The sequence below is a fragment of the Rana temporaria genome, chromosome 4, assembly GCF_905171775.1.
Source record: "Rana temporaria chromosome 4, aRanTem1.1, whole genome shotgun sequence".
Classification (NCBI taxonomy): Eukaryota; Metazoa; Chordata; class Amphibia; order Anura; family Ranidae; genus Rana; species Rana temporaria.
Genome location: NC_053492.1, coordinates 179,596,341 through 179,665,016, shown reverse-complemented (window position 1 = coordinate 179,665,016; position 68,676 = coordinate 179,596,341). Strand labels below are relative to the sequence as shown.

The following is a 68,676-nucleotide window of genomic DNA, read 5'->3' as shown; positions in this document are numbered from 1 at the left end:
CGATAATAAATTATAATCACTTGCAGAATTGTGCGATAGCAATTTGTGGGGAAATTCGTCATAAAAAAATAAAAATAATGACAGCAACAATTCTGCAACTGAGCAAATTTCAGTGATTTTGATTTGATTACATTATATTATTATTTGTTATAATTATTTATAATTATTTATTATATTATAATTTATAATTTTGTTTTAAAAAAAATGTCATACCCGGGATGCCTATTAGAAGCTTGTTTGGTCAGATTTAAGTGAGTTATTTCTAAAAATGACAGACCTACAATATAAAACGCCAAATTTCCTTGCAAATAATGGTACCGCTTTCAGCATGTTTTTTCTGAAAGAATCATACCGCCAGGGAGGTTAAATGAAAAAGGCAAACCTTAAATGCAAATGATGTAGATACCTATCTGCTAAAACTATTGTCGGTTCTCATAGGATGCATGTAATGAATGAACAGTAATTTCCTATTAAGATTTGTGCATTGGGAGCGTCATGCGGCCGTGACGCACGTGAGGGTGTTCAGTTTTTGCCTCTACAGATCATGTTTTCTCTCACAATATGGTTGACTATAAAAGAGGGACATAAATGAGCAGATGATGTTAAGGAAAATTTTGGATCTCTGTGCATACTGATTCCCACTGATTCCTTGCTTCTTTTTTTTTTTGGATTAGTGATGAAATGGGACTGTAATTTACAAGTGCTTATAGGGGCAGGTCGAACAGACTACAGGAGGTGAACTTGTACTTATCTTGGGGCCCCCCTTGCCGAAAGGAAAGTACAGTAATTGTATCCCCCCCCCCAGGGTTGCGAGCCCCCTCAGCACAAAAGGGACTTCTGTGTAAGGGTAAGGGAAAGGAAAAAAAAAAAAAAAGAATTACATCCAGTTTCTGGACTACTAAAGGGGATATTACCTGTCAGAGCTGTATTGGAAGCGAAATTGAAAAGGAACTGGATACATATCTGGACTAATGTAGCAATCCGCTTAATGCGATTTATTTTTTATTTTCTGTGTTTTCTCTATACTGCGGACTGCCATGATATATTAAGAGTCTGGCCCTCTGTTTCTATTGAATAGAACTATAAGAAGTAGCCCGGAGTGAAGCATACCTGTCTTGGGAGATAAATAGGGAGACAACTTGGGAGTGGATCTAAATTTTGATTTCCCGCTGGTGTCTTCTCTATAGTTGAATTATCATTATACCAACAGGCCAGGGCAATGTAGCATCAGCACCCGGAGGAAAAACCCCTATCGGTGAATGGGTTATTACAGGTACACTAAAGATATAAAACCCACAAGTGACTGAGAGAAGTGAGTAAAATCATAGGGCTGATGAAAGAGGGACTGTGAAAAGAAATATTAAGAACCTCCCTGACATAGGCGACTAACCTGCCCCAGGAACATATAGGAAAAACGGGCTGAAGTAACACAGGAAGATAACTCTGGTAAATACTGAAGGTAGTATTACTATAAAAGGGCAAACTGGTAAATTGAGGAAAACGCAGCCCAAAAGTAGTAAGGGATCCTGTAATTCTAAGGTGAATAGACAAGGTCGCCTGGAAAAACGGATCTGACTGGTCGCGGGGGGTTATCTCTCTCTCTCGTCACTCCGCCCTTTATCCCCTCCTAGTAGCTTCACTTCCAAACTGGGGAAGAGAATTAGACCCGCCAACAAAATGAATAGATCAACGAGAGGGGGTACTACAAAACCAACTAAGAATAAACTGGGGAATAGCTCCATACAGCAATACATGACGCCAGAAGGGACCCTCAAAAGCCCAGGCTCTGCAAAAAAAACTGAAAAAAAGACTGTTACAAAAAAGGGGGTAGGAACAGGTAGCGCCGAGAGCTCTAGAGGTGAAATGACACTTGAAAGTGAAGAAGAGCAATATAATGTACAGGAGATAGCCCAAGATACGCTCCCCCCGACAAAGGCAGAGATGAATGCAATGCTATTGAGGATGGAAAATTCCATGGAAAACATCATCAAGACAGAAATCAATAAGATAAGAGTAGACTTGGGGGGGCTCAACGACAGAGTGGTAGAGACGGAAAGGAGAATTGAGGAGCAGGAACAGGAAATAAGCCTCTTGAAAAAACAAGTAAAGACCCTGACTGAAAACCAGAGACTGGCGGTATATAGGATTGAGGATCAGGAAAATCGCAATAGGCGACAGAACCTTAGAATCAGAGGGATTGTAGAAGAAAAGGATGAGGACCTCAGAGACACCATGAACACAATCTTTAATCCTCTATTAGAGAGAGCAGCTGAATCTAAGTCCCTCAAGATCGAGAGAGTACACCGAGTGGGGAATCCCCAACAGATAGAAAGATACGGCCCAAGGGATGTGGTGGTCCGTTTTAGGAACTATGTCGACAAAGCAGAAATCTGGGGAAGGCTCAGAGGAAAACCTCCCCTGAGACATAGAGATATTGAGCTACAAATATTTTCAGATCTGTCTAAAGAAACGTTGACTAGAAGAAGACACTTGAAACCCCTTTTAGACCGCATGCGGGCACATAATATAAAGTATCAATGGGGCTTTCCGGCGTGCCTCATAGGCATAAAAGGGGGTAAAACAGCACGATTAAGGTTCCCGGAGGATTTGACCGAATTCTGCTCTAGAATGGACATAATACCTGAACTCCCAGATTGGGTGGATTAGTCGGGCATAGCTTAGACGGGGATCTGGGGGGGGGGGGGGGGACGGGGGTCAGGGGAGTATCTTGAGCACCACCACGATTGAGGAGCCAAGGATGAAGGCGAAGAGTCTTCTACCAGCGGCTCCCAGGCCAAGAGCGGGCCAAGGTGGGGGAGGGAGGGGGGGTGGGTAGGCAGGGGGAGGGGTGGGAGGAAAATGGGGGGGGGGGGAGGGTGGCTGGGGAGTAGGAGGGGGGAGGGAGGGGGACCATCTGAACGACTCCACAAGAAAATTCTTTAAAGCGCAAAAAAAAAAAAAAAAAAAAACAAGTTATATGAGTTTAAGTTCCTCTCTTACAATGTAAAAGGTTTAAACTCTCATAGTAAGAGACATAAAATTCTCAGTGAATTAACACAATATAAAACGGATATTGCTTATTTACAAGAGACCCATATTACATTGGAGTCCAACATAAAGTTGTATTCACCAGAATACCCAGTGTGGTATTATGGAGACACAATTTCATCCCGATCCCGCGGGGTTGCGATAGGGTTTGCTAGTAGAGTTCGATTCACATTGGTGGACGGACAGACAGACAGATCCCGAGGGGAGATTCCCGTTTTTAAAAATAAAACTAGGTGGGGAGGTATATACCTTGGAAAATGTCTATGCTCCTAACGTGAATGCGGTTAAATATATAAGTAAAATTCTGAGAAAATTAAAAGAATTTGAAGAGGGCCACGTAGTATTAATGGGTGATTTCAATTTCTGCATGTGCCCAAACCTTGATAGTACGTCCGGTGTGCAGGGGACTAATCGTGAGCAGCTAAAGATATTGACAAGACAAATGACACAAAACCAAATGGTGGATGTCTGGCGAATCTTTAATCCCAAGGCTAGGGATTACACGTATTTTTCACCTGTTCACGGGACGTACTCGAGGATCGATTACGTCCTCGTTGACCATAGACTTCTGGAGAGTGTGATTGAAGTAAGGTGCGAGATCATGACGATTTCCGACCACGCTCCTATACCATGAAAATAGTTACCTCTATACCAAGAGCTTCTCCACCAGAATGGAGACTGGATGAGAGTCTGTTGGGAGACGAGGATGTGGTCGAGAGGATACAGAAAGAGCTGGAACTTTACTTCCAGGAGAATGATAAGGAGGGTATCTCAAGAGCTTCCCTGTGGGACGCTCATAAAGCCTATATTAGAGGGATTTTTATTGCAGAAGGGATAAGGAAAAACAAAATAAGAACGAATAAATTAAAAACGTTAAGGGAGGAGATTCTCAGACTAGAACAGGAACATAAATCTCAGGGGCAAAAGAGGGAAATACTCCATAAGCTAATTATAACAAGAGATTAATATAGAGCCTTGGCGGAACAAGAATCTAGGAAATATATAGACAGGACAGAGAGAGAAAGATATGTCTGGGGAAACAAACCTAGTCAAAATTTGGCTAGAATGGTAAGAAAAACTAGGAATTTTATTGAAAAAATCAGGAATGGGAATGGGGATTTAGTCTACGCTACAAATAAAATCGCGGAAGCCTTCCGAAGCTACTATGGAGAATTATATGGTGTCCAACAAAAGATCAGGGACCCAAGTGAAAAAAGGGATAAGACCAGGGAAGTATTACAGCAAGCCAATCTCCCGAAGCTAGAAGAGCATGAGATAGTAGGAATGGAGGAATCTATAACGGAGCAGGAAATAAGTGAGGTACTAAAAACTATTCCCAAGGGGAAAAGTCCTGGGCCTGATGGCTTTTCGTCTGCGTATCTACAGAGATTTAGCACTATTTTAGTGCCTAGACTCTGTCAATACTTTAATGGACTGGGATCAGACTACGAGATGAGTAGAGAGGCATTAACAGCAACGATTACAGTGATAAAAAAGGAGGGGAAGGATAATACGACCTGTTCAGGCTTCCGACCTATCTCGCTCCTGAACGCGGATACTAAGTTGTACGCGAAAATTCTGGCTGTTCGAATGAAGGGAGTGAGGACAGACATGGTCCATCCAGACCAGGTTGGATTTATCCCGGGAAGGGAGGGTAAAGATAACGGCGTCAGGGCTCTCCTCCTTCTCCAACAGCTGAGGGAAAGCGGGACCCCCGGTCTGCTCCTGTCAGTAGACGCTGAGAAAGCGTTCGACAGGGTAGACTGGGGGTTCCTGATACAAACACTAGAAACTATAGGACTAGGCCCAAGGATGATAGGGTGGATCAAAACTCTTTACCAGCACCCATGTGCTAGGATAAAAATAAACGGATCCCTATCAGCCCCTTTTGAGATGAGAAATGGGACTAGGCAGGGATGCCCTTTGTCCCCCCTCCTTTTTGTGTTAACATTAGAACCCTTATTGGCAATGGTCAGACAAAACCCAGAAATATATGGAGTAGAAGTAGGAGAAGAGGAGCATAAACTGGCTGCTTTTGCCGATGACGTTTTGTTTTTTTATATGTAGCCCAAGAGTCACCCTTCCAAATTTAATAGCTACCTGAAGACAATATGGGGAGGTCTCCAACTTCAAAATGAACACAGCGAAAACGGAAATTTTGAATGTCAATATCCACAAAGAGGAAGAACAATACCTGCGGAAAAAATATAGCTTCTCATGGCAGAAAGAGATAAATTATCTGGGCATTAAATTGGCAAATACCCTAAAAAAAAAATTTATAGAATAAATTATATCCCTCTGCTCGACGAAATAAAAAAGGAAATTAAAAATATTTATAATAGATCTATTTCGTGGTTCGGAAGGATTAATGTTGCGAAAATGATTTTAATTCCTAAAATCATATACAAATTTCAAATGCTACCAATTTATCTACCTCCACCATATGTTAAAATACTTAATTCCCTTATTATGAATTATATTTGGAACAACAAAAAACATAGGATCTCGGCCCAAACCTTAAAACGGGCCAAAGATAAGGGGGGCCTAGCGGTTCCAGACATTAGAATGTATTATAACGCTTCGGTTCTCTCAAGGGTTATAGAATGGGCTAAAGAGTCACAGGATAAAAGATGGATAAGTATTGAATGTTCACTAGCTAGAGCACAGTTAGGGAGATTGATTTGGAACCCACCAAAATTTAGATATATACACACACGTCAGCACATGCAATCACACACAACGCTTTGAGGATCTGGGAGAGAGTACACAAACAATTAAAAACAAAATACAACTCGCCTTTTATAGATCTAAAAGAAAATAAATATTTTGCACCAGGGACAAGGGAAGTAGGTGGTAATTGGATAGGAAACAGAGTTCAGTTAAAAGATATAACACTACAAGGTAAAATAATGACATTTCACGAAATTAAACACATGATAGATTTTATGATGCTTGACGAGTGAAGGTACCTGCAGTTATCATTCGTCAAACATCTTCCACATCCTATACGGTCACGGGAGGAGTACACCATATTGGAACAAATGTGTAGCACCAAAAGTTCAAAAGGGAATATTTCTAAAATATATAAATATTTGCAAAAAATGGACGAGACGGATACGTTAAAATACATTCAAAAGTGGGAAAGAGACCTGAATGTTCCAAGGGGAAAGATAACTATAGGAAGAATCTTGAATTTAACTCACACCTCGGCGGTTGATGTAAGAACCGCGGAAATGAACTTTAAATGCCTGACGGGATGGTACGCCACCCCAGACAAAATGGGTAAATTCAGAAGGAGTGTCAGAGGAATGCTGGAGAGGATGTGGGCACAGGGGAACAATGGCACATTTGTGGTGGAATTGCCCAAAGATAAAAATTTATTGGGAAAAAATCCTGTCCCTGATAAAAACCATAACAAAAAAAGAAGTAGAAGATAACCCATGGGTAGTTCTTTTTCATGGGGGGGAGGTGTCAGTTAAAGAATATAAAGCCTCACTGATCCCCCACCTGTTGAACGCAGCGAAACGCTTGATCCCGCTAAAATGGAGGGAGTCGGATACCCCACAAATGTGGGAGTGGATCGACTCGGTCGAGGATACATATAGGAGGGAGAAATTAAAATTTGGTACAGATAAAAACAAGCAGGAGTGCAAGGGCAGCTGGGTTTCTTGGTTAGAATTCAAAAAATCTTGGAGTTTTGCAGAAAACCTGAAAGAGGATTAGAGAAACAGTCAGAATAAAGGGAATAGTTTCTTCAGGTGGAGTCGTGAGATGGTCGGGGGGGGGGGGGGTGGGTTGGGGAGAGGGGATGATTATATATATGTTTTTTTTTTTTTGCCCACTGAGGATAAATACATGTAGTAACTCGGTCTTTGTGTTAAACGCCTTAGTCCCAAGTAGAGGGACAATGAAATGGTAGGCATAATTAATAAAAAAAAAAAAAAAAAAAAAAGGGAAATAAGATATAAAAAGCAGAACAACATGCATAAAAACATGCATATAAACCACAAATGATGCAAAACCGGAAGTAGAGACAGAATTATGAATAAAATCATGAGCAAGTCTCTTGCTGGGGTTAGTCTGAAGTGGAAAAAAAGAAAAAAAAAAAGTAAACAGGTAAATGCTATAATGTTACCTCCAAGACTAAATAGTAAAAGTTAGGAAAAATACTAAGTGTAGATTCCAGTCCCCATAACCTGTGCCTTGTAAATCACTTGAGTGCATGGCACTGTGGTGTGTCTTGTAGGATAAGAATGTAGTGTATAGTACAGATGCATCGAGACCTATATTAAGGTTCAGAGAAACCCTGTCCTACCTTGTCCATGTTGCTAGTCCAGATCAGGGTCCAAAACGTCCTGTCAGTCATAGTGGGCATACCCCAAAAGGGGTTTTCAGGATCTGGGTGCCAAGAGAATAGACTACAATCCTGGACCTAGAAGAGCTACACTCACTATGTGCCAAGGTAAACACTGAAATCAGGATCCAGTGTCTGAAGTTTTACAGGCCTGACCTGCTACTCCTAGATACAGGTACAGTATTCCCAAGGTATACTCAAGGGTAACTGACCTGGAAACTATGAGTCATGAAGGCAATAAGCGCCAATAGAAGAAAAAAAAAGTTTTACTGCCACTTTAGGAAAAAAAAATTACCTTGCATCAAGATTAATATAAATTTAGCTCACTACACTTTTAGGTGGAACTCCGCTGTAACCACTTCCGCCCAAAGACCAGAGCACTTTTTGCGATTCGGCACTGCGTCACTTTAACTGACAATTGCGCGGTCATGCTACGTAGCTCTTAAACAAAATGGACGTCCCCCCCCACAAATAGAGCTCTTTTGTTATTTAATCACCTCTGTTGTTTTTAGTTTTTGCGCTATAAACAAAAAAAAGTGCAAATTTTGAAAAAAAAAATTTTTTTTTTTTTACTTTTTACCATTATAAATATCCGCAAAAAAATATATATAAAAATGTTTTTGTTCCTCAGTTTAGGCCATACTAAATATTCTTCTACATATTTTTGGTAAAAGAAAATTTGGAATAAGCGTTTGATTGGTTTGTGCAAAAGTTATAGCGTGTATAAAATAGGGGATGGTTTTATGGCATTTTTATAATTAAATTTTTTACTAGTAATGGCGGTGATCAGCGTTTTTTTCTATCTAGACCGCGACATTATGGCGGACACATCGGACACTTTTGGCGCTATTTTGGGACCACATTTACACAGCGATCAGTGCTATAAATATGCACTTATTACTGTGTAAAATGTGACTGGCAATGAAGGGGGTTAACCAGGAGGGGGCACTGAAGGGGTTCAGTGTGTCCTAGGGATGTGTTCTAACTGTAGGGAGGGGGGGGGTGGGCTATGTGTGACACGACACTGATCGCCGCTCCCAATTTCAGGGAGCAGTGATCAGTGTACCATCACTAGAAAGAATGGGGAAATGCTTGTTTATAGATTTCCCCGTTCTTCCTGTCCGTGAGATGATCGCGGGTATCCCCGCAGACAGAGTCCGTGGGACCTGCGATCACACTCACGGAGCTTGCCGCGGGCACGTGCCCAGAATGCCATATCTTAAGGCGACGTACAGGTACGTTAATCTGCCCGAACGTGCCATTCTGCTGACGTAGATCGGCATGAGGCGGTCAGTAAGCGGTTAAAGAGGAAGCTCTGCTTGTCTGCTTTCTCCCTTCCCCCCCCCCTAGTGCCACATTTGGTACCTTTCAGGGGGAGGGGGAATGAGTACCTGTTTTTGACAGATATTCTGCCCCAATTCTGCGACATCCCACCATGGTGAGGTCCTTCGGACGTTCAGTCCCCCTCCCTCCTTTCTCTGCCGCACCAGTTAGAAAGCAAAACGCACTTCACACATGCGCAGTAGGGACCTGGCCAAAAGGCTTCACTGCCGGTTTCCCTTACCATGAATGGCAGTGGCAGCACCCGAGAGCCGATTCAAAAAATCGGATGGGGTTCGGACATCGCAGGATCCCTGGACAGGCAAGTGTCCCAATATTAAAAGTCAGCAGCTACAGTATTTGTAGCTGCTGACTTAAAGAAAAAAAATTAGGGGGGGTGGGGACCCTGCTTTAAGTTTGCAGCCCCCTCCACTTCTAAGGATACAGTAGCATACTAGAAAAATAAATATTGAGTACATGCCCAAAATAAGCTACACGTGTCAGGTTTTACAAAATACATTAAACAGACAAAAAGTTACAAAAATTGAGAAGTATGGGAAAGTTTCAAATATGAAGATTAATAAAACCAAATCAGAAGCGATGAATGTAGAGAGTCGGGGAGTAATAGGAGATACAATAAAACAGAACTTTAGGTTTAAATGGGTGACAGTACTAAAATACTTAGGCACATATATAACATCAAATATCAAGAACATCTTTGCCCTGAATTTCTCTCCACTATATAATGCAATGAAATTACTGCTAGATAAATGGGGACAAGGAATGCACTCATGGTTTGGGAGAGGAAGCATAGTAAAAATGTGCATTCTACCAAAAATGCTGTATATGATCCAGGCCCTGCCAATTTCTATACCGATAACTTTTTTAAGACAGGTAAATACCCTGTTTATGAGATTTATATGGGCAGGGAAAAAACCTAGAATCAAAAGGGAACTATTGAGAATGCCCAAAAATGTGGGAGGGATGGCAATCCCAAACATAATAAATTATTACAGAGCATCTCATCTGACCAGATTGGTAGACTGGTGTAGACATGGAGAGTTCAAAAGGTGGGTAAATATAGAGCAACATGCAAGCCCGATCCCGCTATCTAGAGCAGCATGGTGCTATCCGTCCCTAGATATCTTAAGAGACACCCTATAATAGGTCCAACATTGCAAATCTCAGCTAAAATATGCGGAGATAAGAAATACACACCAGGCAAATCACCATTGATACCTGTAGTAGGAAACCCTAATTTTACTCCAGGGTTGGAGCAGGCTATAGTTGAAAAGTTCAGAAGAAAGGGCCTTAGCCAGGTGTTAGACTTTATAAAGTCAAGTGAGTGGCCCTCAATTAGAGATTTAACAGAAATAGGAGGTGCATATGAACTTGCACTGTGGCAGGCACTGCAGGTAAGCCATTTTCTAAGATCTTTGGGATGGATAGGGGAATTTCAAAGACAATTGACATCATTGGAGAGATGTTGTTAGGAAGTGGAACCATTATCTGGAGTGTTGTCGAAAATGTATGGGTTTTTGAACGCACCTCCAGAAGATTTTGTGATGCCAAGTATTCGGAAATGGGAGAGGGATCTGGGGAGAATTTTCACCCCAACCCAACATAAACAGATAATATTTATGGCAGTCAATGCTTCGGTGTGTTCAAAGACGCAAGAAGAGAACTATAAGCTCTTAACACAATGGTACTATACTCCAGAAAGGTTACACCAATTTGATAAACAGGTAGATGGAAGTTGCTGGAGATGTGGTAGAGAACAGGGTACACTTTTACATATTTTTTGGTCCTGTAATAAAATGAGGTATTATTGGGAGGAGGTACGAAGAATCAGTCAAAAATGTATTGAAGATTTGATACCGGATGATCCCGCTTTCTTTTTACTGCATAGTTCACAAATACCTTGGAAAAAATATAGAAAATCAGTGGTGTGCCACATGATAAATGCAGCAAGGGCAGAAGTCACGCTGAGGTGGAGGGACACAAGGACACCCTGTATTTCAGGGTGGCTCAATAGGATCCAAGAGGTAGGAGCAATGGAAGATCTGGTGCTTTCAGCGCAGAATAGGAGGACACAGTATAATGATACTTGGTCAGGATGGAATACGTTCACGAGATCTGAAGAAGGAAAGAGGCTTATGGAGGGGAATAGAGAGGACAGGAGGGAAGGAGGGAAGGGTTTTTTTTTTTTTTTTGGGTGGGAAAAAGGGAGTAATAGGAATGAATACTGTATAGATAAGGCTCTGGAGTAGGACAGTTTACGTGAATTATGTATTTGTAAATGTAATATTATTGGTAGAAGTAATTTAAGTCAATTGTATGGTATTCGTTGGAGAAAATAAAAATAAAAGATAAGTAAAAAAAAAAAAAAAAGTTACAAAAAAGTCCAAGTACTTTGGAGAGAAGTTGACTTGCTTATTTGTTCAACAAAATAGATTTTTACATTTTAAAATAAAAGTCATTCTAAAAAAGCAAGAAATTTTATTTACATTTTTGTTTAACAACTTTTTCCTTCTCAAATTCAGCAATCTGATGGAGAATGTTCACCAAATTTCCAGGCAAAGCCTTGCTGGCAGCTGAAAGAGTGTTCTGTGCCTTGTCATTCCCTTCTGTTCCGTCTTGCTGAGATCTTCCGCTGACGTGGGCAGTTTGTTGAGAAGGCCGACTGCTACTCAAACTATGCCTTCTTTCTGTGAGGCCATGTTCTGATCGATACTTACTCTGAAAAGACTCAGACTTGCTTCTGCAAGGTTTTTGTGTTTCTTCACGTCGATTAGAGTAACACATTTTCTCTTTGCCTTCAGCTCTTTTTTGGCTCAAATCCGTAGAATCTCTCCTTTCAGACTTATACTTACTAACTGAAGTTGTACTGTAGGACAAGGCACTGCTGGCCTGAGTCTTTACACTGCTGTAAGAATCTCTCGAGTCTTCAGACCTACCTCCCCCAGGATCCATACATTCCAAGGATGAGGAGGACAAGGAACGATACCTAGTTTTGCCATCTATAGATCTACGTTGACTATGTCTATCCCTTTCTTTATAACCTCTACGACTGTCTACTTTGAGAAATGAGGCAGAGGTGTCTGCAGGAGGAGTACATATTTCCTCTTGGTTTTGGGGTGGCACATTAGAAGGCTTCTTTGAGAGGCTGGATGATTTTGAATGCCTTCTACGTCTCTTCCTCTTTTTTTGCTTTTTATGGCTGTCAGAAGAAGTATCTGAGGAAGAAGAGTCTGAAGAACTACTTGAAGACAAAGATGAAGATCTTCTTTTGCGTTTCTTCTTTCTATCACCATCAAAGCAATTAAATTAAAATGCTTAGTAACCAACATATTTAGCATTTAAAAAACCCAATTGCCTGTAGGGTTGTTTTTTTTAAAACATGCTCATCAACTTAAAAGATTTCAAGAATACCACATAAGAGTTTGGACATACAAACGGCCATTGGATCCCTGAATATATAAACTACAGATATTAACTCTGCATTATTACAACTAGGTTTAAAGAAAAAACATTTAATGTTAAAATAATTTTTTTTTTTTTAAACACACATCATACTTGCCTTCTCTGCAGTGTTTTGCCCAGCGCAGCCCTGATCCTTCTCTTCTCAGCTCCCCTGCTGTCGCTCCTAGCCTCTCCCTCTTGCCAAGTGTCCCCACAGTAAAGAGCTTGCTCCAGGGGCACCTCACATGCTGCGATTGATAGCAGCAGGAGCCAATGGCTCCCACTGCTGTCTCAGCCAAAGAGAGGGAGGGTGCCCGGAGAGCCAAGCCTCTCTTTCACATCGCTGGATTGCGACAGAGCTCAGGTAAGTATTGGGTAAAATATTAAGTCTTTAGAACCACTTTAACATTAACCTTTAGGAGGGAATCATTTCTAAAAATAGCAATTTCTGTAAATATCAGACAATTGCTTCTGTTTCTGGCTTTGCACACTCCTTCCTAATGAGCTAGTAGGATAGCCCATCATGGAAACAGGCAAACATTTAAGCATGGCAGGAGGCGAAGGGTGTGACAACACCAGTAGTAAAAACTTTAGTCTGGAAACTGAAAGTGACCGTCACGGGAAAAAATTTGATAATTACTTGCATACACCTTTAAAACCGAGATGTCCCTACTGCCAGTAGCAGTAAAATGGAAGAGCATTTGAGTATTGGGAAGAGTTCAAGGAAAGTTGGTATAAAATAACCCCAAACAGTATCAGTATGCTGCATCAAAAAAAATCTAATTTTATTGAACTCCAAAAGTATTAAAGCCAAAATAAAGAAATGTTGCAACCCAACACCAAAATAACGTTATTAGTTAAAATTATGCACACACATGGCCCATGGGCACAACATAAGTTGAACAAGTAAATTTGTCCTCTATTCAGGAGGGGATATCAGACAAGAAAATTGCTCAACTGAGCAGTATCAATCTTGTTATTGTATCCCTAGGGAGCAGTGGCGGCTGGTGCTCAAAATTTTTGGGGGGGGGGCAAACAAAAAAAAAATTGCAGCCTCACTGTGCCCATCAATTGTCACTACTGTGCTAAACCATCAAACCGCACCACTGTGCCGTGCGCCATCAAACCGCACCACTGTGCCGTGCGCCATCAAACCGCACCACTGTGCCGTGCCAAACACAGTCACTGTGCCATGCCATCAAACGCTGGCTCTAATAGGCACTTCCGCACAGTCAACCAGCTGCCGCTATTCAGGTATCCGGCGCCCTATGTCCGGCTATCTGAATAGACCAGTGGCAGCTGGCCACAATAACATACATTTGTGCAATGCATGAATTTATGTTATTTGCGAGAGCCAGAGGGGGCGGCGCTGCAGACAGACTTTCTAAATGTCTTAAAGGGCCTGTTTTTTTTTTTTTTTATGACTACAGGAGGGGGGGGGGGCGCCCCATAGGGAGTAATGACAAACTTGTTCAATTAGAACTAATTGCTGCATTTTTTTTTTATTTTTTTTTTATGAGTATTATAACACTTTAGCCAAATGTAAATAAGTTATGTAAAGTTCCTCATTTGGTGGTGTCAGGTGAGGGCACGCTGGTCTAACAATTGGATGAAGCATATGGCAGACTCTTCAGGAATAAATGTTGGGACTATGCATCCGATAAGAAAGCAGTCAGTCTGCAGCTGCATTTGCTCTGGAGGAGCTAGAGTCATGCATGAAAGTGTTCCGAGTTGGCCGGCTTAGACAATAACTGTGCAAAGTGAAGCTGGGCTGCGGGTTTGTATTAGCCACAAACATGTCTGTAGGAGGCATTGTATGAGTGATGGATGACACTACAATTAATTGAGCATACACAGGTTGTGGAGGAGCCACGGCTGCTCTCAGTCAAATCTTACCAACTGCATGCACTGTCTGTCAGCACCGTGTTCCTAGGCTACTGGGTTCCCCCAAATCCATAGTGTCCTCAACTTCAGGTTCCACTCCTGTAACAGTCTTGTTGTTTCCTAAAGCTTCTAATCTAGGAACACGGTGCAGACAGGCAGAGCATGCAGCTAGAAAGACTTTACCAAGAGTGGCCGCAGTACCTCCACAACCGGTGTATGCTCAACTAAGTCGGCTAACACTCCCTCTAACAGACATTTGTGTGCCTACTACGGCTCCGCAGCTGAGCTTCACTCCGCAGAGACACTGTGAATCGGCCAACTCAGAACACATTCATGCATGACTCTTCCACAGCAAGTACAACTGCAGACTGAACTTTTTGGCTCCAGTGACCAACTGCTATCTTATCAGATGCAAAGCCCCTACATTAATCCCCCAAGCTATTTGTTAGACTAGCACGCCCTCACCCGACACCACCAAAGAGGGAACTGTACTGAACTTATTTAACACAATTCAAATAACACCTGCCGCAATTAGTTCCAATTGAACGAGTTTGTCACTACTCTCCAGGGATACAAGATTTCTACTGCTCAGTTGAGCAAATCTCTTGTAGGATATCGGTTCTGGAATTGAGGACAAGTTTACTTGTCCCAACTTATGTTCTGCCCGTGGGCCATGTGTGTGCATAATTTTAATAACATTGTTATTTTGGTGTTAGGTGAAGGGTTGCAACATCTTTGTTTTGATGAATACTTCATTAGATTTTTTTGATACAGCATACTGTCTGGGGTCACTTTATACCAACGTTCCCTGGGGACTCTTCCCATTACTCAAATGCATGCAATTTCTCTGGTATGTATACCTACCCCCATTGTTAAGGCAATGATATGTTTAAAGAAGTCCCACTTTTATTCCCCTGAACTACGGGCAAGTCTTCATTTCTTTGCCAATTATATGTAAAATGGAGGAGATTAGATTTTACATGAGATGTAGAGGTTAATCTGAGGTTTTGTTCTTGCCAAATCAGTGTCATATGCCCATTTTTATAGCAGGACTGACATACATACTGTTTTTGTTGCGTCGGAAATGTAAATATAGCAACATTGGGAGTTTCGCACATAGATGCACAATTGGGTGGACACACTGGCACTAGCAGATTCATTTTATGTGGCCAATAGCCTCATTTACAAGGGTGCAAATGCTCCTACAGAGCTAAAGTGGTAGTAAAGTCTCTTTTTTTGTTTTTAATAAAGCAAAAGGTCCCCCGTGCAGGCTTAGGTCATATGTACCAGTATGCACTGCATACTAGTACATTATGACAGACTTGCCTGCAGACGGACCCTCCAGCGCTGTGCTGATACAGCTCTCCTTGTTCTCCAGCAGTTTCCATCTTTGCCCAGTCTTCCTTTTGGGTTCCAAATCTTCAGTCACTTGAATGGCCGGGTCGCAGGTGATGTCACTCCTGCGCATGTGTACGTGAGTCACATTGCCACGGATCGCAAAGCGGGCTGTAAATGTGGCCTGAGCTACACGTGTGTCTCAGATCACATTACCCGCCGACAGGCAGGGGGGCATTTATGACAGGAGAGACCCCCAAGGTCTCTTCTGTTATAAACAGCCTGCCTATCAGCAGATTATCAAATCCAAGAGTTGACTACCACTTTACTGAGGCATTTGTTTTAGCATTCGTCACTGTCTGGAGCTGCCTGTAGGCAGCCTATGTATGCACAGCTCGGTGCACAGAAAGTGTGCACTCAGGGCTGAACATCTGCCTCTACATGCCTGTCAAACATTACTGTGCATGCGTGTCGATACAGCAGCTGCATCGTATACACTTGCATAAGCTGCCAGCATGCAGCTCTGGGCGGCAACAGGCACATAAACAAACGCCTCATTTATGCCGTACAGGCCTCTGTGCCCATGTGAATGAGGCCCACAGATAAACTGATACCCTAGGTCCAACTACTGTATATTGGACATCTTCTACATTTTTAGTTAATTTCATTAAGCTTCAATAAAGTGAAAAAAAAAACTAATAACCTGCATTTCATGCAGAAAACCGATAGGTCAGTTAGGGGGAAATATACAGGAAATGGATACCAAGCGCAACAGCCACTTGGCTGCTACATTAAAATGAATGTCTAAAAGGAAGATAGACCATCAACAGCTGCTACAGACAAACCTTTGCTTGGACCCTCTGTACCAAGTTTAAATATCTGTACCTTTTCTCTTCTTTTAGAAGTTTACGCAGTTTTTCTGCACTCGTTTCTATTTTCTTTTCTTTGGCTTTCTCTTCCTTCTCATCAGATTTCTCTCTTTTATCCAAAGATATCTTTTTTTAAATCCAATCATCAAAAACATATTATTGACATTAAAATATAACAGCCAATATTTACCAATTCCCACAATTCACAAAATAAAAAAAAAGGCAGTGTGCCATTGTTTAAACATGCAAAACACACGCAAAGAAAAATATAGGATAGATAAGACAAAATAGCGCATAATTTCATAAAGTGCAAGAGAGACCGATACATAAATTCCCAGTTAATATTTAAGAAAACACCCATTGGAACGCAGGCATGAAAGTACACAAGAACCAGTGAGAGCAGACAAGGTAGCATCAGCAAACCCATAAGATTAACAGGTACAAAAAGTTATTGGTTGCCAACAGAAAATTTAAAGTAGAGAGAATATATTTCATACAAACCAGTTTACATGATCCAGGTCCAATACAGTTGATAGTTTTGGAAATCGCAGTCCAATTTCAATAGGGTAGAGCAATAATGAATATTCACAGCCACAGCACCAACAGTTCAGAGCAGAGGGAGACACATGCATAAAAACATATAATCAGTATTACAGGATAAAAAATTCTTACACGATTAAGAGAAATCACATTTATAATTGAAAGGATGAAAATAATGGATTAAAAATTACATTAAAGCATCAACCTGTCTATTGCCTGTTTGGTTTTGACCCCACTTACTGTATGTGGCAGTGTAGTATACTTGTGTGCCATTTACCCTAGGTTCCAATACTTAGCTGAATCCCATACCCTGTGAATGGGGGGTGTATTATTCAGCTTTATTTACGCATGTTAGTAATTGAAGCGCCCAATGGATGCGTACTATATGGGTGTAGTCTGCATGCCTGATGCCACTGAGGAAAAGCTGTCCCTATATACAGATAAAGAATGCAGCTAAGCACAATGCCATTGCACTGCATCGTGTCTCCTTAAATGGGTAAAATTAGGGTTAATTCTTTAAGCTTCTGGACAATAAACATGTAACAGTAGTGCAAATGTTGCTCCCATTTGTCATTTACTTGGAGAAAGAACAGAAAATAAAGGATCACCTGTATACACTGTCGCACTTTGTTCAATGCCTCCTCGGCGTCTGTAAAGGTATGGTCTATAGCCAAAGCTTTACTATAGTAACCCTCTGCATTCATAGGTTTATCTTCTTCTTCAAGCCTACAGTTAAGATGTATCAAACGTTAATGTTTACATTGACTAAATGAAAAACAGATACACTTAATTTAAATGATTTTGGGATAAGAAAAAAAAAAAAAGGAAGAAGAGGAAGAATTTACTTTGTGAACCACACTTTAATTCACTATTGTCCCAAGAGCCCAACAAGAGAATCCAAGACAAAAAAGAAACCCACGGCAATACAAAACCTTTATACAAAGCTTAACCACTTAAGACACGGACCTTTAGGCAGCTAAAGGACCTGGCCAGTTTTTGCGATTCGGCACTGCGTCGCTTTAGCTGACAATTGCGTGGTCGTGCGACGTGGCTCCCAAACAAAATTGGCATCCTTTTTCCCACAAATAGAGCTTTCTTTTGGTGGTATTTGATCACCTCTGCAGTTTTTACTTTTTGCTATATCCCCCAAAAATATATAAAAAAAAAAGTTTCCTCAGTTTAGGCAGATACGTATTCTACCTATTTTTGGTAAAAAAAATAAAATAAAAAAAAAAGAAAACACACAATAAGCGTTTATCGGTTGGTTTGCGCAAAATTTATAGCGTTTACAAAATAGGGGATAGTTTTATTGCATTTTTATAAAAAAAAAAAATTACTACCAATGGCGGCGATCAGCGATGTTTTTCGTGACTGCGACATTATGGCGGACACTTCGGACAATTTTGACACATTTTTGGGACAATTGTCATTTTCACAGCAAAAAATGCATTAAAAATGCATTGTTTACTGTGAAAATGACAATTGCAGCTTGGGAGTTAACCACAAGGGGGCGCTGAAGGGGTTAAGTGTGACCTCAACTGTGTTTCTAACTGTAGGGGGGTGTGGCTGTAGGTGCGGCTGTAGGTGCGACGTCATTGATTGCGTTGCCCTATAAAAGGGAACAGACGATCAATAACGGCGCCACAGTGAAGAACGGGGAAGCTGTGTTTACACACGGCTCTCCCCGTTCTTCAGCTCCGAGGACCGATCGCGGGACTCCAGCGGCGATCTGGTCCGCGAGTCCCACGGCGCTTCAGACCGGGTTGCGTGCCATTCTGCCGACGTATATCGGCGTGAAGGGGTCCTTAAGTGGTTAATATACACTATATTGTCAAAAGTATTGGAACATCTGCCTTTATACGCACATAAACGTTATTGGCATCCCAGTCTTAGTCCGTAGGTTTCAATATTGAGTTGGCCCACCCTGACCTGGCTCACAGTCTATGCCAGGGGTGGGCAATTATTTTTTCGATGGGGCCACATGAGAAACTAAAAATATTTTGGAGGGCCGGGCCAAAAGACTAAACTCAATACTGCATAAAATCAATTGTATTTCTTTATAAAAAGCAGTAAATATCATTGTTGGACAACTGGTACGAGTACTTGTTATAGACATGGCACAGGAGGGGGACAGAGGCTGGGGACATGACACAGGAGGGGGACAGAGGCTGGGGACATGACACAGGAGGGGGACAGAGGCTGGGGACATGACACAGGAGGGGGACAGAGGCTGGGGACATGACACAGGAGGGGGACAGAGGCTGGGGACATGACACAGGAGGGGGACAGAGGCTGGGGACATGACACAGGAGGGGGACAGAGGCTGGGGACATGGCACAGGAGGGGGACAGATGCTGGGGACATGACACAGGAGGGGGACAGACGCTGGGGACAGGCAGCCACTGTTTAATCAATAACAATTGATTAAACAGTGGCTGCGTGTGATTGGCACAGTGGCTGCGTTTGGGAACAGTGGCGACAATTGATTGCACAGTGGCTGCGTGTGATTGTCACAGTGGCTGCGTGTGATTGGCACAGTGGCTGCGTGTGATTGGCACAGTGGCTGCGTGTGATTGGCACATTGGCTGCGTTTGGGAACAGTGGCAACAATTGATTGCACAGTGGCTGCGTGTGATTGGCACAGTGGCTGCGTTTTGGAACAGTGGCAACAATTGATTGCACAGTGGCTGCGTGTGATTGGCACAGTGGCTGCGTTTGATGGGAACAGTGGCTGCGTGTGATTGGCACAGTGGCTGCGTGTGATGGGCACAGTGGCGACAATTTATGGTGGCACAGTGGCTGCGTGTGTTGGCACAAGTGGCTGCCCTGCCTACCATGGGCGTCTGCAGAACTTTTTTCAGAGGGGGGCAACATTTTAAGGTCTGGTCGTGTGATCTTACCTTTGTCAGTCAACAGCGGCTACATGGGAGAAAGTGCTTGGCGATGGCTGATAAAGCCTGATGAGCAGATGTCACCCATCGATTCCCATGTCACAGTTGTTATTGGTGCTCGCTCCTCTCCCCTGCATACGCTGCTGGATCACACAGGTGAGATAACATGACCAGATTGGAACAGTCTGAAAATAGGTTAGTCCGCATAGGTGTTAGGGGTAAGGGGGCGGGGGAAGTTTTTAAGGCTAGCGTAAGCTGGAATTCTACTTTCAATCTACCCTCCTTATTGGTGGCTTGTGGCAGTTTTAAAGCAGAGCTCGACCCAAAAGGGGAAGCTCCACTTGTTTGCACCCTCCTCCCTTCCTCTGCCACATTTGGCACTTTTTGGGGAGAGAGTGTACCTGGATTTGCTGTAGCGATCTGAGCCACATGCAGAACCATGAAAAATATGCTGCGAGCGACCACAGCAAGTAAAGGTATAAATAAAAATGCAATTAAGCAATCAATCCATTACAAAAAAAACTACACCTGCATGGTGCAGCATTGGCTCAAGCCAGTGGAGATTTTAAAATCTATATGGACACAAAAGCATCTTTATGCTGTTATGCCCATATAGCTGCTTTAGTGCCCATATAGATTCTGGTGTGCCTCTATATGGGTGCAACATCATCTATATTAGGCACAATAGCAGTTATATGGGCACAATGGCATAAAGATGATATTCTGTCCATATAACTCTTTGTGGCCATACAAATGCTACTGTCTCCTATTGTGCCCAGTGACACTGACCTTGCAATGCTGCCAGTGTCGGGACAAGGTTATCTGGTGACCAGGGTGAAGATGCCAAACTGTGCTAAATTTTGAGTGTCTTCAGTTAGCCTAAAATACAGATTTCTTGTAAAAAATTAACAGCTACATACAGAATGCCCAAAATGATTTATACTGAGCAAGAGAGATTTTTAGACATTTGTAACTAACCTTAAATAATTTGTAACTGATCACATGCTTGGTCAGACATGAATTTTTGCAGATGCTCACCTCCTTTGCAATCAAAACATCTAGCCTTAAAAATGTCCATTACAGATTTGTAATGAGCCTGGGAAGTAGTAGAATTGTCCTGGTCTGGGGTCTTATCAGAGTTGCTGGATACTGATAATTAAACAGTAATCTGCAAACACTGATTACAGACAGACCATGGCACAGAAACAAGCTGACACTAACCTAACTTGTTCTACAAATATAAGTTGGCATTTCACCTGGCAGCTTCCAAGGCTTGATTCAGGAACTTCTTAGCTGGCCTGGGGTGAGTTCTGGTGACTGCTGGGCTGGACAGGGGCTGCTGAGAGAACGTTATCTTCCTGCTCCGCCCACCCTCACTGCTGCTCTGACTGATCACTCTTACTTGGACAGCAGCCAAACCTGGGGGGATCGTCCTTCTCCTGTCTAGTACGGCTGCAGCTACAGAGAATGAGGCACTCAGTTCAGTGTGCGGGCTGTATAAGAGTTCAGAACACGGGGTAGTGTGACAGCTGGGCAAGATAAGATGCTGAAGAGCTTCTCCTGAGTGTTCTGAGCATAGTGCAGCTCGCATCTGGTGCCCCCCTCTCCTCCCCGCCGTGCCTGCAAGGACTGCTCAGGAATCTCACTGTCTGTGTGCAGACACCTTGCCGATTCCAGGCATGCTGCCTACTGTTATCACCACGGCAGGGAACATTACAGACAGCGTTCGTTTGAACAGCTGTTTTCCCCGCTGCGCATAGACACTCCCCCTTGGACGGATCTGTCCAATCGCGAGCAAGGGGGAGTGTCTATGTGACTCCCCCTTGCTCGCGATTGGACAGATCCGTCCAAGGGGGAGTGTCTATGCGCGGCGGGGAAAACAGCTGTTCAAACGAACGCTGTCTGTAATGTTCCCCGCCGCAGTGATTAACGTGGCAGCGGCGGCGATTTCGGCGGTGGGGGCCGGATTAAAAGGTCCGCCGGGCCGTATACGGCCCGCGGGCCGTAGTTTGCCCAGGTCTGGTCTATGCTCTAATTCATTCCAAAGGTGTTCCATCAGGTTGAGGTCAAGACTCTGTGCAGGCCAGTCAAGCTCCGCCACCCCAAACTCACTCATCCATGTCTTTATGGACCTTGATTTGGTGCGCAGTCATGTTGGACCAGATAGGGGCCATCCCCAATTTCCCACACATGAAATTGTCAAAAATGTCTTAGTATGCCGATACCTTAAGCGTTCCCTTCACTGGAACCAAGAGGCCAAGCCCATCCCTTGAAATATAACCCCACAGCATAATCCCCCCTCCACCAAATGATTTGAACCAGTGCACAAAAGCAAAGTCTATAAAAGACATGGATGAGCGAGTTTGGGGTGGAGGAACTCGACTGGCCTGCAAAGAGTCCCAACCTCAACCCGATAAAACACTTTTGGGATGAATTAGAGATTAGTGCGGAGACTGCAAGCCAGACCTTCTCGTCCAACATCAGTGCCTGACCTCACAAATGCTATTAAAGTTCATGTGCGTGTAAAGGCAAGCATCCCAATACTTTTAATAATCGTATCCTAGCACATTATGTGAAACTTTCCTGTAAACAAAGTCCTCGTCGTCCCCACTGGAGGCCACATCCATATTTATCTGTCTTTCTTCAGGGTCCATGGTTTCCGGCTGTGTGACTGGCCAGAGCCGCGTGATGTCACTCCCACACAAGTGCGTAGGAACTGCCGGTAACGGCACGCAGGTCTGAAGAAACGCCATGGGCTGTCGTTTTGGTGCGCATGCACCGATGACATCATCAGCACAGTATACAGCAAGTATCTCCTAAACCATGCACGTTTAGGAGATATTCACAGTACCTTTAGGCAAGCCTCATAGGCTTACCTATAGGTACAAACATTATAGGGAACTTTACTTCCTCTTTAAAGTGTTATTAAACCCAAAACATGTATACATTGGAGCTTAAAAGTCATTAGATGCATTCATTTTCTTTTAAGCTTTTTTCACCTGGTGATCAAGCCAATAACAAACTTCCAGCATTAGTGAGACACTACAAAGGTTGAAGGAGCACAGAAGGTATATTTGGTCAGCAGCATTGTCAGTCTGGGGGAGGGGATGGATAGCTGTGCAAGCAGATTTAGACACACTAAACAAATTGAAGCTGAACTCCAGCTAAGGCCCAGTTCACACTGGGGCAAGCACATGCTACATGCCCAATCCACACTGTGGGAACACATGTTGCATTACATGCATAAATCAATGGTTCCCTGAGAGCCATCTTAACTGGTCTGACAAGTCGGTCTGACTTTGAAAAAGATTTCTGCACTACTTTGGTCCAACTTTAGTCCTACTTCAGCCCATTCAATATCATTGAAGTCGGATCATCTTAAAGCGGTGTTTCACCCTGCAGAACAACTTTTTAGCATAAAATTCGGTATAGTAGCGCGAGCTACAGTATGCCTGTCTTAATTTTTTTATCCCCGTACTCACTGTTATATCGTACATAGAAGATTCCGACTGCCCGCGGGGAATTGGCGTTCCTTTCAAGAGGGAGGGTGATTGACGGCCGGCTCTGGCACGTCACGCTCCCCGAAGACAGCCGGAGTAGGTCTCGGCTCTTCACGGCGCCTGCGCACAGACTATGCGCAGGCGCCGTGAAGAGCCAAGCCTGTTTCGGCTATTTCCGGAGAAGCGTGACGCGCCAGAGCCGGCCGTCAATCACCTTCCGTCTGGATTGGAACGCCCATTCCCCGTGGGAAGTCGGAATCTTTGATGTACGATATAACAGTGAGTACGGGGATAAAACAAAATTAAGACAGGCATACTGTAGCTCGCGCTACTATGCTGAATTTTATGCTAGAAGAAATATTTTTTTTTATATAGGGTGAACCCCCGCTTTAACCATTTCGACTTTGGTTTTGCAACTTGTGCTCTATGGATCTTGAAGGGAAAACACCCGTCCAGGAGGAGGGCGCTCATTCACCACCCCCCCCCCCCTTCCTGACCTGCATGCTCAGATAAAAGGTCTAGTATTTTTTTCTTCTTTTTTTTTGAACCAAGCATTTTAAAGGATTTTATGGCAATAACCAAAATCATCTTTTTAAAACCTCTGCTTCAGCATTTCTTAAATCCTCTGAAAAAGGCGACCTCAATACTTCAGATTATCCTGATCTGGCCGAAAACCTGTCTGTCTAAGGTGACAGCGGTAATAACGGGCAGGCAACTTGTAGTCTTTGAAAGCACATGTTCTTAAACAGGCATTCCTGTACAGCTCCCTTGAATCTTATGAGCAGGCTGTACATAAAGCCTTTTCTCTTGCCCAAGTGTATATTGAGCCCTATTTCTTGCCATTGTTGGGGATGTCATGCCAATGTCCAATGCCATAATGTAGGTAAGAAGTAGAGGATCTAGCATTTGAGAGTTGAATGCCAGAGGTTGGTTTAATTTAGGACTTGGACAGAAGTTAAGGCCCCATTTAAAGTATTTGCTTAAGATTTAAGGGGCTTAATTTACCTTGATTTGAAAAACTAACATGCGTTTCCATGTACCACAATATGTATGCAATTCAGCACTGTCACCATCAGGTCAAGATCTTACAGAGAGGCAACAGTTGGCATATGGATCAGAATTAATGGTCTGCCTTTATTCCTTTAGCTATACCAATAATGGGCAATAACCTTTATTTTTTCTTCCTCCGGCTCTAGTGTGTAAGCCCCGTGGCTATTTATGAAGCAATTTAAAGATAAAAGAAAGGGATGGTTAAAAAAAAAAAAAAGGGTGCTTACTCTCTTCCTCTTTCCACAAGGGTTTGACAAAGGTATTTTTTTGCATTCCTATGCGTAGGGCAGTTTTCAAGAGCAACTTCAAAATCATCAATTGCTTTATTTAGACTTCCTTTTGTAGCATATCTTTGAAAAGAAAAAAACATAAGAATTTTAGAAACATTTCAGCACCAGATGCCATTATGTACTAAAGAAAGAATAGGCCAACGTATTTATGCATTAAAAAATTGCATTAAAGCCAGCTTGCAATTTGGATATCCTGTAAGGACATTATTCCACTGCATAACTTTGTGATATCTGCAAACACTGAAATGTTACTTTTAATCCCAAACTCCTTGTGTCCTTGGCACAGCACTACCCCATGTTCCCACATTCCATCCTCCATTAATGTCTGAGCCCTGTCTGCCCCATTAGGCCTCATGCACACTGGATGTTATAATAACATTAGAAAAACCATCAGTAGCTTTGCAGTGAGTTTTTTACAACTTTTCGCAATAGCGTTTTTTTCACTTAAACTGAATTCGGAAGCCACCCCCCGATTATCCTCAGTATGAATTCATTTGGGGTAATCTTTTCCCACTGTGGGAGGAACTACCCCCAATCTCCCTCCCACAGGGATCATTGGGATTTTGTGGTTTTCTTGAGGAAAACAGGATACCTTCCTTTGTCCCTCTCCCCCGCTATTCTTAGTGGCCAAACCTTTAGGAGTCTGCCCCTGCGACCCCCCCCACCCCTACCTTTCCATCTTTGGAGGTGGAAAAAAATATGTTTTCATCCGCAATTTGGTCTAAGACTTTCTCTTGATCTGGCTCGAACAAAAAGAGCCACCTCAAAAACGGGATGCCACAAAGCCTTACTTTGGAGGTCGGGTCCCCCCCAACCATGATTTAAACCATAGGGCCTGGCTAGAAGAATTTACCAAGGCTGCAGCTTTAGCCTAGAGCTTGACAGATTCCACAGAAGCGTCTGCCACCTACTGCAGCATTGGTAGGGAATCCAGGATTTCTTTCTGGATTATAAATGGGCCTGAAGTTGGTGCAGCTAGACTTCTAATATAACGAGCGACCACTGTTGTCTCCATTTCTAGCTTAAAATTAGTCATGACTGCATCCCATGTTCAACAGCACCGCCATTCTTTTGTCAATGGGTTCCCTAAGAACCCCCATGTTCTCAAATGCGAGGTCTGTTGATTTAGCACACTGCAAAAAAGCTACGTCTAATTTAGGTGCCTTGTTCCACACACACGAGGGATCTTCACTCAAGGAAAAACTCCTTTTCAAGCTTTTGGGAAATAATTGCTTTTTCTCCAGCTCCATGCATTCTCTCTCAATAGAGTCTGAGCGCGTTGTGTTCCAGAAATACCCTGCCTTGATCTTCTTTCAGGGTCTGACACATCTGATCATAGGGATCTGTTCTTCGTCTCCAGCATCTCATAAATCACACCCAGCAAGGCATCCACCTCCTTGAGCGAGAGCCTGTATCTAGGTGACTTTGTCCCTTGACTCAGTGTCTTTGGACTATGCCGCTTCATTCAGCTCCTCCAAAAGAATTACTCTCTCCCGTTTCGTCACCACCCACTGGGGATGAACCCAGGGGTACTTTGGCTGGCTATTTAGGGGTCTCAAGGTTTGACAGCATAGATTAAATCACCTTCATGCCAGAAATCAAAATCCTTACATGCCCGTTGCCTCCTTATATACCAATGTATCTATAAAAGGATTGCAGAGCGGTTTGTTCCGCCCTTTAAATTTGTGCAAGACGGCACCCCCCCCCCCCCATTCTCTGGTTCTTTGGGGTGAGCCTAAAACAAAAAGGAGGGAAAAAAGGGGGGGGGGCAAAACAAAGGCCAGATTTACGCAAAGCTCTTTAGCCTGGATCCGGTATCACAGGGGAATAAAGGAAAGGTGACCTGCACCGGGTCTACTCCACCACCACACCCCCCACTCCGGTGGGCCAAACCACCCCTGTCTCTGCCTACCCGAGCTAGGCCACCACCACTGCCACTCTCCCGGGTACATATCATCCTGTAGCATTGCATCGTTGTGCCTGCCAGTGGATCCAGGTGACTGACTGGCTTTTAAAAAAAAAAATGCTTCTTGTGAGACCCGGAAGTGACAAGTTGGAAGTCCCCGTCCCCATCCTGCGTTCCAATGTTTAGCACCATTTCGTTTACGGCTAAGCGCAACATGTAAACGTGGCTAAACAGACATTTTTAGACATCGGTTTCTAGCAGTCAAGTTAAATCGGAGAGGTTAAACATCCTGTGTGCATGAAGCCTAACACAACAGATAAAAGCACTGCAACATTTATAATGTTCTGCTTAAAGTGGGGGTTCGCTCAAAAATATTTTTTTAACATTACATTCAGCCGAGTTGTGATAATGACAGGCTGTTTTTTTTTTTTTATTCTTGCCGTACATACCGTTTTTAATTTATATATATATATATATATATATATATATATATATATATATATATATATATATATATATATATATATATATATATATATATATATATATATATACACCCGCGGCTTCCGGGTATAATCTGTGGGACTGGGCGTTCCCAATTGATTGACATGCTTCCGACCGGCGCATACAGCGCGTCACAAGTTGCCGAAAGAAGCCGGACTGCGAGTCGGCTCTATACGGCGCCTGCGCACCGACGTTCGGCTTCTTTTGGTAATTCGTGACGCGCTGTATGCGCCGGTCGGAAGCATGTCAATGCTTTTAGCAAGAATTAAAAAAAAAAAAAAAAAAAAAAACAGCCTAATGTCATTATCACAACTCGCCTGAATGTAATGTTAAAACATTTTTTTTGGGGTGAACCCCCGCTTTAAGGAGATATTCCACGAGTGTGCTTCATTTGCTTATCCTATTAGGGCACCAAGTAAAGGCTCTCCATTTTTGATTTTGCATGTTGTATTTTTTCCATGGTTTATATTCCAACCCCATACTTGTCTGGCACCATACTGAGGCTGGTCAATACATGAAGGTAGTGGATAAAAAAAAAAAAAAAAAAAAAAAAAAATCAATACTCACAGTGCACCTCGTGCTACTAAAGCTTCAACGTTTTTAGCATCAATCTCCAAAGCTTTGTTATATTCGTTCATAGCATCCACATGCCGACCCCACTTAAAGTAATCAACACCTTGTTTCACACTATGAAATAAAGTAAAAATAAAACTATCAAATACAAAACCATTCTGCTGCCCTTTGTGGTGCTTTTAAATAAAGCGTAAAAAACATTCTTACCACTTTAATGCCCAAGATGATGACTGTTTTTTCCGTAAGGGTGGAGCATAATCTTGATCACAGAAATTTGCTCTGTGCACAGAAAAAGAAAACAAAAAAAAACCATGCATTATTTCACAAAAACTAAAGAGATAGGGAAAATAAATAAATATATATAAATATACATACATACATACATACATACATATATATATATATATATATATATATATATATATACACACACACACACACACACACACACATACGTTATAGTTATGTAATGGATATGGGCTCAAAGTACACACACACACACACACACGTCTAATTGAGGGTATGTACATCCAAATCAGGAGAAGGGTTTAGGAATTACAGTTCAAGGGGTTGTTAACCCACTAGGTTAAAATTACACCATTCTCTCTATGTATTAATGTAATCTTCCCTGTGTCTATGCCTTTTAAAAATAATGCTGCTATATACCCATTTCAGATCGCTGATCGGCGGTCACATGTTCCGCCGACTTGCTACTCTTGGCCTGACAGCTGCAGTGGGCAGGGATCCCCTGTTGACATCAGCCAGGAGGGGAGAAGGCCCGGATCTGCCTGCTGCAGCTGTAATGCGAGAGGGGAGAGAGGCAGCTGATCACCGCTCTGAAACAGATCTATAGCAGAATTATTTTTATAAGGCATAGACACAGGGCAAAATACATTAATACAGAGGATGGTGTAATTTAACTATAATTTGAGCATCAGGTGAGGAGCAGAGCAGCACGAACACTGAGCTGACAGGCAGGGAGGGAGGGAGGAGAGAGTCGCGGATGACGAAGGCATGTAAACTGACCATGGTGTCAGGGCTCAGCAGCCATGATACACTGTGGTCAGTGTATCATGGCTGCAGGGAGGATGGTATAGCCAGGTGATACAAGGGGCCAAATGACAGCACAAGCACTGTGCTGTATAATATGCTTTAAGGGAACAGGGTTTTTTTTTTTTGGAGTTAAACACTTTAAGAATAGCCATATCCTCTTTTTCAAGAAACCAAAAGTAATTGGATTGTAGATTTCAGATATTTACCAAATGATATTCAAGTTATATTATATATATATATATATATATATATATATATATATATATATATATATATATATATATATATATATATATATATATATATATATATATATATATATATATATATATATACTGAAAGTGCACAGTCAGGTTTAAATTTGAGGGTATGTACATCCAAATCAGAGAAAGGGTTTAGGAATTAAAGCTCTTAAAAGCTCATCCGATTCCCCCTCCGATGCCACAATTGGCACCTTTTAGGGGGGACGGACTTTGACAGGTATCCTTTCCCACTTCCAGGAGTTCGGGCCAATAGGAGAGAGAAGTGGTGCATCGCGCATGCGCAGTAGGGTTCCCGGTGTGAAGCCGAAAGGCTACACTGTCGGGATCCCTTACCTGCAACGGCAGCACCCGACGGAAACATTAGCTGCGCTGCCGACATCGAGGGACTCCAGGATAGGCAAGTCTTTTATTATTAAAAGCCAACAGCTGCAGTATGTGTAGCTGCTGGCTTTTATTTTTGGCTGGAACACCGCTTTAGCCATCACCTTTTTTAAGAGACCAAAAGTAAATTAGACGATTCAAAAGCCATTTTAGGGCCAGGTGTGTGCTACTTCATTATTTCATCAAATTAAGCAGGTAAAAGGTCTGGAGTGGATTCTAAGTGTGGTATTTGCATTCTATTGTTGTGAACCTACATCATGCGCTCATAGGAGCAGGCCATTTTAAGGCTTCAAAAACAAATAGCAGCAACATTAGGAGTGGTCAAATCACACAAGTTTGGTACATTCTGAGGAAAGAGGAACGCACTGGTGAGCTTAGCAACATAAAAAGGCCTGGACGTTCACGGAAGAATACAGTGGTGGAAGATCGCAGGATCCTCTCTATGGTAAAGAGAAACCCATTCACAACATCCAGACAAGTGAAGGACACTCTCCAGGAGGTGGGTGTATCATTGTCAAAGTCTACAATGATGAGAAGACTTAACAAGAGCAAATACAGAGGGTTCAGCACAAGGTGCAAACCATTCATAAGCATGAAGAATAGAAAAGCCAAATTAGACTGCCAAAAAAAAAGCCAGACCAGTTCTTGAAAAGCATTCTTTGGGTGGATGAAACCAAGATTAATCTTAACCAGAATGGGAAGAAAAAAAAAAGAAGTGTGGAGAAGACTTGGAACATCTCATGATCCAAAAGCACACAACGTCATCTGTAAAACATGGTGGAGGCAGTGTGATGGCATGGAAATGCATGGCTTCCTGTGGCACTGGGTCATTAGTGTTTATTGATGTGACAGAGGACAGGAGCAGACGGGATGAATTCTGCAGTGTTTAGAGATACCGTCAGCCCAGATTCAGCCAAATGCAGCAAAGTTGATTGGACGGCTCTTCACAGTACAGATGGACAATGATCCAAAACACACTGCAAAAGCAACCCAGGAGCTTTGAAGGAAAAGAAGAGGTGGAATATTCTGCAATGGCCGAGTCAATCACCTGATCTCAACCCAATTAAGCATGCATTTCACTTGCTGAAGGTAAAACTAAAAAGACAGAAAGATCCACAAAGAACAAATTGAAGACATCTGCCGTTAGAACCTGGCAAAGCATCAGAAAGGAGGAAAGACCGTCTTTGGCAAGGTCCGTGGGTTCCAGACTTCAGGCAGTCATTGCCACTAAAGGATTCTCAAAATATAAAAAATTTACTTTTTATGATTATATTAATTTGCCCAATTACAATTTGAGCCCCTAAAAATGGATGGGCTGTGCATAAAAATGGTTGCAGTTTCTAAAATTTGTACATCATATTTTCACAGCGTCCCCCCACAGGGATGTAGTCCCAAGAGAGGGGGCAAGCATGCCGACTAACCCCCAGCCGTTTTGATGCACAACAAAGCATTTTATGCCTAAAAACGTGATCCTGCACTGAAATGGAAAAGCCCTGGCAGCCAATGTGGGTTTCACAGCAGAGTTTATTACTGAATAGTTTTCAAGTAACAATTACAAAAAAAAAAAAAAAAAAAACATTATTGCAATCTTTTACATAAACAGTATTGCAGGCGCAACAACACAACTTTTGTATCTACACATTAAACATCCATCACTTTACTATTTGTGAACCTGTCATATACTTTAATAAGCAATATTACCTCTGAAGGGCTCGTATTAAGGATGGTGGGTTAGACTCAACAATTCCAAGAGAATTCAGAAGAAACTCAACAGTAGATGGATTTGTGAATGCCAAGGATTGCCTTAACACCTTTTCATAAGTGTCATTGTTGCGTGACCAAGCAGCACTTTGCCTTTAAAAGAAACAAGTGGAAAGTCAAACACTGTTTATTGTGATAAACCATTTATAAATGGATAGAGAATATATATATATATATATATATATATATATATATATATATATATATATATATATATATATATATATATATATATATATATATATATATATAATCTCATACACTATATTACCAAAAGTATTGGGACACCTGCCTTTCTACGCACATGAACTTTAATGGCATCCCAGTCTTCGTCCATAGGGTTTAAAATGTATGTTGACCCACCCTTTGTAGCTATACCAGCATTAACTCTTCTGAGAAGTCGGTCCACAAGGTTTAGGAGTGTGTCTATGGGAATATTTGACCATTCTTCCAGAAGTGCATTTGTGAGGTCAGGCACTGATGTTGGACGAGAAGGCCTGGCTCGCAGTCTCCGCTCCAATTCATCCCCAAGGTGTTCTATCGGGTTGAGGTCAGGACTCTGCAGATCAGTCAAGTTCCTCAACCCCAAACTCACCTTATCCATGTCTTTATGGACCTTGCTCTGCACTGCTGCGCAGTCATGTTGGAACAGGAAGGGGCCATCCCCAAACTGTTCCCACATAGTTGGGAGCATGAAATTAGGGAACTAAAGGAGCCAAGTCCAACCCCTGAAAAAACCACACACACACACACACACACACCATAATCCCCCTCCACCATATGATTTGGACCAGTGCACAATGCAAGGTCCAAAAAGACATGGATGAGCTCCCAATTTTGAGGGAACAGTTTGGGGATGGCCCCTTGCTGTTCCAACATGACTGCATGCCAGTGCACAGAGCAAGGTCCATAAAGACATGGATGAGAAAGTCTGGTATGGGGGAACTTGACTGGCCTGCACAGAGTCCTGACTTCAACCTGATAGAACACCTTTGGGATGAATTATAGCGGAGACTGCGATACCGGCCTTCTCTTCCACATCAGTGTCTGACCTCACAAATGCGCTTCTGGAAAAATGGTCAAACATTCCCACAGACACTCTTCTAAACCTTGTGGGCAGCCTTCCCAGAAGCGCTGAAGCTGCAAGGTGCAAGCTGCAGGGTGGGCCAACTCAATATTGAACCCTACGGACTAAAACGCCATTAAAGTTGAATATACATACACACACCAATTAATTAGCACTCCTTAACCATTTCCCCTCAAACCATACCAAGTCTAGGAAACCATATTAGAGGATAAAGTCGCCTCTGTCATTACCTCTTCTGGTCCTAAACGACCCTTACTCCATATTCAGCTTTCAGTCATGCACAATCACACATGTCCATTTTACCACTTGCCGACTAGGCCTTTTTCTTGCCACCCTTTGCTAGAAAGTTACTTAGAACACCGTTATATATTTGTTAGCAAAAGGCAACAGTATCACTTTCACCTATCACTTATATACAGTTATCTAGTTAGTACGTATTATAGTGTAATCACATTAATTTAGTCCTCTCCTTCAAAGCCCCATTGCTTCTACTCCCCCCCCCCCCCCCCCGTTTTCCCCCTGTAGTAGCATTTGATCTCACATGTGCAAATCATCTCCTCCTCCAAGGGCATCTTGGATCTGTACATCCAAGCAGAGGGCTGTATTTATCTGCTCAGGAGGTGCAGGGGGTCTGTGCAGACAGCCTGTTACAATTAATGATAGCTGCTCGTATCTTCATGCATATCCCGATTGTACATCCATGTGGCACCAATGCAGGGCTCTGAACACTAGGGCCACTTTCACATTGAGGCGTTTTTGCAACAAAAATAATGCCTGTAAACTGTCTCTTCTGCAGCCCCAACGTAAAAGCTCAAGTGCTTTCAAACTCGGGCGGTGCGCTTGCAGAACACAGAGGAAGAAGAAGAAAAAAAAAAAAGCCCTGCAAGCAGAATCTTTGGGGTGGTATATACACACACACCACACCTAAACCGCCCCTGCCTTTGAAATCCATGGTCACCACTGAGAGGCTGGGAGGGTAAAAGCGTCCCGCTAGCGGCCAAAAAGCGCTGCTGAAACGACGGTAAATAAAAAAAACTAGTGGCGCTTTACCATCAACGCAGCCAGAGCCTCAGTGTGAAAGTGGCCCAACATACTGTGTTTAGACTACCTGTGCCTCCTTAGGTAAACACTGCCCTATACATGGGTGCATGGATTTGTTTTCCCATGTGAATGAGCTTTAATTCTCCTCTTATTTCTGGTTTTGGAATCTACTTGTTAGACTGTTCTTTGAAACACATTCAATAAAGCCTGGACTGAAAGCGCTGACAAGTGGGACCCTTATTCCTTGTTTCTGGTTATTTATACATACGTATATTAAATACTATACTGTAAAGCACATTGCTTTGAGTATTATAAATATACTGTGGCCATAGCTCTAGTCCCAAACCAACAATGAAGTGTCTTATGAGCAAGTGTTTTCATTTTTGAATGTTTGAAAGAGCATGCTCTTTTTTCTGGGAAACCTTTGACATCAGTATGGTAACACATTGGAGGATCTCTGTGTATCTCAGTTACACAGGAGAAAAAAAAATATGTCAGAGCATCACGAAAAAGGCAAACCATGTCTTCTCTCTGCAAATACAGCTTTTTTGTACCATAGATTTCTACCAACAGCAAACTAAATGACAGATGATTTTCAACAGAGAAGTTGGAGAAAATAGTTGCTCATTATACGCAGAGCTATATACTTTTGAATGTGAAATGTTCTGGCAGCCTGCCCAGCCAACTTATGTTGTACAGTAATTTGAACTGCAAAGGGCTTCTGGCTGTGGGAATGGCAGACAATTTCATTTATTGTAAGAAAGGAAGAGTTGAAACCTCAGTTTTGTTTTTATTGCTGTCCAAAGCCCCATTAAAGGAGATATTTTTATATGTTCTTGTGGTCACAGGAGCAAGAAGAGAAGGGGTCTCATTTCAATGGAAAACTACAAAAAACTTTTTTTGGTCAGTTTTTACTTGCTGTCTATGTCCCAGCTGGTAAATTTCCTCTTAAAAGAGAAGGTTGAAGGATTTTTAAACTTACATGTTGCTGCACAGACTGCAGATTGTAGTAAAATGTTGTTATAAGAGCTACAAACCTTATTTTTTTCCCCAGGATAACCAATTCATAATTACATTAATATGTCCTTACTTGTAGTATTCAGGCATATCTTCAGAAGTTATAACTCCCATCTTGACATCAGATAGGTGAGTAGGCAGTGAAGACTTATGCAAAGACAATGTGATCTTTTCATGATAACGGTCAATGTCTTTTACAGCAGCTAGGATGTAAAAATACAGCAATGGTAAGACCAATAGCCATTTATACTGTAAATATAGTTGAACTTTTAGGCCAACATGTTAAATATTACTGAAGGAATACCATACAAGTTTATACCCAATAAAAACTTTCTTTTTTTTAAACTGTATGAACAAAGTCAGTTCAGTGATATATTTACACTTCGCTGATTTAACAACAAAAAACATGTTGTAGTTCTTTTATAGATCTAAGAATGTGATAACAAAAGGCTCATTAGCTTGCAATCCGCAGGTTCTGATTGTAAACAAGTGTTGACAATTACAATCCGGATCATCTACTAGAAGATTTTTTTTTTTTTTTTTTATGTAGATTTGTTTGGTGTAAACTTTATTTTTCTTTCTTCATGGCAGAATTCCTCACTGGACTTCAATTAGAGGAACCCTATGGATGCATCACTGAAGTCTGATGCACATATTAAGTTTGTGCACTTTGTGGAATTTGTTTTTCCCTAACCACTTTGTATAATTACACTACAGAGTCTTACGGTATCACAGAACAAATCTATACATTAAAACACTTCACATTCAATATCCAAATGGTTGAAAAAAAAAAATCTATTTAAAATAAATTACACATAAAAAACAGTGTTAATATAATAATCTACGGACCCCCCCACCTGGCAACACAGGGGACCAAGTGTATTTTTTTTAACGCATAACAGTTACTGTGATAAATATAAGAAGGCAATCAATGTCAATCAACGAGAGAGAACGGTAAAAATTTGGGGTACATTTTGGAATCCAATTTAACAGTCTAGCATGGATTTGAGTTTGAAAACTGTATATTCAGGCGATTTTCCTCTATGACGACACCCAGATCCATCTCTCCACTCCTCAACTCACCCCCCCCCCCCCCCCATCTATTCACAGGTCTCAAACTTACTGAATGACATATCGGTATGGATGTCACACCACTTCCTCAATCTTTTTAAAACTGAGCTTGTTATATTTCCTCCTTACCGATAAACTCCTCCCCCCCCCATGAATTTACCATTAAGATCAACAGTACAACCATTGGTTCTTCCACACACACCAGGGTGTTGGTGTAATCCTTGACTCTGACCTCTCCTTCAGCCCCCACATCCAATCACTGGCTAAATCCTGCCGCCTTAACCTACGCAACATCTCCAGAATTCGACCCTTCCTGACTAATGACACCACAAAGCAACTTCTTCACTCCTTGACTACTGCAACCCTCGCATTAATGGCTTACCCTTACCCAGGCTATCCCCCCTTCAGTCTATTATGAATGCTGCTGCTAGACTAATACACCTCACTAACCGATCCGTGACTGCTGCTCCTCTCTGCCAATCCCTTCACTGGCTTCCCCTACCCCACTGTATAAAATTCAAAATGCTAACCACAATATACAAGGCCATTCACAACATCGCCCCCATCTACATCACCAACCTCATCTGCAGACATCGCCCAAATTGTCCCCTCCACTCTTCCCAGGACCTCCTCTCTAGCTCCCTTGTTACCTGCTCCCATGCTCCTCCCATCCTCTGGAACTCCCTACCCCTGTATGTCCAATCAGCCCCTACCCCATCCACCTTTAGGAGATCCCTGAAAACTCATTTATTCAGAGAAGCCTATCCCACACCCACCTGTCTCAGCGCCACCCCCATCAAATCAGTCTCTGCAACTTTTTGTACCACCACCCCAGAATGTAAGCTCTACAAGCAGGGCCCTCCTGTATTGAGCTGTACTGTAATTGTGCTGTCTCCCATCTACATTGTAAAGCTCTGCGTAAACTGTTTGGCGCTTTTTAAATTGTGTATAATAATAATAATTTCCCTGTGCTTTCCCTAAAGAGCTTCACTTTGGCATTCTGGAGAATGTGACACGTGCATGTATAGATATTAAAACTATGTATACTAGAAATTTGATCACTAATAGATTCATCCCCGTTGCCTTCCTGGGGTAGTGGACTATCCTACACCCACAAAACACAAAGAACACTGCCACTGTGTCTCTACATAACATTATTTTTTGGAGACACAGTGGAAGTCATTCAGAATTCACAGAGGTATACACATGTTGAACCATTAAATCCGTGGTTCACTGAGAAGTCAGTAGAATATGTGAAGCATTGTTTTACAAGTTATTTTAAAATAGACTTTATCATTTGGATAGCAAATAAAAAAACATTTGCATTTTGGTACTCTGAAAGTCCATAGTTTAAAGCCTGGTACACATTCACCTTTTCCGTTCTGGAGGAAGGGCCGTCCCCCTGTTAAACACTCCAATCAGCATGCTCCGCCATTGGCCGAGAGCGCTGATTGGGAGTCGGTCGGCTGCTGGTTATCCAGCACCGACATTTACAGGCCAAATTGTTGAACTTTTTTTGAACCGGCCATTGTCTCCCGACATTCGACACGTGTGTACGGGGCTCTCGTTCGAAACTAATGTATCTTTTTTTCCCGGATGCGGTACCTGAATAAGCCACCAATTTAAAATATAATAATCCCTAGTCACACAATATTTGCAGAAATTAAATTACCTTTGATTAGGTCTCCAAGTTGATAATAAGATAAGGGATCTCCATGGCTACTCTGAGAAGGCACATCTCTTACAGGACACAATGCCTAGTAGAAAGAAAATGCAAAAAGTGTTCAACCAATATTGGCCTAAAATAAAATAAATGTATATTCAAAGTTTTACTTATATGCTTACACTTATTTCTAGTGTTTCTATATCTCGTAAAATGCCGCTGCCCATAGCGATAAGGACCACAAAAAATCCAAAGTCACGAATAGAAGTTATCTTTCCAATTACAATATCCCCGCGTTCAACATCTCGAAAAAACAGTTCCTTTTTCTGCCCACTGGGAACCTCCATGAACTGTTCCAAAGGTGGCATGACAGCATAGCAACCTGGAATAGAAGAAAGTCAAAAACTTTAAATATTTTAACCAAGAGTCCAAAAAGTAATACTTCTGGTCCAATTAAGGAATACGCAAACCCAACATATATTCCTGATGTGTCTGCTGTACCATATACTTATATGAAAAGTATCGTGTTCTTGTATTGCTTCCCCTGTGCAAAATCCCTGGCGTTCCTGCCAGTTCCTCTGCTTTCCTATTTAAAACCGATTACACCAGGCATGAGAGTACAAAGTGATCAGTTCTCTAGCTATGCTGGGAACTCAGCCTGCTCCTCTCTAATCGTCAGACTTATCCTGACATACCCCCCCCATGCACAGCCATTTATTGGGAAGCTTAGTGTGCTGCCATTTATGCTCCCCCAGCTCTTATGCAGCTGAGAACAGAGGAAATGTAATCACTTAGAACATTATTTTTTTTATTTACAAAATGTTTTGAACTGAATGTGTTTTACAAGGTGTGGGTTTACAATAACTTTAACCACTTCAGCCCCAGAAGATTTGGCTGCTCAATGACAGGCCATTTTTGCGATACGGCATTGCGTCGCTTTAACTGACAATGGCGCATCATTGCAATCGTGCGATGATGTACCGAAACAAAATTGACGTCCTTTTTTCCCCCACAAATAGAGCTTTTTGGTGGTATTTGATCACAATATCTTTTGCTTTTTGCTATAAGAAATATCCCACTTTACAAAAAAAAAAATTTCCTAAGTTTAGGCCAATATGTATTCTACATTTTTTATACCAAAAATATCGCAATAAGCGTATATTGATTGGTTTGCGCAAAAGTTCTAGCATCTACAAAATAGACAGATTTATAGTATTTTTTTTATTTTTTTTACTAGTAATAGCTGCGATCTTTATCGGGACAGCGATATTGCAGCGCACACTTTTGACAAATTTTTGGGACCACTGACATTTATAGAGCGTTCATTGCTATAAAAAAAATGCAATGATTACTGTATAAATGTCCAGGGAACGGGTTAACACTAGGGGGCGATCAATGGGTTAAAGGTGTTACCTATGTGTTTTCTAACTGTAGGGGGAATGGGGATGTCTAGGAGGAGAGATAGATCGGTGTTCATACATTGTATGAACACACAATCTGTCTCTACCCCCCTGAAAGAACCTGGTTTTGTGCATTTACACACAGATCCCAGTTCTTGCGCCGTCATGAGTGATGGTGGGTGCCCGGCGGTCATCGTCCGTGCACATGCTGCGAGCACGCCCCTAGTGGCCAAAAAAAGTGACGCAAGGCAACATCAATTTGTCCACCCGAGCCAATTATTAAAGAATAATTGGAATCCCATTGTTTTACATAGTTATGTTACTAGTTATCAAAACTGTTGTAAGTTCACACGAGACAATGCCATAAGAAACAGGCCCAGAAATGTACAAAATTTAGTTCTTTGAGGTGTACCTGGGTGAGAGCTGAAGCAGTTAAAATAACAAATTTGCCTGGAATTGTATTTGAACTAATTTTTTTTAAAATATGTAATTTGTAACATTCTTACATTTCTGACTTGTGCAGAGTTTAAACTCTTCACAACACAAAAGTACCTTCTGATGGTTCATGTGGTTGACCATTTCCTTGTACAGTGGACTTCCAGGACTCTGAAAACAGAAGATCAGCTTTCCTTGCAATAAACTGTTGAATTTCAATGTTCTCAAGATTTCTCTCCTTCCTAAAGAAAATGATGAAAAAAATAATAAAATTCATATTTTGCAGGACCTGATCAGTCATCTTATCAGGAATCTCCATGTTAGACAACCCATACGTTTTTTTCTTGTTCAGGCGGCTGGTTAAATAAAAATGCCCCCATCCAGACATTGAAGGTGGATAGTGGAATCCTCCTTCCTGCCGAGTTATTGTTATCTGACAAATAGGAGAATTCTCCAGCTTCTGAATACACAGATTAGTGCTGCTGACGGCACTGTTAGATCTGAAAAAACGCAGGCCAGCACAGCAGCTTCCACTGTATTGCCACCCCCCTGCCAACTTCAGCACTGCATACAGTGCCTTTTGCCACATTTCAGGCTTCAAACATAAAGATATAAAACTATTTTTTTTTTTTGAAGAATCAACAAGTGGGACACAATCATGAAGTGGAATGAAATTTATTGGATATGTCAAACTTTAACAAATAAAAAACTGAAAAATTGGGCGTGCAAAATTATTCAGCCCCCTTAAGTTAATACTTTGTAGCGCCACCTTTTGCTGCGATTACAGCTGTAAGTCGCTTGGGGTATGTCTATCAGTTTTGCACATCGAGAGACTGGAATTTTTGCCCATTCCTCCTTGCAAAACAGCTCGAGCTCAGCGAGGTTGGATGGAGAGCGTTTGTGAACAGCAGTTTTCAGTTCTTTCCACAGATTCTCGATTGGATTCAGGTCTGGACTTGTTGGAAGACAAATCTCTGTCCCAGTCTCAGGTCTTTTGCAGACTCCATCAGGTTTTCTTCCAGAATGGTCCTGTATTTGGCTCCATCCATCTTCCCATCAATTTTAACCATCTTCCCTGTCCCTGCTGAAGAAAAGCAGGCCCAAACCATGATGCTGCCACCACGCCAAACATAACGTTTTGCATTGTTGCCAAAAAGTTCGATTTTGGTTTCATCTGACCAGAGCACCTTCTTCCACATGTTTGGTGTGTCTCCCAGGTGGCTTGTGGCAAACATTAAACAACACTTTTTATGGATATCTTTAAGAAATGGCTTTCTTCTTGCCACTCTTCGCAGTATACAGGGACTGATTGTTGTCCTATGGACAGTCTCCCACCTCAGCTGTAGATCATCCAGAGTGATCATGGACCTCTTGGCTGCATCTCTGATCAGTCTGAAAGTTTAGAGGGACGGCCAGGTCTTCGTAGATTTGCAGTGGTCTGATACTCCTTCCATTTCAATATTATCGCTTGCACAGTGCTCCTTGGGATGTTTAAAGCTTGGGAAATCTTTTTGTATCCAAATCCGGCTTTAAACTTCTCCAACAGTATCTCGGACCTGCCTGGTATGTTCCTTGTTCTTCATGATGCTCTCTGTGCTTTAAACGGACCTCTGAGACTATCGCAGTGCAGGTGCATTTATACGGAGACTTGATTACACACAGGTGGATTCTATTTATCATCATTAATCATTTAGGTCAACATTGGATCATTCAGAGATCCTCACTGAACTTCTGGAGAGAGGTTGCTGCACTGAAAGTAAAGGGGCTGAATAATTTTGCACGCCCAATTTTTCAGTTTTTTATTTGTTAAAAAAGTTTGAAATATCCAATAAATTTTGTTCCACTTCATGATTGTGTCCCACTTGTCGATTCTTCAAAAACAATTACAGTTTTATATCTTTACGTTTGAAACCTGAAATGTGGCAAAAGGTCGCAAAGTTCAAGGGGGCCGAATACTTTCGCAAGGCACTGTATGTGATAGATACAGCACTGGCGACATGCCTCCTTCCGCATCTTTGCTTGGCCATTCACAAAATGCAGCCTTTAAAAAACTTCCTGGCATAGCATGGGTGACCCCTTTCAATGCAAGTTTTTTCTATTTTTAGAAAAGTATAAAACGGTGTTTATATTCATTCCATACAGCATTGCTGCAGAGGTGGGGGGGGGGGGGGGGGGTCAGCGCTGTCAATGCTCATGTCAGATGGTGGGATGCAGAGGCGGCATTAACACAGCCTCTGCTCCCAGTCTGACATCTGTGTGGATGTGTATCCCTGAACACAGTGTGACTTCAGGGACATGCACCCACACACAAGTCTATGACAAATTGGAAATAAAATGATCAATGATAGGGTATTGCAGCTGCCTGAATACAACAGTTGGCAGTGGAAAGGCCACCATCAACACAGATTGCTGGGAATCGATTGGTTCTCTCTCACTCAGCCCACAAGCTAAAGGAAAGAAGATCAAGCCGTGTATGGCTACTTCAAGGCCTCATGCACACTGCTTGGCTCTTCTGAAAGCCTTTTCTCCTGGCAGGAGGAAAGCAGGTTAAAAATGCGCCCAAAGCTGCATTTTGCAAGTGAGCTTAGCCATGCAAAGAGATCATTTCATTGGCCAGAATAATAGGATTTTTTGTACTCACCGTAAAATCCTTTTCTCTGAAGTCCATGGACGGACACAGCTCCTTAAATCTTGACAAGTGGGTTATGTTCCCTGTTTACAGGAGAGGACTAGGCAGAAACATGTTAAATAGTTAAATACATGTTACATTAACAGAGTTGAACAGCCCCGCCCAGGGGGCGGTCCCTCCAGACATAACCCTCCTCACTGCAGCTTGCAGCCTCAGTTCGTAACAAGCAGTACAAACCTAAAAAGGAGGGGTGGGAGCTGTGTCCGTCCATGGACTTCAGAGAAAAGGATTTTACGGTGAGTACAAAAAATCCTATTTTCTCTTATCGTCCATGGACGGACACAGCTCCTTAAATCTTGACAAGTGGGACGTCCCCAAGCAGTGTCAAAAAACGAGGGGTGGGAAATATATCAGTAAAAACAATTTTAACTTCACCCCAAAACAAGCAGAGCTCCTCAACGGAGGAGGTGCAACTTTAAACAGCCGCCGGCAAAAACTAGCGGCTGAAAAAAACATCATAAGATGCACTCACAGCAACCATGTAAATTCTGGAAAAAGCGTGAACGGACGAGCAAATCGCCGCCTCGCACACCTGTGAGACCGACGCATGATGTCGGGAAAAAAAAAAAAAACCCCAGGAAGCACCAATTGCCCTGGTCGAAAGTGCCGTGACCGGAAAGGGGGGCCGCCCTTAGGAGCATAGGCCTGTATGACGGCCTGCCCGATCCACCGAGAAATGGTGGTCGACGAGACCGCCAGGCCCTTTTGTGGACCAGACACCGACACAAAAGAGAGTCAGAAGCTCCGAAATGGAGCCGTAGTAGGCTGGTATACCCGCAAAGCGCGTACCACGCCTAAAGTATGAAAGGCCGAAACCTCCTTCGGAAGAAGGGAAGGTCGCGGGCGCACCATCACCTAATCCTTATGGGGGATCAAGCATGGCGGCTTGCAAGACAAGACCGCCAACTCAGAAACCCCTCTAACAGAGGTAAAGGCCACTAAAGGGGCCACCTTCTGAGATAGTGTCAAGAGAAAATCTCTCTGATGTTTCCAAAAGGAAGGTTCCTGAAGAACCGAGAGCACCAGAGTCAAAACTCATGGGGGAAGAGATGGGCCAAGAGGGGAAAGTATATGACAAACCCCTTGCACACAAAAAAAGGGGACCCACCAGGGAACGGGCCGCAAAAAGGCCACTAAAAGAACACAGCCAAGGCTGAAATCTGCCCCCAAACGGTGCTTTAAGCAATTTTTAGATCCAATCCAAGCTTTAAAAACAGCAGGACCCTGGACATTGAAAGTACGCCCGTGGACGTCACTCCATCCCTTCGCACCAAGAGAGGTGCGACGGTAGATCCTCCGGAAGAAGACTACGGTGCCCTGTTGAGATGACCGAGTCAGACAGACCCTGGTCACCTAAAGTCTGGCTTCCAATAACCATGTTAAGCAAGTCAGTGACTGTACAACAGGAGGAAGTATGGGACCTTGAGACAGGAACCTCCTGCCCTGGCAACCCAGGCGCCCGATATCAGCGTACCAAGGACGCCGAGATTAATCTGGAGTGATTAGAATCATCGGGATCTCCTCAGCATCCACTCTGTGGAGCGGCCGAGGAAGCAACTACCATGGAGGAATGGCAAAAAATCACCGATACAGACAACACAGGGCCACCAGCGCGACTGACGCGTCTGTACAAGATCACTAGACCTGGCCACTAACTGACACCCTTGCGGCGGAGACAAGCTGCCAGGAGATCCATGCCATGTGAGGCTCACCTCCTGCAAGGGAGCCGAAACACCCCAAGCACAAAGACCAGTCGCCCTGGTCCAGCATCTGGCGACTCCAGTAGTCTGCCTGCCGGCATACCTGATGGTAGACTGAAGCCACGGCCGTGGCGTTGTCCGGCTGAAACCAGATTGGTCGACCACAAGGAGAAGCATAGCCTGATCGCCTAAAATAGTAGGACAATGAACAGTAGACAGCACCTGGTATTCCCAGGCGGTCTTCCACCAGGCACTAGCCAGGCCCGACCCTGGGTAGCTACCGAGACCAGACACATTCAAGGAGGTGTGGTCATAGGTCCACGCAAGTCCAGCGACTCAGGGCCGACTGGACCCCCCAGTTTTGTGAACCTCCAGGTTCACAACCCGTGAGCTGGCATTCGTCGTAAACACCGACCACTGGAAGGAAGGAACAACTTCCCGGACCGAAGAGTCGGGAATCTCTGTCACCAACTCAGAGAGACTCTGACTAGGTGGCGCACAGGAATCTAATGATTTCAGAGACAAGAGATTTTTACCACCTGGACAGTAGTTCCACTGGAAAACCAGGGTGTGGAACTGGGCATACAGTACCACCTTGAAGGAGGCTACCCACAGACCCTGAACCAGCAGGCGCCCGGAGAGAAGACCGATTGCGTGATGCCAATACCTTCTCCGCAGACTGAAGAGTCTGCAATTTCTCCAGGGGAAGAAGGACCTTGCCACTGAGGAGTCTGGATCAACACTAGATACTCCAACGCTGAGTCGGAACCTAGCATGCCCATAATTTGAACCCTGGGTCGCACACATGTAGGGCAGGCTTGCTGCCACTGAGCTACACTTTCTGGCCTAAACGTTTAACATCCACCCGAATCTTCGGAGGGTCTGAATGGGAATAACCCATCCACTAGGTCGGAGACAGAAGCTGCTCTCAGAAGAAAGTCGTCAAAGTAGCCAATGAGGCAAAGCCTCGCTGTCCCAACAAAATTCAAATAAGTGCGAGCTCCTAGCTGAAAACCCATGGTGCTGACGCCAGATCAAAAGGGAGGGCCACAGGCTGACAGAGACCCTTCTCTCATCACGAAGCACAGAAAAAAACACTGACATGTGCAAAACGGGACATGCATGTATGCGTCCCTGATGTCAGGACATCCCCCGGATGAAGCGCAGCTACCACCGAACAAATGGATTCCATGCGGAACTACCCGACGTTCACAAAGGTATTTAGGGCCTGAGGCCCATAGAAAACCCCAAAACTCTCGTCCTGCAGGAAAGGTAAAATTACCTTGCAGCTTAGCAAATCCCACACTGCCCAAGGCAGACCGACGTGCCGGGAGGGGAAGACACAAGGACAGAACTTTGTTCTGTGGATAGGAGGAAACCCTATCTAGTACTCCGAAGAGACCACCTCGCAGACCCACTAGTCGGAGAGCAGGGAGGTTTCACTGAATTGTGAACCTGCAAGCCGCCCCTCCCACCTAGAGACAGGGAGGGAAGGCTATATACATTGGCAGGATTTTGGTGCCGGCGTGATCGGCTTATGCACCCAGGGACAGATTAGTCCCCCAGCTGGGCCTTTGACGGCCTGGGAGGGTTGCCCCTAAATAATACACACACATAGTGTGTATGTATATTATGTAGGTGTATGCACACATGTCTTTGGAGGAAACCAGAGTACCCGGAGGAAACCCACACAGACACAGGGAGCGACAATGCAAGCTCCAGGCAGATTGGCGTCAGTGTGCAGATTGGCGTCAGTGTGCAGATTCGAACCAGTGACTCTTTTGCTGCCAAGTAATGGAGTTAAGCACTACACCACCGTGTGCATAAAACCATTCTGAAACAGACGCCCTGGATAACAAGGGCGCAGCATTCAATGAAGCATCACAGACCTATATGAGGCCCTGGACCAGCTGGTCCGCTAGGCTAATAACCTCAGGAGAGAGTCGGTGCTCCTCCACTGTCTGGTGCAAAATGCTCACTCTGTGAGTTGTATACAGCACTAGGGGTCAGGACTACTCCAAGATGGCCGCCGAGCGTTCAGAACGCGGCCACAGGAAAAAGGCCAGCACAATGTAAGCTGCGCCATAGCGTGGCTACGACAAAATGGGCGCCAATGGGAGTTTTCAATGTAATTGAAAAATCTCCCAAAAAATAGCGCCAGCGACCACTGAGACCCCAGTGTAGTGGCCACAATAGGCCGCAAGCCAGACCCCAGCATGGTAAACATGGAACGGGTCAGTACTTCGTATCTTCTATCAGTCAGATCCATACAAGTAGGGGTTCCCGCCAGGCGGTGAGGGACTACAAAAGCCCTCAGTGGCTTTTCTCATTCCGCATCTCAGAAATTATCAAAGAAGGGCACAGAAGGAAAAAACCTACACAGCGGTCTGATTTGTGTGATCCAAAAAAGACCGAGCCCTCAGCGGAAACCCAGCTGCACTATGCAGCTTAGGAGAGTCCCTTGCAGCAGTAAAAAGCGCACCCATAAATGCCTTATTCTGCCTTTTTTTTTTTTTTTTTTTTTTTTTTTAACTAGGTACCTAGTCCATGGCTCCATAACAGAGCATTCCCCAGGGGATAACGGGGGAAGGGGGCACTCTTTTACCGCCCGCCCGCAGTCCACCCCCACCCTGGCACAAACTGTGTCCAGGACTAACAATAAAAACTCTGTGGGAATCCCAGGTGCTAACACCTGCTGCCACCACCAGCATGTGGGGAAGGACCCAGATACTGACTCCAATATTTACATATAGTGTGTATTATAATATGCACACCTGTCCATACAAATAGACAAAAGCTCCTAGAGCCCTATTCAGGGCCTCTCACCCACTTGCTGCGCTGACCAGGGGTAACCAGGGGACTCCCTCAGGAGGAGACTGCCCAGTGCTGTCTGTGAGAGGAAAAGAACCGTGAGGTAACTTTTGCAGGGACCTGTGTTTAAACAGGAAAAGCCTCATAGGGCTTTATTATATAAGGATAAGACACAGATACAGCATAAAAAGCAAAACCGTTACAGGTGTCACCAATCAGTCAGCGTCTGCTGAAGTATAATCATAAACATCTGTGCTCATCACAGGGCTTTTTACCTCACAGGAAAGCCCAATACAAAAAAGAAAAAACACAGGCCAGATAACACAGTCCCCTCAGGAAGGCCCCCTCCCCCCTGACAGCGGCAATGTTAGCAATGCAGCAAGGGAAAGGAGCAGGGAAGTAAGGGGAAGGGACCCCCGAACCCCAGGAATGCCCAGCTGTACCAACCCACCGAAGCAGGAGGGACTGTACTTACCCGTCCAAGCGAGGACTCGCTGACGCATTCCTGACAGACCTACAACCGCAATGGAGGTAGCTGTCGGCCCGGTCCACTGTGAGTGAGACAACACCACAGCCCAGTCATATGTGGACCTCGGAGCAAAGCTCACCGGCCACCTCAGGAGTCATGAGGTATGGCGTGGCAGACCAAGCCTCTTTGCAAAGGTGTGCCCACGCTTGCTGGTCGGACTGAGTAGACTACAAGGATCTATAATATCCAGCCTGTCTCTCAGCCAACAGTTGAAAGAAGATTCTTCAAGAAAAAGTAAAGTAAAATAAAATAAAATTTCTCCTCAGGGCGCTGGGCCCAAAGGGAGCCATACGTCCTTCTCCTTTGCTAGGCAGAACGAAACTGAGGCTGCAAGCTGCAGTGAGGAGGGTTATGTCTGGAGGGACCGCCCCCTGGGCGGGGCTGTTCAACTCTGTTAATGTAACATGTATTTAACTATTTAACATGTTTCTGCCTAGTCCTCTCCTGTAAACAGGGAACATAACCCACTTGTCAAGATTTAAGGAGCTGTGTCCGTCCATGGACGATAAGAGAAATCGATTTATTCTGGCCACAGAAATGAATGACCGTTCATGCGTGTTTACAAGCATTTATCTGTGTTCGGCATACTTTTCTGTTGAAACGCGCCTCTCCCGAATGCGGACATGATTTATTTTTATTTTTAAAGGGTTGCACCGATGCCGGTTTTGGTGATGATACTAAGTATTTGCACGAGTACTAAATGCTCGGATACCTGAAACTGATATCTTTGCAGAGCCCATACAAAATTGGGCTTAAATCACACTGCAAAGAATTGCATGCAGTTTCCTTCACCGCTCTTGTATAAACCCAGGCTTGGCATAGTGACTTCAACCTGGCTTCACACAGGAGTGGCGGGGGAAACCGCATGCGACTAACATAGGAATCGCACAGCATTCCTGTTCAAATCACATGCAGTTCTTTGCAGTGTGATCTGAGACCATTTATTTTGTATGGGCTCAGATCACACTGCAAAGGGTATCAAAGAACAGCATTTACACCAGCGCTAAAATTGGCTGATGTGCGCCGGGGTGTCGTGGAACCTCATGGATAGGGAATAAAAGTCAAATTAGAAGGAAGTATCACCAGAGCTGCTGGAAAAAAAAATGTTCCCGGAAGCAACGAATATACACAAACATCACCACATTAAAATCCTGGGAAAACACAATGCAGACAGTCTCTTGGTGACTAGAGAAAAGATCAATCATTTATTCAGCCGTAAAATAAGAATCCAGTCCTAAATGGACTCCAAATGTACACTTGAGGTATCTATCCCCTGGGATACTTAGAGCAGGGAGGATCTGACAGTTCCCAAAGTGAGTCAATGATGATATAGCCTGAATCATATAGCGGACTACCACTGGTACCTTTAGCTGAGTATCGCCCGGGAGATTAAATCGGAGCGCTGGTGAGGGACCCGAGAAGAGGAGGATCTCCTCTGTGCAAAACCATTACACAGAGGACGCAAGTATAACGTTATTGTATTAAAGCGGAGCTCCACCCTAAAGTGGAACCCTCCGGTGTCACATTTGACACCTTTCAGGGGGGTGCAGATACCTGTCAAAGACAGGTATTTGCACCCACTTCCGAGAGTCCTCTCTGTGGGTAGTGCGTCACTTCCTGCCCGTTGTGTTCTGGGAAACACTTGGCTCCCAGAACACAGCGGGGACCAGTGAGGATGGCGCTGCGCGACTCGCGCCGTAAGGTTATCGGGCAGCGAAGTCGCAATGCTTCACTTCCTGGTTCCCTCACCGAGGATGACGGTGGGGGCAGCAGACAGAAGAGCGATTGCTTGTCTTCTGCTGCAGACGTCGCTGGACTCCAGGACAGGTAATTGTCGAAAGAAAGAAAGAAAGAAAGAAAGAAAAAAAAAAAAAAAAAAAAAAAGAAGGACTTTAGTATCACTTTAACCTAATGACACCCCAAACACATTGTGATTGCTGCACTGTATGGCATGGTACTACTGTTGCTGTGCTTTTTGTAAAGTAGTGCATGCACTACTTTTGGTGCGGTCCAGTCTGATTTCAGGCCATTCAAATGAACGGCCTGAAATCGCACTGCATGGGGATCGCATTCCTGTGCAGTTCATGGTGTGAAATTGCAAGAATTATATCACCATCACAAACTAAGGAATCACCATCTGACTTAGCACGTAAAAGTATAAAAAAAAAAAAAAAAAAAGTTTTTTTATTTTTTTTACAGAGAGGGATTAAAACACCGGTCAGTTTTTATTACCACCTGTGTCCCTATTAAGGGTGATTAGCCCTATTTGTGCTCCTTACAGTTATCATGGAAAGTGAAAGACATCAGAACACTAGCGCTGGCGACAAGCAGGAGTTTGCTCACTCTGAAGAGATTTCCTATCACTTCCTGTTGGAGCTATAGGGCAGGAAGTAGAGGAAGATCTTCCCAATGGAACACAGATAGCAAAAAATAATAATATGGAACTATAACCTTGCTTAGGCTTTTTCATGTGCACCCACCCTCTGAAAATCAATCTGCAGTGGATTGCTTTTAAGAGACATAAAAGAGGCGATAAGTTGTTGTAATTGCTGCGACCAGCGCACTGCACCCGCATGCATTACACCTGCTTGTGGCGTAGGCCGTGCCATCGAACATGACAGGCTGGTCTGAGAGGCCAAGATCACAGATATAGCATGTGTATGGGCCTTCTTCTAGGCATGGAGTGAGCCAAGTTTTCCCTGTGTCTGTTGTGTAATGGAGCAGCTCTAAGGACACGTCTACACAGGATGGAAGCAGCAACAGGCTGCAGCGTCCAGTCTGCACACACAAGGCGGGCCCACGTGTGGTCACATGACTAGTGGCGGTTCGGACCCCCCTATACTGCCACCTCATTACCTGTACTGCGGCCACTTGGACAGGTCCCCCAGCAGCTGCTGGAAGCCGGCGTGCTCATGCTGCTCGCACTTCAGTAAGGACAGAAGGGCCGGCCCGTGGTAGTTGAGACATTGGCGGATCAGGTCTTTATCCATTACAGCCCGGACTGGACACACACTGTGCACACACCTCCACCGCTCAGCACACGGCGACCGCCGCCATCCCACAACAGGACGTCACGTGATCGCCACCCTCACGTGACCAGGGCTAGGCGGAGCTCGGACTAGGTCATGTGATGGGCGGGCCGATAGGACAAGGTGGTGTTTCGTCAGATTTTGAAACGGAAGTGATGTTCCGTCGCCGCCATCTTACTACACCTCGCACTCGTCCACAGTAAGGATACACTGAGAAGGTGGCAAGCGGACATTTTGTTACACCCACTGGAGTCTTGCATTTTACACTTATTTTTACCACTAAATGGAGTTTTCATAGTGAAATACAGTATTTGGAAATTGAATTCTAAATTCTAAAATCGGGCTTGCCGCAGTTTTTACAAGTCAACATCAAAACATTTAGATGAATAAGGTGACCTGATTTTTTAAATGAAATCTGGGACGTATTTTTTTTTTTTGCTAGTAATGGCAGCAATCAGCGACTCTCTTGCCCGTCGCCGCCCGCCTAACAGCCTGTCAAATCTTACTCTCCGGGCCCCCGGCTACTACTGGGTGGAGAGCTGAGGATGATCACTCCGCCAGGGAAGGCAAGGAGTAGCGTTGTCCCGATATCACTTTTTTAGGACCGAGTACGAGTACCGATACTTTTTTTCATGTATTCGCCGATACCGAGTACCGATACTTTTTTTCATGTACTCGCCGATACTGTTTACCCCGCGCACATCAACTTAAATATTCGGCTCAAAAAAAAATTGGCATCCCGTGGCAGCACAACCCCCCCCCCCCCCTCTTCAACAACTTTAATGTTCCGCAGTACCATGTTAAAAAGTGGGGAGGTATGGGCAAAGGGACCCAAGAAGAGGAGGATCGGGGCTGCTCTGTGCAAATCCACTGCAACAGAGCAGGTAAGTATAACATGTTTGTTATTTTTATTGAAAAAATAAAACAAAAAACAAGACTTTACAATCACTTTAAAGTGGTATTTAAGACTTGTGATTTTGCACAGAGCAGCCCCGATCCTCCTCTTCTCAGGTCCCCACCAGGGCTCCTGGCTCCTCCTTTCTGCCCAGTACCTCCAGAGCAAACGGCTTGCAATAGAGGCACCTATGCAGGTTTGTCCCGGAGTCACAGCTCTGCGTGCCCATTCACACACAGAGCTGCAGCTCAGCCCACCCCCTCTCTTCCCATTGGCTCAATGGCTCCCACTGCTGTCTCAGCCAATGAGGAGTGCGAATCCCTGTTTTTTCTCGACGTGATTTGTCTTGATTCCTCTCAAGCCTGCCTTGCATACACACGTTTGTGAAAAAAACTGCTCGAGCAAAGCGCGGTGACGTACAACACGACGGCACTATAAAGGGGAAGTTCCATTTCAATGACACCACCCTTTGGGCTGCTTGTGCTAATTTCCCTGTCTCATAACTTGCTTCTGAGCATGCACGTTTTTCCCCCCTCGTTATGGCGTGCACACAACCGTTTTTCACGACGCAACGAGAAAAAATAGAGAAGGTTCTAAAAAAAATGAGGACACTGATAATCAGTGCAGCCCCATCAATGCTGACCATCAGTGCAACCTAGAAAAATTACTTATTTGCAAAATTTTATGACAAAAACAAAGAAATTGTTTTATTTAACTTATCACTTTCTGCCCGGCCTATAGCAAAAAGACAGCTGGACTGTGGTTCAGTTATCCTGTCTGGACGTCATAAGACATCCAGCAGGATAACAGCTGCTGCGCGCCCGTGGGGGCACGCATCGCGGCGATCGGTGGTGCGGTGTGTCAGTCTGACACACCGCACCACCGATCTCAGTAAAGAGCCTCCGAAGGACGCTCTTTGCCACGTGATCAGCCATGTCCAATCACGGCTGATCACAATGTAAACAGGAAGAACAGTTGTTTGGCTTTTCCTCACTCGCTTAGTAGAGAAGAGCCAATCGGCTGCTCTCCTGACAGGGGGGGGGGCTGTTCTGATAGTTTATCAGCGCAGCCCCCCCCCCTCGGATACCTGCCCAGGACCACCAGTATGGCGCCCAGGACCACCAGGGATGGGCATCCACACTGGACCACCAGTTATGCCCCCTAGACGACCAGGGAAATGCCAATCTGTGCCAAGGCAGCAGCCAATCAATGCCCACCCAAAATTCCTACCAGTGCCACCACAGATGCATATCAGTGCCATGTATCAATGCCCATCAGTGCCACCCATAAGTACCCATCATTGCAGCCTTTCAGTGCCCATCAGTGTCATCTATCAGTGCCACCCATGAGAGCCCATCAGTGCCACCTATCAATGCCCATCAGTGCTGCATATCAATGCCACCCATCAGTGCCGCCTACCAGTGCCCATCGTCAGTGCCACCTCATTGGCGCTGCCTCATCAGTGCGGCCTTATCAGTGCCCATCAGTGAAGGAGAAAACTTACTTATTACCAAAAACAGAAAAAAAAGAAAAACTTTTATGACTTTTTTTACTTGTATAGCAACAAAATAAAAACCACAGAGGTGATCAAATACCACCAAAAGAAAGCTCTATTTGTGAGAACAAAATTATAAAAATTATTTTTTTTTTCCAATTACATTTTTTTTATTTTATCAAACAGAGATATACAAACAAAAGTAAGCGCAAAGTACAAAGGACATAGGGCCAGATTCACAAAGGGGATACGACGGCGTATCTCCTGATACGCCGTCGTATCTCTGTTTCTATCTATGCGACTGATTCATAGAATCAGTTACGCATAGATAGCCCTAAGATCTGACAGGTGTAATTGTTTTACACTGTCGGATCTTAGGATGCAGTACCGCGGCCACTGCTGGGGGGGAGTTTGCGTCGTAAACCAGCGTCGTGGATCGCCGTAATTAGGAGTTACGGCGATCCACGACGGATTTTCGCGTTCGCTACGTCGCCGCTAGTCTAGTTTCCCGTCGCAAATTTAGTCGTCGTTTTGGGTGCCCTAACTTTAGTCAGCAATCGTATTGCTGTCTAAAGTATGGCCATCGTTCCCGCGTCGAAATTTAAAATTTAACGTCATTTGCGTAACACGTCTGGGAATACGGAAGTACGCTACGCGCGTCGCCGTTCGAAAAAATGACGTCACGGCGCGCAAAGCACGACGGGAATTGCGAAACGGAGCATGCGCAGTAGGTCCGGCGCGGGAGCGCGCCTAATTTAAATGGCACACGCCCATTTGAATTGGCCCGCCTTGCGCCGGAGGCCGGGGGCATAGTTTTCATCGCAAGTGCTTTGTGAATCAGGCACTTGCGATGAAAACTTGCGGTGGTGTAACGTATCTACGATACGTTACGCCGCCGCGATTCTACGTGAATCTGGCCCATAGTTGCCACTCATACAACATAACATTGTAATACAGAAAACTGTCAAGGCCTAGTGTATAGATTTAGTTTGGGCCTTGATGACCCAGACCTACCTACCCCAAATGGGTTCAAACTGTAGGACTGGTAAAGAATCACGATAAACAATGAAGCAGCCTTAACCCACTATCAGTAGGATAATATTATCAAAAGAAGGTAAAAATAAAATAATCACTAAAATAAATAAGAGTAAAATATATAAAATAAACAAAGGGAAGGAATGCTGAAGTGCTGCACTACACCAAGATGCTGCTCAGAAGGATAAATACAGAATTTCAAGCACTCAAGTAAGTTTAAATACTACAATCTTTTAGGTAAGAGGAGGCTTTAGGATGGGATAACCATGCTCTCCATTTTCTCCTGAAGGTGGTAGTAGAGTGGTTTTTGTAAGCTAATAGTAGTTCAAATTGTACCTGGGAATTTAATCTATTCATGACTGTAGAAATATTGGGTGCTTCTGTGGATTTCCAGAGTTTCGCAATTGTAAGTCTTGAGGCTAATAAAATCACAATGGTTCTATACATGGTGGGATATTTCTCGAGATCAATGCCTAATAAAGCTGAAGCAGGTGTAAGCGAGAGAAGGTTACCTGTGATGTTAGCTATAAACGCTGAGATTGAGTTCCAAAAGCTTCTCAAGGTTTTGCAACTTCAGAGAGTATGTAAAAGATTCCCAGTTTGCTCATTACACCTTCAATACATGTCAGATGTGGTTGGGTAGATTTTAGAAAGTCTGTAAGGGGTTAAGTACCACCTATTAGTTATTTTTTGGGCGTTATCCCAGTGTTCGATGCATGAGGATGCTTTGTTAATTATCTGGAAAGATTTCTTCCATTGATCCCAGGAAAAGTTTACTTTTAAGTAGGGCTGCGGAAATTAACGATTAATTGGTCGATTAATCGTTAATTTCTTTGGTCGATTAAAATTATTTTGATCGAGGACGATCCGCGGAGTGAGCTCCGCGGTCTCGACCATAGGAAAGGCCGCGGCTTCGGCCTAGCTCCGGAGCCGTGGCCATCTTGGTCCACCCGGCGGCAGCCGAGTAGCGGCGCGCTGACGTCATGATCACCTGCCCGCCTGCTTGTATCTTCTTCCCTTGCGCACGTGTGTCCATCAGCTACTCTGCAGATGGGTCTGCCTGCCTGATAGTCAGGTAAGAAAGGACAACCATCTGTGTGTGGTAACATTATGGGGCAGATGTATATATTCCTGGAGTATGGGGACAGATGTGTATATTAAAGCATGGGGGCAGATGTGTATATTACAGCATGGGGGCAGATGCTGTAATATACACATCTGCCCCCAAACTGCAAGAATATACACATCTGCCCCATGCTGTAATGTACACATCTGCCACACAACTACTTTTAGCTGATCTCCTTGCATTGCAACTCTGCATTAGCCACTGGTAAATGTGGTGGGGGCAGTATGGGGGGCAGATGTGTATATTCTTGCAGTATGGGGGCAGATGTGTATATTCTTGCAGTATGGGGGCAGATGTGTATATTACAGCATCTGCCCCCATGCTGTAATATACACATCTGCCCCCATGCTGTAATATACACATCTGACCCCATGCTGTAATGTACACATCTGACCCCATGCTGTAATATACACATCTGACCCCATGCTGTAATGTACACATGGGGGCAGATGTGTATATTCTTGCAGTATGGGAGGCAGATGTGTATATTACAGCATGGGGGCAGATGTGTATATTACAGCATGGGGGCAGATGCTGTAATATACACATCTGCCCCCATACTGCAAGAATATACACATCTGCCCCCATACTGCCCCCACCACATTTACCACTGGCTAATGCAGAGTTGCAATGCAAGGAGATCAGCTAAAAGTAGTTGTACCTGTATGTGCGTTAATTAATCGAAATTAGTCGATTAATCGATTTTAAAAAAAAACGATTAATCGAACACAAAAATTTTAATCAGTCACATCCCTACTTTTAAGTCTTTCTCCCATTTCACCATATGAGCGTTTTTGCCTCCTTGTTGAGATGAAAGAATGTCATAGAAGAAAGAGATGCCTTTCTTAATACTTCCCGTTTGTTGGGATAAATATTCCCATATTATCAATGGTATTTCTATTTTATTATCTGGGTTGAATTCTTGCAAACGCTTACACCTACCCAGCTTGTCCAGAATAACATTTTTATAAATCATAGGTAAATTATCGTATAAATGATAACCTTGTTTGGTCCAATTGTCTACTGATAACCGTATCTTACAATAATTAATAATTTCTGTAGGGAGACATAATCTGGATTTCTTCCCTAAATGTCTAGTTTTAGATAGTACCGTATTTTCCGGCGTATAAGACGACTTTTTGGATGCAAAAAAATGCATCCAAAGTCGGGGGTCGTCTTATACGCCGATGACAGTCTCTGTCAGGCTGCAGGCATCCATGGTTTAAAAGTGGCGCCTCCTCCTCAGACTGTTCCATTATAGGCGGAACACAAATTTTCCCAGCAGGGCCTCTGTTCAGTGTTCCGCCTACCACGGATGCCTTCTCATCCTTGGACGAGAGGACATCCGTGATAGGCGGAACACTGAACAGAGGCCCTGCTGGGAAAATTTTTGTTCCGCCTATCACGGAACAGTCTGAGGAGAAGGTGCGGCTTTTAAATCATGGATGCCCGCAGCCTGGAAGCCGGAATCTGCAAAAAAATAAGGTAGGGAGATCGTCTTGGCCGGCACAGTGGGGGCAAGTGATGGCACAGTGGAGGAAAGTGGAGGCACAGTGGAGGCAAGTGATGGCACAGTGGGGGCAAGTGATGGCACAGTGGAGGCAAGTGATGGCACAGTGGAGGCATGTAATGTAATGGCACAGTGGAGGCATGTAATGTAATTGCACAGTGGAGGCATGTAATGTAATGGCACAGTGAGGCATGTAATGGCACATTGAGATTTGAAAAAAGCCTGTTTCTGTCAGCGGTTGTTCCTGTCAGTGGTTGTTCCGGCTACCCCTCAGCTTCCAGAAAGACTAATAGGAAGGGGGTAGTCTTATATGGCGAGTATATCCCAAAACCAAAATTTTTCCTGGAAAAATAGGGGGTCGTCTTATACGCACAGTCGTCTTATACGCCGGCAAATACGGTATGTGTTTCCAAGCAAATAATGTGGCCTTAACACTGAGTAAATTAGGGTTGACTACTTTTGGAAGTACAGCATTAGCTAGCGCTAGAGCATACAAGTCAGAGTTCTTAGCAAAATTATAAAAATTCTGTTTGGTTACAGTGTAGCATGACCGCACAATTGCCAGTTAAACAGCGACAGCGCAGAAAGCTGAAAATTGGCTTGGTCATTTAGGGGGTGTAAGGGATTGGTATTGAAGTAGTTAAATACCACCAAAAGAAAGCTCCATCTGTCTCCAAAAAAATTATAAAAATTTCATATGGGTACAGTGTTACATGACTGCGCAATTGTCATTCAAACTGCGACAGCGCTAACAACTGAAAATTGGCCTAGGCAGAAAGGGCGTATAAGGCCCCAGTAAGCAAATGGTTATATATACCTCTGAATGATGTTGTTTGTACACATACTTTTCAAAAATATTTTACTAACTTAATATTCCTAACCCATTGTATATGACTTCAACTTCTAACCCCAGCTTGTTCAATTAAGCATAGGTAATAAAACCTGGAAGCTGATTGGTTTCTATGCAGAATTGAGCCTGATTTTGCACTTTCCAGCTTTAGTAAATAAACCCCATAGTCTCATTTTTAAAATAGGGCACACAGTATATCAGCATAGAGCATAAATGACAAACAATATACTAAACGAACAGTAGAGGGAGCTAACACTAAGAAAAGTACTAAGCTGAACTATAATATGACTAATATAATTCCTGAATTGTACTTCAAACATATATAGACACATCAGTTTCTTTTTATTATTTAATCGTAAATGGCAGACTAATATATTAATAAAGGTAAAGTTTAAAAAATATCCAATCAAGGGGTATATGAATCGCAATGTATCCAAGTAAGGGTGGATGTGAAATAGTACAGTAGGTATGAAGCCAAGGCACCCAAAAGGAAATGAGGTAAGAGGAAGTAGTAGTAGGTGTAATGGATCATTTGAGTGTAGTAGGCAGAGTTATGAGTATATAATGATGGAGGCAAACTGGAAATCCCCACCCCCTTTAAGACGCCAGATTAACTGGCGAAACTCTGCAGCAGTGTTTCTGGGTCTCATCGCAATTTTTATACAGCTAACAAGTAAATGCAAAGGAGATAGGCATATCATATAAAATATACAAGCAAAAAACAGTGAAAAAAATATGTATATAAAATTCGAAGAAAAAGTGTGCAAACGTCCAAAGCTGTATTATTAAAAAATTCAAGGAGCTGGTGGATGTTAGAGACCTTGCGCTCCTCCACCTTTCGTTTGAGGATGCCCCACAGATTCTCAATAGGGTTTGTGTCTGGAGACATGCTTGGCCAGTTTATCACCTTCACTGGAGCGGTGCGCTTGCAGGAAGTTTTTCAGGTGCATTTAACCATTTCTTCAGCCGTTCGCGAAGGTTAAAAGCGCCTCGCTAGCAGCCGAAAAGCGCCGCTTAAACTAGTGGCGCTTCACCGCGGTGCCAGTGGGAAAGGGGTCTTAAAGTGTATCAATTGCCCAATGATTTTTTTTGTAGAGAGGTTAGGGAAGGTTTAGAATAGGGGTTGGCAACAGGTCGATTGCAGCCATGTTGGGGTATGGAAGCTTTTGGATACATTTACCTGGCTGTGATCTCCTTAAGCTTGATGTTCTAGAACAGGGGTGTCAAACTTAATTTCATCGTGGGCCGCATCAGCATTATGATTGCCCTCAAAAGGGGCGGTTGTATCTCCAAGATTTACAGTACAGACCAAAAAGTTTGGACACACCTTCTCATTCAAAGAGTTTTCTTTATTTTCATGACTATGAAAATTGTAGATTCACACTGAAGGTGTCAAAACTATGAATTAACACATGTGGAATTATACATAACAAAAAAGTGTGAAACAACTGAAAATATATTTCATATTCTAGGTTCTTCAAAGTAGCCACCTTTTGCAGCAGACACATTTCTAGAACTGTTAAGAGGAGACTGTGTGAATCAGGCCTTCATGGTAGAATATCTGCTAGAAAGCCACTGCTAAAGAAAGGCAACAAGCAGAAGAGACTTGTTTGGGCTAAATAACACAAGGAATGGACATTAGACCAGTGGAAATCTGTGCTTTGGTCTGATGAGTCCAAATTTGAGATCTTTGGTTCCAACCCCCGTGTCTTTGTGCGACGCAGAAAAGGTGAACGGATGGACTCTACATGCCTGGTTCCCACTGTGAAGCATGGAGGAGGAGGTGTGATGGTGCTTTGCTGGTGACACTGTTAGGGATTTAATCAAAATTGAAGGCATACTGAACCAGCATGGCTACCACAGCATCTTGCAGCGGCATGCTATTCCATCCGGTGCGTTTAGTTGGACCATCATTTATTTTTCAACAGGACAATGACCCCAAACACACCTCAGGCTGTGTAAGGGCTATTTGACCAAGAAGGAGAGTGATGGGGTGCTGCGCCAGGTGACTACCTCTTGAAGCTCATCAAGAGAATGCCAAGAGTGTGCCAAGCAGTAATCAAAGCAAAAGGTGGCTACTTTGAAGAACCTAGAATATGAAATATATTTTCAGTTGTTTCACACTTTTTTGTTATGTATAATTCCACATGTGTTAATTCATAGTTTTGATGCCTTCAGTGGGAATCTACAATTTTCATAGTCATGAAAATAAAGAAAACTCTTTGAATGAGAAGGCGTGTCCAAACTTTTGGTCTGTACTGTAGATGTTCAGTGCACCCCATTCCCCCCTTTACATTTGATGTCAAGAGCCACCCCACCATCAGAAGTTGAGTCCCCCACTATCCCTTACATCACAGTGTACCCCCCTTTCCTTATGCTGCTGCTGGGAAGAAGCTGGATGCATTGCTTGAAAGCAGAAAGTAGGGGTCTGGAGGAGGACCAGAGGAGGGCTTGAGCGGAGGAGAGGTGCAAGGGCCACATGAAATGGCCTAGAGGGCCGAATTCGGTGTGTTCTAGAAGATCTTTTTACATTTTTGCCAAGAAAGTGACTCCACCGTGGATGGAGGGTAATGGCTTTCAGATATACCACAGATAAACCGGGCCAACATATCATGGTATTTTTACCACTCTTTAGGAAAGTCCCAGAATCCCAGAGGAAGGCAGAGTTTTGATTAAGCATTCAAATGTGTCTGTGGAGCACTCCCAAGTGCACGATTCTCTTTGTAAGTAGATCTTGGAAATGAAAAAGAGATAATATTGGTAGATGTTAATTTTGTTTCATAATAGCAAACAGAACCTTACAGGAACTTCAAGTGCATAAGCTACTTCTTGACCGCATTCAACTTGTATGAACTGTGTTATAAAATGAGTCCGACTTGCAAGGCATTGATAAAGAAAAAATCCTCACCAAGACTAAGCTGCCGTGCTCAATGTTTTCACAAAATAGAAAAAAACAACAACTGTTAAAATCAATGAATAAGCAGTTACAACACAGATAACCACTTGACCTCCAGAAGGTTTTACCCCCTTCATGACCAGGCCATTTTTTGCTATTTCACACTGTCGGGGGAAAAAAATGATAAAAATTTCATATGGATACAGCGTCGCATAAACACGCAATTGTCATTCAAAGTGAAACTGAAACTGAAAATTGGCCTGGGCAGGAAGGGGGTAAAAAAGCCCTGTGTTGAAGTGGTTAAAGTGTATTTCTTCCAAAAAAATTGTGTTTGTAAAACCGCTGCACAAATACCATGTGACAATAAAAAATTGCAGCGATCACTATTTTCCGTAGGTCTCTGCTAAAAAAAATTATCCCGATGTCGCCATTCAGTGCCTCTAACGTGGCATATGTGCATGTCAGTTCTTTGTATCACTGAGACTATTTGTTCACTTGTGGAATGGCACCAAACGTTGTTACTTAAAAATCTCGATAGGCGACACTTTCATTTTTTTTACCAGTTTAGAGTTACAGAGGAGGTCTTGTGCTATAATTATTGCTCTCACTCTAATGTTTGCAGGGATACCTCACATGTGTGCTTTGAACGTTGTTTACATATGTGGACGCAACGTACGTATGTGTTCTCTTCTGCGTGCAAACACGAAGGGACGGGGGCTCTTACATTTTTTTTTGTTTATTTTATTAAAATATTAGAATTTTTACACTTTTTCTTAAATTTTTCTTTTTTTTTATCACTTTTATTCCTTTTACAAGGAATGTAAACATCCCTTGTAATAGGAATAGGGCATGACAGGTCCTCTTTATGGAGACATGTGGGGTCTTCTCCTCTAGGCAGGAAAGCCTGAGATAAAAAAAAAAAAAAAACGATCTCAGGCTTTCCAGCCAAACACATGGCAGTGTTTACAACTGTGGGGCCAGCCAGATGTGACGTCATAATGTCACGCTCGGCCTCCAAGAGTCATAGAGCTGACCGAGGACCGTCTGGTCCCCGGTCAGCTCTATGGTAAACTTCCGCCGTGGGGATTCCTTTTTCGGCTTGCCAATGACATGGAAAGCCAGTAGAAGCACCGGAGGGTGGCTGAACTGCCGCTGTTATTGTTCTTACGGTGCAGGGAATCACCGGCAGAACAGAGAGATATCTGAATGATGCCTGCAGCTGCGGGCATCATTCAGATATCTCCACTGAAAGCCCAGGATATTATATGACGTTCAGCGGTATGGAAGTGGTTAAAACTAAAAAACATTGTATATAAGGAGACATATATAAATCTTTATTAGTATGCCTGCATAATTATAATACACAGGCCCAGATTCTCATAGGACTTACGACGGCGCAGCGCCATGTACACCGTCGTAAATCCTAATCTGAGCCGTCGTATCTATGCGACTGATTCTTAGAATCAGTTACGCATAGATATCCATTAGATCCGACAGGCGTAAGTCTCTTACGCCGTCGGATCTAAACTGCAATTTTTTTTTGACCGCTAGGTGGCGCTTCCATCAGATTCCCCGTTGAGTATGCAAATTAGCTAGATACGCAAATTCCCGAACGTACGCGCGGCCGACGCAGTAAAGTTACAACGTTTACGTTAGGGTTTTCCGGGCGTAAAGTTGCCCCTGCTATATGAGGCGCAACCAATGTTAAGTATGGCCGTCGTTCCCTCGTCAAAATTTTAAAAAGTTGCGTCGTTTGCGTAAGTCATCCGTGAATGGCGCTGGACGTCATTTACGTTCACGTCGAAACCAATGACGTCCTTGCGACGTCATTTGGAGCAATGCACACTGGGATATTTTACAGACGGCGCATGCGCAGTTCGTTCGTCGCGGGGACGCGCTTCATTTAAATGATACATGCCCCCTACCCGCCGAATTTGAATTCCGCCGCGTGATTTACGCTACGCCGCCGCAACTTTACAGGCAAGTGCTTTGTGAATAAAGCACTTGCCTGAAAAACTTGTGGCGGCGTAACGTAAATCGGATACGTTACGCCGCCGCAGAGATACGCCCAGTGGACAAGAATCTGGGCCTTTTTTGTCTTCACTGGCCTGCCTCAAATTTTGTAAATGTCACAAATTAAAGTTTTGCTTGCAGTATGAACATATACATCTTGTAGAATGAAATGGTCCAGCTTTTCTGGTTTTGCTGTAGGTATAAACAGATACAAAGGTTGTGGAAATAAAGAGGTTGTAAAGGTGTATTCTATTCATTAGGATAAAGAACCTTCTGTGTGCCGCAGTCCCCCTCAGCCCCCCTAATACTTACCTGAGGTCTCTCTCAGTCCAGTGATGTCCCTCCTTATTGGCTGAGACACAATTGGATGCCACTGTTGTCAATCAAAGTCTCCTGTGACCCAGTCATCGCTCTCTGCTTGGTGGACTGAGGACTGAGCAATCAGCGGATATATGATCGGTCAGTTTTCTGGCTGAAGGCCGGGTTCACATACCTCCGGCCATGGTTCCCAGTAGGGTTGTCCAGATACCGATACCAGTATCGGTATCGGGACCGATACCGAGTATTTGCGGGAGTACTCGTACTCGCGCAAATACCCCCGATACCTAAATAGAATACTTTCCCCCCCCTTCCCCCCCCCCCGTCACTGCCGCCGCATCACGCCGCCGCATCGAGGGACATGGCTAGAGGGACATTGCTGCATATGTGAGGGACATGGCTAGAGGGACATTGCTGCATATGTGAGGGACATGGCTAGAGGGACATTGCTGCATATGTGAGGGACATGGCTAGAGGGACATTGCTGCATATGTGAGGGACATGGCTAGAGGGACATTGCTGCATATGTGAGGGACATGGCTAGAGGGACATGGCTGCATATGTGAGGGACATGGCTAGAGGGACATGGCTGCATATGTGAGGGACATGGCTAGAGGGACATGGCTGCATATGTGAGGGACATGGCTAGAGGGACATGGCTGCATATGTGAGGGACATGGCCGCATATGTGGGGGGACATGGCTGGAATATGTGGGGGACATGGCTGCATTTGGGGACACATTTAAAAAAAGTATCGGTATTCGGTATCGGCGACTACTTGAAAAAAAATATCGGTACTTGTACTCGGTCCTAAAAAAGTGGTATCGGGACAACCCTAGTTCCCAGCATGGAGTCTGTCGCATTCCTGTTCACCGGTTCAGGTGCGATTCAGGTCCAAATTTTGAACCAGACACAAAGACGCACAGGACTCTTCTGTAATTTGGACCGTGGCCGCGCCAGACCTGTGTGAACTGGCTTCATTGAGACCCAGTCGCACTCGCCTGTCATGCGAATTGAATGCGGAGAAAGCCGCATCCAATTACCATATGTGTGAACCCAGCCTGAGGGTTGGCAGGGGACAGATGCAGTATCGCATGGAAGCTGAAGCATGGAGAGGAGTAAAGATGTTTGCTTTTTTGTATTTTCATACTTCTCTTTTACACTTTTCATTATGGCACATAATGGCGTTTGGTGTGCTGTTAACAATTATTGGCACCAAAAGCACAACTAGTTCATTTTAAGTGTATAAAGATGGCCATACATTGTACAATCTGATTGTACAATCTCTGTACAATCTCCTATAGTTTAACCAAAACTATATAATAGAAGGAGACACCATCTATCCAATCACTCTGTATCAGGCAGGCCCTTGCACTACATAGTTGATGGTAGATCTAACGGAGATTGTACAATTAGATTGTATAGTGTATGGTGAGCTTTACAGAACACAGGACATACTTCTCCTGTTTTCAATTTTACAGCTCTATCCATATTGGCTGTTATCTGACCTCATTGATAAAGCATTGCCATTCCTTATAGTTGACCACAAGTTGGAGTTCAAGAAGAAGTGTTTCATGGGTAAAAGGCACTGAAGATAAAGGTGAATCATCAACTGTTTCCATTTCAATAGGGGTTGGTTTATTTCCCATTTGAAAATGATTGCATTGGGTGAATTCTGTGTCCATAAGGTTTCTCCCAGCCCTGAAGTCCAGAATAACAAAGCAAACCATACAACTTTCCATCTGCAGTAGGGCAGAGGTTGGGATCATCAAAAACTTGATTCATCATGATGACAAAAGTCTCAAAATTATTTGAAGCACTGTCTTCACCCAAGCTAGGGCTTCCTCAGTCAGGAGGTTGATAACAAACAATACCTTATTTTTTTCAGCAGTAAATGCAGCAGATTGCATTTGCAAAAATATTACGACATTGAATCCATTGAATTTGAGTGATAGAGGCATATGTGTGTTGGCATCATCTCCGGAACATAAGTACAGCAATTGTGTCTGCAGAGCATGGATTTCCTCCTGTTGCCCTTTCAACACAATTTATAGTTCTGACATTTTTTCTTGGTAGGTAACACCAAGCTCTGCCTGAAAGGAGTCACAGCATTTGCTACAGCAGCATCCATGTTTGGACCAGATTTTTCTGTCAGGGGTCAAGCTCAGAGAAAAGTAGCTATAGCAGTAGAGAGGTTCATAACAAACAGCTGGATAAGTATATGAGCACCATAGAAAATGGTGTGGGGTCTAAGTACTAACCAGCCTTCAGCAGAGCTCCTGATGGTGGAGATGTGTTTCACTGCATGCTAGCATCAGTAGGGGATCACCCTACTAGGTGGTGAGCAACCTGGGGTCTGGTAACAGATGTAGCAGGTAGGGATCAAGAAGAAGCATAGTCAGTAAACAAGCTAAAGGGTAGTAACATGTGGTTGCAGGTTGGGATCAAGCTGAAGCGTAGTTCTGGAACAAGCCAAAGTTCAGTAACAAACGGTAGAGAGGAAAAGGACATATTGAGAGAACACAATCATCTGGCAAATAGGAAGTGCATAGACATGGCTTAAAGCAGGAGGTTCATGGAAGGAGCAGAAAGTTCAAGGTTTACCAGAAACAAGATAGGCCTCGTACACACGACCGGTCGTGTGTACGTTTTTCATCAAGGAAACTGCTGAGGAACTCGACGAGCAAAAAAGAGAGCAAGTTCTCTTTTTCCTCGACGGGAGTCTGAATTTGCTCATCGTGTTCCTCGTCGGGCTGGTTTTCGACGAGAAACTCAAGCGTGTGTATGCTAAGAAACCCGCGCTTGCTCAGAATAAAGTATGATACGGGAGTAAAAGTAGCATTTGTAATGGAGATAACACATTTTTCAAGCTGTAACAGACTGAAAAGTGCAAATCGTCTCTTAACAAACTTTTACTTAACACGCAAACACATGAGATTAGCAAAACCAGCCCCAAGAGTTGTGCCATTGGAATCAAACTTCCCCTGCCGTTGTATGTGTTGTATGTCACTGCGTTTGAGAACAAGGAGATTTTGTCTTGAGCGTGTGTACGCAAAGCAAGCTTATCAAGTTCCTCGACAAGCCTAACAAGGAACTCGACGAGAAAAATGATGTGTTTTGCCCGGCGAGTTTCTCGGTCGTGTGTACTACGTGGCCATAGAAGGCAAGATTGTTCAAGAGATCAGACCGGGAGCTGTCCAACATCTCATTTGGCACAGCAAGAAGAGCTATAGCCAGACACCACAGAAGTTCCAGGTTCAGATACAGACCCTGACAGTGTGTGTTGTGCATCTTTGAAATAAACTTACCTGAGCTTTAGATATACTGGAGCGTGGCTGTTTTCTTTTGCTGGTTGTGAATACAGAAAGCAAGAACAAGATCGTATGCAGTAAAGCACCCGAGGGATGAGAACCAATGGGGCTTTGGTAGCGGTGACTTTCTCTTCTCGAGGCAGACTCTTCCATCTGAATATTGATTTGTGTTTAGAAATCTTGTGGCAGCAGATACTGTATACTCTATTGCAGTAGCTATACAATACAATACAATTGCCACCATGATCTGTTTTCCATTTGAATCTTAGTTCTATTAAATCTTTCTTGAACAATTCATCACATTTTATTGGATACACTTTTTCTGGTGTATGTTAGGTATTCATAGTGGCCTCATGGGGGCATCTGCACCACTCCATTTTAGAACATTACTATTGTTATCATTCTTATTATTCTGTGTTAATGTAGCACCAACAGTTTGTGCAGCACTTTATAAAATGATGGCAGACAGTACAGTCACAATACAATTCAATACAAGACGAATCAGAGGGCCCTGCTCGTTGGAACATACAATCTAAGCGGGAGGGTCAAGTGATACAAAAGGCAATAACTGTGGAGGATGAGATAATGGAGAAAGTAAAATGACAGTTTTTTGGCTAAAAGCAGGATGGGCTTCTCTAAAAAGATGGGTTTTCAGGGATTGCCTAAAAGTGGATAAAGAAGTAGATGGACAGATTGGGGGTATGGAGTTCCAGAGGATGAGAGAGGCTCCGGAAAAGTTCTGGAGTCAAGCATTAAAAGGAAGTGATGAGGGAGATAGAAAGAAGGTCTTGTGAGGACCAAGAAAAACGGTTTGGTTAGTATTTGGAGACAAGGTTAATGATGGAACGGTGGGCAGAGTTGTGTATGGATTTGTTAGTTATTGATAGTATTTTGAATTTTATTCATTGGGTGAGCGGAAGTCAGTGGAGAGATCAGCAGAGAGGCATAGCACACACTGAACGGTTGGTAAGTTGGATGAGTCTGGCAGCAGCATTTATGATGAACTGGAAGGGAAGATAGACTAAGTACCATATTTATCGGGGTATACCGTGCCCCGGCATATAACGCGCACCCCAAGCTCAGCAAGGTAAAAATGAAAAAAAAGAAAACGTACATTTTTGCCCTGCGTCCATCGGCGGCCTTGTCTGGTGTCCGTCTGCGGCCTTGTGGGTGTCCGTCTGCGGCTTCCTTGCGTGGGGTCTGTCTGCGGCTTTGGCGGTGCCCGTCTGCGGCCTCCATCCAGGCGTCCGTCTCTTCCAGCGTGTCCGTCTGCAGCCTCCACCCAGGTGTCCGTCTCATCCAGCTCCATCCAGGTGTCCGTTTTGTCCAGCGTGTCCGTCTGCGGACTCCATCCAGGTGTTCGTTTTTCGATTTTGGCACGAGCTGAGAGGAGCCGGATTTCCTGTGTGTTCGGCTCCTCTCGGCTTGTCTCGGCTTGTCTTGATGCGGGCGGAGCTGCGGGCGGAGCCGAGCATAGCCGAGCCTAGCCGAGTGCGCAGTACACTCGGCTCGGCTAATGTCGGAGACAGCGGGGTATCGGCGTATATTGCGCACCCACGATTTCCCCCCGATTTTAAGTGTGATATACGCCGATAAATACGGTAAATGGTAAGCTAATGAGAAGGCAGTTGCAGTAGACGAGACAAGAGATTCAAACCAATGGAATGCATGAAAATACATGTTTGTGTTTTTTACGAACATTGCTGTGCAGTGTGGATTGAAACTGGTTTTCATTTATTTAATTGGGAAATGTAAATACAGCTCTAAAGAGTCCTAGGAAAGGAGGGAAGTGGTAAACTCCCTAATGTAAAAGAACAAACTTTAAGAGCAAACTTTATATTTTTTTTAATAAGGGGCTTGAAATTGTACTATAGTCTTCCAGTTGTATTTGCTCTCATAAGAGGCAAAAGAGAATACCCATTCATTATAAAAGATAATTGCTGAATTAAGCATTATTGTCTAGAATTTCAGTGGCAGTTCCTTTTTCACACATTTTAGATAAATCCACAGTAATTAAAACTGCTATATTAAGAACCTCTGATGAACAAATGAAAAAATAAAAAAATACCAGAACTCTGTAAGGTTTTGTTTAGCTCAGTCAGTACAGATGAAGGATCTGTGTCAAGGTAAAGCAGAGCTTGGTTTGCTTCAATATTACGCCATAGTTCAGTTTTACATTTTGCTGACATGGCAGTCTACAGGCCAGAGCTACTATATTTAATCATCATGTCTCCTCTGAGCTAACATAGTAGATCATTTATTTTTAGCCTGCTTCTGTACATTTTGGCACCATTTTCCAGATGCTTGTGAGGTAGATACCGGAGATAAATGGACTTCATAAAATCTGCTCCACTGATGCTTCACCCAATTTACCCCTGCACTGCAGTTAGTGTTAAAGCTGAACTCCAGACTTACCTTTGGTCTTTCACAATTGTACAGGCTCATCTTCTGTACTGAAATCGTTTTCACTGTGCAGCAGGTCAAATAAAGCCTTCCTCATTTTCTAACGGGAGGACATCCGATGCCATATGGCCCATCACTCCCCATTTGACCCATGAGAAATACTTAAGGGTCCCCCACTCAGGCTCTCAAGGTCTGATGAGTTAGATGTCAATGGCAGTTGTGGTCTGGATGAATCAAGCTGAGGCTGCTTTTATCTGCTAACCATTCAGATCCCCCCCCCCAGGCTTACTGTCCCTTGCCCACCCCTTTCATTCAATGGATTTTATTTTTTTAATCATGGAGACTCAGCTTCACATGTTGGCACTACATAGGGTGGTCTTTATGCAAATCCCAGATAGCAAGGATAACTTGCCACACATTTGTGGCAGTATTGAATTTTTTAAATCTTGTGAACTTGCTGCACATTTTCACTGGCAACTTGTAGACTTGCAGAGCACTTAAAGCAACTACTTCTAGTTGACACTTTTCCAATGTGTAGCAAATTTGCATGGCAAGTCTCTAGCAAGAGCAAAGTTGCAATGGTGAGTCTAAAGCAAGAGCCCTGCAAGTCGCTATTTCAGCCCATTCAAAATTAATCGCACAGGAATTCGCTGTGTGAACTGGCCTGAAGACAGGACTAACATCTGTGCAGAAGCAGATCTATACTGTTCTGTCTTCATTTCTTTTTGTATTCTTATGTATGTGTCAATTTGTTTACTTGCTATAGAGTAGGAGTGATTTAAAAAAGAACTCCAGCGCTTCTTCCCCAAAACAACAGATGCATTGTGCATGTAAATGAATCACAACCCCACTGTCTGTTTGTGTGTATCTTACCTCCTTTATCTGTATAAAGCACAGGGGCGCACTGACCATTGAGGCACTCAGGCACTGCCCGAGGGCCCCATGCCACTAGGGGGCCCCATTAGGGTTGCCAGGCTCAGTAAAACCAGGGACAGTATGTAAAAATCTGTGGTTTTTTTTTTACACCTGTCCCTGATATGTCTGAAACCGACATGCTTTTGATGTGAAAATCAAGATTTTAGCTGCCCCGCCTCTGCACTGCCTCCTGGCGTGGTGACCATCTGTAAGCCCAGGGGCCCCATCATCTTCTATTGCCCGGGGGCCTCATGAGTTGTCAGTCCACCCCTGATAAAGCAGGTTTCTGTGATGTCCCTCCTCCTCCTGGCTGAATTTCAAAGTTCTCTGACTGTTTCCTTCCTTTTCCAGTCCTGATACCACATGTCCCATGATCATTTCAGCCTCTGTAGTTTCAGAAGTTCTGGGAGTTGATTTGGCTAGGTCCTAGGGATACTGTGGGGGTTTCTGGGC

At 43.6% G+C, this 68,676-nt stretch overlaps 1 protein-coding gene across 2 annotated transcripts; it reads right to left on the bottom strand.

Moving 5' to 3' along the window:
• Window positions 1-11,204: 11,204 nt before the first annotated feature.
• On the bottom strand, window positions 11,205-49,536 carry TTC14 (tetratricopeptide repeat domain 14). Of its 2 annotated transcripts, XM_040349431.1 has the most exons (12): window positions 49,284-49,534; window positions 38,816-38,940; window positions 37,046-37,245; window positions 36,873-36,957; window positions 34,203-34,332; window positions 30,925-31,077; window positions 27,734-27,805; window positions 27,521-27,640; window positions 24,481-24,603; window positions 17,421-17,538; window positions 16,289-16,398; window positions 11,205-12,026 (listed from the first exon to the last, which is right to left on the bottom strand). In XM_040349431.1, the coding sequence occupies exons 1-12, from the start codon at window positions 49,415-49,417 to the stop codon at window positions 11,222-11,224; spliced, it is 2,175 nt and encodes a 724-aa protein (XP_040205365.1). In that variant the 5' UTR covers window positions 49,418-49,534; the 3' UTR covers window positions 11,205-11,221. The 2 variants fall into 2 exon arrangements, with proteins under 2 accessions (XP_040205365.1, XP_040205366.1); XM_040349432.1 differs by lacking the exon at window positions 11,205-12,026 and having other exon boundaries at window positions 16,343-16,381; window positions 49,284-49,536.
• Window positions 49,537-68,676: the final 19,140 nt, after the last annotated feature.

Bases quoted from the DNA above. Each gene is read 5' to 3' on its own strand.
- TTC14 (XM_040349431.1), bottom strand. From the start codon at position 49,417: ATGGATAAAGACCTGATCCGCCAATGTCTCAACTACCACGGGCCGGCC. The intron at 38,941-49,283 runs GTAATGAGGTGG...CATTTTCTTTAG, and splicing joins TCCAAGTGGCCGCAGTACAG to GAAGGAGAGAAATCTTGAGA. The intron at 27,806-30,924 runs GTAATATTGCTT...TTCTGTGCACAG, and splicing joins TTAATACGAGCCCTTCAGAG to AGCAAATTTCTGTGATCAAG.